The 71,679-nt window shown below is 44.1% G+C and overlaps 3 protein-coding genes and 1 pseudogene across 3 annotated transcripts; all 4 read right to left on the reverse strand.

Moving 5' to 3' along the window:
* Positions 1-5,665: 5,665 nt before the first annotated feature.
* LOC138071909 (melanoma-associated antigen B5-like) lies at positions 5,666-6,261 on the reverse strand. The gene is given in 2 exon segments (XM_068963285.1): positions 5,666-5,724; positions 5,727-6,261. Coding segments are annotated over 2 exon segments (594 nt in total).
* A 4,742-nt stretch (positions 6,262-11,003) lies between these two features.
* On the reverse strand, positions 11,004-12,035 carry LOC138071911 (melanoma-associated antigen B17-like). Its single transcript, XM_068963287.1, has one exon. It carries the CDS (start codon positions 12,033-12,035, stop codon positions 11,004-11,006), a length of 1,032 nt encoding a protein of 343 aa, XP_068819388.1.
* A 24,337-nt stretch (positions 12,036-36,372) lies between these two features.
* LOC138071912 (melanoma-associated antigen B4-like) lies at positions 36,373-37,405 on the reverse strand (annotated as a pseudogene).
* A 9,468-nt stretch (positions 37,406-46,873) lies between these two features.
* Positions 46,874-47,793, reverse strand: LOC138071913 (melanoma-associated antigen B4-like). The gene is made up of 2 exons (XM_068963288.1): positions 47,760-47,793; positions 46,874-47,646 (listed from the first exon to the last, which is right to left on the reverse strand). Exons 1-2 carry the CDS (start codon positions 47,791-47,793, stop codon positions 46,874-46,876), a joined length of 807 nt encoding a protein of 268 aa, XP_068819389.1.
* Between the last annotated feature and the right edge of the window lie 23,886 nt (positions 47,794-71,679).

Here is a 71,679-nt window from a genome sequence, read left to right on the forward strand (position 1 = left end):
TTGCATTTTCCAGAATGTAACATTGACGGAATCATACAGTATGTAAGCTTTTTATACTGGCTTCTTCTGCTAGTCAATATACATTGAATTGTCTCTATATGTTTTTATGCTTTGAAATGTTTTCTTCCAGGACTGAATGGCATTCCATGAAGCTTACCATAGTTTGTTTCCCCACTCATCTACTGAAGGTTATCTTTGGTGATTTTGGTTTTTGGCAGCTATGACTTATTCTTCTATAAAAATTTGGTTGAAGGTTTTTGGATGGGCTTAAGGATTTGGCTCTTTTGAGTAAATACCTTAATGTTCATTTGTTAGATCATAGGATAAGACTATATGTAGCTTAAAAGAATTTCCCAGACAGTTTGGAAAGTATCAGTATCACTGCATTCCCTTTAGCAATGAATTAACTTTCAGGTAGTTTGCCTGTTTCCTCTTCATTTATTTGGACTTCTGTGTTTCTGGTTTGTTCTTTCATTTGTGCAGTATTTCTCTGCCTTTTCCATTATTATTATTATTTTAATTATCGTGTTTGAGGTCTCCTTTCCCCAGGCTTCAAGGTTGAATTCTTTCTTCTTTTTTGGTTCTGCCCTCTAAGGTTGTTCCAGTGGTTTGTGTAAGCTTCTTATAGGGTGAGATTTGTGCTGCGTTTTTGTTTCTTTGTCTGTTTTTTCTTCTGATGGGCAAGGCTGAGTAGGTGGTAATTCTGTCTGCTGATGATCAGGTTTGTATTTTTCTTTTCTTTGTGGTTTAGATGAGGCATCCTGCACAGGGGCTATCAGTGGTTTGGTGATGCCGGGTCTTGTATTCCAGTGGTTTCCTTTGTGTCAGTTCTCACTATTTGATATCCTAGGGTTAGTTCTCTGGTAATCTAGGATCTTGGAACCAGTGGACCCACTCTAAAGCCTCAGGGCTTGACCTTGAGTTATGCATGGGTCTGTAAATACTTTTCTGCTGGTCATGTACTCCTGTCCACTCTCAGCTGCTTTTCTGCATGCACTTCTATTCTGAAGATGTATTCCTGATGTGTCCGTGGAGAGAGATGTATTCCACGTCCACCAATTCCTCTTGCAATCTTGTTCCTCCTGAGCAAGATACGAGAGAGTCCCTTGGACTGCAAGGAGATCTAACCAGTCAACTCTAAAGGATATCAGTCCTGAATATGCATTGGAAGGACTGATGCTGAAGCTGAAGCTCCAGTACTTTGGAGACCTGACGTGAAGAACTGACTCGTTGGAAAAGACCCCATGCTGGGAAAGATTGAAGGCAGGAAGAGAAGGGAAGGGCAGAGGATGAAATGGTTGGACAGCATCACCTACTCAATGGACATGAGTTTGGGCAAGCTCTGGGAATTGGTGATGGACAGGGAAGCCTGGCATGCTGCAGTCCATGGGGTTGCAAAGAGTCAGACATGACCAAGAGACTGAACAGAAGAGATGAGTCATCAAAATATTCTTGTCATTCCTATATTTTCTGGATGAGTTGAAGCCTTCCCTTGCTGCAAGGCTGATTTCCTTACAGTGGCAAAGAACGTGTGAGAAAATGTGTTCTCTGCTTGGTTTATCAACTGTGATCCAGGCACACATTTCCCTGGGCAAATTATATAAGCTTTAACCAAAGCCTTGCAGGCTTCTTGAAATTATCATTGTCCCTATGACCCACAAACTTCAGGGAGGATTGACAGAAATAATACAAAAACTGCACTCTAGCAATATAAGAATTAGGAACGTGGGGATTTCAGTATAGCCACTCAGTCGTGTCCAGCTCTTTGTGACCCCATGAATCGCAGCACGCCACGCCTTCCTGTCCATCACCAACTCCTGGAGTTCATTCAGACTCACGTCCATCGAGTCCGTGATGCCATCCAGCCATCTCATCCTCTGTCGTCCCCTTCTCTTCTTGCCCCTAATCCCAGTATCAGAGTCTTTTCCAATGAGTCAACTCTCCGCATGAGGTCGCCAAAGTCCTGGAGTTTCAGCTTTAGCATCATTCCTTCCAAAGAAATCCCAGGGCTGATCTCCTTCAGAATGGACTGGTTGGATCTCCTTGCAGTCCAAGGGACTCTCAAGAATCTTCTCCAACACTACAGTTCAAAAGCATCAATTCTTCAGCACTCAGCTTTCTTCACAGTCCAACTCTCACATCCGTACATGACCACTGGAAAAACCATAGCTTTGACTAGACGGACCTTTGTTGGCAAACTCATGTCTCTGCTTTTCAATATGCTGTTTTAGTTGCCCATAACTTTTCTTCGAAGGAATAAGTGTCTTTTAATTTCATGGCTGAAGTCACCATCTGCAGTGATTTTGGAGCCCCAAAAAATAAACTCTGACACTGTTTCCACTGTTTCCCCATCTATTTCCCATGAAGTGATGGGACCAGATGCAATGATCTTTGATTTCTGAATGTTGAACTTTAAGCCAACTTTTTCACTCTCCTCTTTCACTTTCATCAGGAGGCTTTTTAGTTCCCCTACACTTTCTGCCATAAGGGTGGTGTCATCTGCATATCTGAGGTTATTGATATTTCTCCCAGCAGTCGTGATTCCAGCTTGTGCTTGTTTCAGCCCAGCGTTCCTCATGATGGACTCTGCATATAAGTTAAATAAGCAGGGTGACAATATACAGCCTTGATGCACTCCTTTTCCTATTTGGAACCAATCTGTTGTTCCATGTCCAGTTTTAACTGTTGCTTCCTTACCTGCATATAGGTTTCTCAAGAGGCAGGTCAGGTGGTCTGGTGTTCCCATCTCTTTCACAATTTTCCACAGTTTATTGTGATCCAGACAGTCAAAGGCTTTGGCATACTCAATAAAGCAGAAATAGATGTTTTCCCGGAACTCTCTTGCTTTTTCCACGGAGCCATAAAAACCCACTGAAAAACAGCCAGGGAACTTGCTGACAGAATTCCCATCAGCCTTACCAAGTGAGTAAGGAACATCACTTCTGGCAGGCACAGGAACTTTAGGATGTTTTGGGGACTTCAGGAAGAGAGGAATTCATCCAGATCTCTAAGTTTGACAACAGGTCTTTGCTGTGGCTTCCTAGCCTCAAGAAGCTATTAAAATTTCCTTCTGGACACTCCTTATAAACCGTTCCAGCAAAGCAGATTTAAAAGCACCTATATGGCAAATTGTTATTCTTACTATACTTAGATAAATAATCAGGCCAAGTTTATTGAATGTAGACTTCCTTTGCAAACAAATTAGGTCTTAGTTTTCCTGTCTTCGGTAGAAATGAGGGAGATGATAGACAGCAAAAAATGGTTCCATAGAAAGTGTACTATACATGTGTGGATATTAGGTTCTAGTGGTATTACGTTTCCTTGAAGTATTGTTATTTACCTGCAAACTGGGTTGGATCCTGAATTTTTCTAGTGTCCACCCGTATTTAGCTGCACCTTTCTTACTAAAATTCCCAATTTCTCCCAATCTTTTGATGTGTCTGTGGGAGACGGTGAGCTCTGAGCGATACACCTCTGCCATCTTGATCCGCTCACTCTCCCATTCTTTTGACTTGAATCACTGAGAACTAACATTGCCATTTTCCTGAAGTCCTGCAACGTGAAGCTAGATGACTTGATGCAAAGATCAGAGAAATTGTTACAACAGCTCACGTTCAAACAGACTTCATGCCTGTTGCTGTATGAGCCACTCAGAAAGTTAACCTGGTCACCCAGAGATATTGCTAACTGTGATAGAGACATTTCAAACTGCAATAGTTGCTTCGATCCTGACACCTTCTTGACTGACTACCCCCTGGGCTCAGAAACTGGTTGATAACCAGCTCCAATCATTTACATCTGCTTTTCTTTTGTTTCCATAGAAATGCCTCTTATTAATAACTATCTGATACTGCTTGTACCCTAGACCTGGCTTTGGGAGCCCACCTGCAACACCACCTATTGAAATGAGATATCACTCTTTAAATGAACTGACCTGTTCTCAGAACTATGCAACCGCTGCCATGAAATGGAAGACTCCACTAATCCATTCTCTCTGTCCACAGTGACCAGATCAGCTTTTACCATGTGAGACTTGCAGGCAAGTTTCAGAGGAGGGACCTGTCAAGGCATAGGGCACTCTGCCCCAAAAAAACCACAGTGGCGTATTGATTATTTTGATTTCACGTTACTTAAGAAACAGCCAACAGAGGAGGGACATCCCGCCGCCCCCGATTTCTGCCTCCCTGAGAGCAGGAAATACATCTCATATGAAGGATGTACTGCCTGCATCTGGAGGCAGAGGGAAACCCTTCCAACCAGAAATAGGCAGTTCAAGCAGAGAAGTCTGTATACACCAACCTTGTTAAGTCTTTAATTTACTACCCTGGATACAGATTCTGTTTAGATTTCTTAGTAGTAGAGTACCTAAACCCTAAGTTCATCTGTCCTGTCGATTCCTCACAAATTGTTTTGTTGTTTACTAAATAAAGAAGCTGCCTGCTTTGCCCACTTCTTAGGTCCCATTTCTATGACACTTCTTGTGCACATGAATTGCAATTTGTCTCTTTGTCTCCTGTTACTCTGTCTTGTGTCAAGTTTACTAGTAGTCTGACCACAAGAATTCAGAAGGGATAAAGGGAGGAACGTCTTTCTTCCCTACACACCTCAAAGGAGTTCACCCTTACATCTCAGAAACTCCCTGGAGACGATGTGCGTAGAATACCAGTCTGTGCACGGGAATCTCCTGCATTGAGATAAGAGCAGAGACACCTTAGATTTCTGTCTGTTAGGGGACAAATTGTGACCCTCCACAAATGCATATTGAAGGCATAACTTGGAGTACTTCAGAATGCAACTGTAGTTAGAAATAAGGTCTTTAAAGAGATGGTTGAGTTAAAATGAAGTCATTAGGGTGGGCCATAACCCAGTGTGACTATCAGAAGAAATTGAGACACAAAAGGAGGCACCAAGGATATATGCACTCAAAAGGAATGCAAGTGAAGAGGGTAGCCACCTGGCAGCCAAAGGGAGAGGCCTCAGGGTAAACCAGCCCTCACCTTGAACTTGCAGCCTCTAGAACTCCGAGAAAATAAATTTCCGTTGTTTCAGCCACCCATTCTGTGGGGTTTTGTGTGGAGAGCCTAACAGATCTGTACGTTACCCCAGGTAGAGATTTCTTCCTGGATAGTCTTTTTACTTTCCTGTCATTCCTAAAGGCTATCTCAAGATCTTGCTTATGTGATTGCAGCTCCTTCTTTCTAAAGTTGTATGGGGATAGGCTAGGTCTTGATCTTAGCCTCACCAGACCTAGCATAGAGCCTTTCAAAGAGCAGGTGCTCAAAAAATAAATGAAGACAGTAAGAGGTCTAACTTGGTAAGGTTTAATACCTCCTGCATTTTTCAAGTAGCATATCGAGGTATAAATTATTTAGTTTTACAAAACAGAAGACCGAAAAGATGGAGAACAATCAAGGTTGATCATGTTTTGAAACTTTTTTCAATTTATTTTATCATTCCATTGTCCCAGCAGTTTAACTGCGGGATTGCTTCCCATTTCGGCAAAAGTCCCTATTTTGATGTCACATTTTCTTATCTGGATGATCTTTTAAAACTCTTAGTCTTCGGTAGGGGTGGGAGAAGCTGCTGGACGTGGCAGTGGATCATGCCTGGAAGGGACAGTGGTGCCAGGCCTGGCTGGAACTGTGGCTCGAGCTCTCTCCTCATCTCACAAGGCCTCTTCATATTGTGATGAGAAGGCACTTGGGACCGTATCATTGACTTTTGCAAAAATTCCAGGACTTTCATTTTGCTGGTTTCAGCATGGGCTCGTGGGCCCCACAGGAACTCGTAACATGGAGGATCGCTGTGGGCAACCTGACGGTACTCCAGGTACTTCATCGTCACTAAGTCTCTGGTGATGAGCTTCCTGGGCTCTCCGTAGATGAAGTGTTTTCTCCCAGCATATACTCGCATCATATTCAAGAATTTCCAGATGTCTTCCTCAGTGGCACAGTTGCCCTTCACAAAGATCACACCCAGAACTGTCATCAAGAGACCAGTCTTAGGTAAGCCCCTACCATCCCACACCCTCCCATTGTTGGGCAGGTTCAGTTTGCTGACGAGGTCATAGGAGTGGATGGTTGAGTCAACTTCCTTCAAGTCAACTGCAACGACAGCCTCGATGTGTTCAGAGGCTCTCTTGAGAATCTCGGCAAATCGGTGATGGTATCTTGGGTGGATAATCTTCAGCATGTCTTCCTTCATGACGGGCTGCTTCATTTTATACTTATACAGAAGGAACTGCTCCAACAAACTTGTCATGCTGTTCAGAGTATCACAGTAGGTGTTTCTGGTAGAAGATGAGGAACGTGAATCTTCCTCATCTTGACTGGTATCTTCTTCATCAGATGTTGGGTCAGCAGTAGTTGAAAAAGTGCTGGTAGTAGATGGGGCTTCCAAAGACCCCTGGGAAGTGCTATTTGACCCAGTAGCTGATGAGCTCTGTGACTTATCTTCTAAAAGAGAAGAGGTAGAGGGAAGCTCTTCCATTACTGCAGTGGGCTGAACTCCCTTGTGACTCTGGGGCTCATATCGGGCCTGGTGGCGTTTCTCATGGATGCAGAGTATATGAGACTGACCCTGAGGCATGATGACTGCTCTGGTGGACAATGATTAGAAGTGTGATTAGGAGGGCAGGTGATAAGGGCCCACAGGATGATGAAGGTTGAGTGTGCGGCCGCAGCAGGGGAATACCACCTTGGTTATCAGGAAGGCTACATTTGTGGTTTTCTTGAGGGCACTGTTCTGAAAACCCCCAGGGTTCCTATTCTTTTAACCAACCTGTCCTTTGGGAAGCATATTGAAGGAAATTAGGGTGATCTTTAGGCTGCATCCTGCTACCCCTGCCTCAGGCATGCTGGGGTGACAGAAGGGGCTGGTAGTCTCCTACACAGAGGCATCTGTTATTTCACATTCAAGACCACCAACCCAACTAGTGGCCAGTCATAGGATCTATTCCCTTGCTGTTCTGTAGTTGGCATCACAAAGCTCCCTGGGATTTCTGAGAAGTGAAGAGGTCCTCACCGCATCACCTCAGTCAGTAGTTATCATGCAGTACTGAGTGCGCACTGAGAAGTTTTCGTCCCTGCCACTGAAGTCCTCAACACGAATTAAGAGTGCTTCCTTTGGTTCCCCATAGGGCCTGGTGTCCCCACCCCTTTCTTGGAATGGTATCTGCACCTTCATACTAAGGGTTTCACCTCCGACACACCTGATACAAATAAATGTTGGTGGAACTTCAGCTTGATAGCTCTGTCCTGGTTCTTCAAGGGCTATAAGGAACAGGGCTGGATTCACTATCAGTTCTTTTTATTGGCAGATGATCCCTCAGTCCTTGCTTTGACCTCTGTTGTGGCCTGAAATTCTACTCTCCCTTCCCCTTAGGTCCACCCCTTCTACTACTATACTTTTCTTATAGTAGGGCAAGCATCTCCGTGAGACCCCGAGGAGAAAGTAAGATTCTCCTCGTCCATCCATACCCGTCCCTGGTCTTCTGAGGCGCAGAGGATGAATCATATGGTTATGGGGTGTGTGGTTCCCTTCGTCTTCAGGGTATTCAGTTGGTTTCTGGAAAACCTGGAAATAATCCCACTGCTGGCCCTAGGCTATACCCCTTGGACCATGTCCCAGTCCCGCTTGTGACATCATAGAAGGAAATGGGCATGTCATGTCAACAATGAGCAGGTATCCAAGGGATGCCAGGAAGGGCAGGGTTCTGTGCGGTTTCCTCAGAGTTCTGAGGTCAGGGGGTTTCATACGTCCAAAGCTTGACTCCTGGCAGGGTGTGGGGCTCCTTTGGTTACATAAGGGAGCTCTCCTCAGACTAAGCTCCTCCCTCCCTGTGATGCCAGAGAGGGAAAGTCTGGGAATGCCACACGAGTCTGCTCCTGCCTGTGCCTTTAGGGATGACAACAGGATTCAGGCTTCTTGGGGCCCTCCGTGTTCAGTTTCGGGGTATGACCTGACTCAGGTGCCTCACCTTGACTCCTGGGGGACTCTGGATTTCTTCTCTCAGCCTAAGGTGAACCTTTTAGAGCAAAGACCATGTCCTTGCAAGCCCTGAAGAGAAGTGAGGGAATGTGCAGCCTGGCAGCCCTGTCTTGGCCTTCTGAGAGCAGACACAGGCCAGTCTCTCTGTGACTTCAGTTCCTCATTCATCTGTCTTTACCTTGACTCCTGTCTCTTCTATGAAAGACTTCTTGGGAAATGCCACATCTTAGAAAAGTCTTAGTCTGCCTGCACCAAATCTCACAGACAATGGGTTGAGACCCAGGAGTGATGGGGAAGCTGCAGTCCAGGAGGCGGTCCCAGTATGGGTGGTGTGCTATCAGAGAACACACGGTGATCTCTTCCTTCTCTTCACTGACCAGACACAGCCTCTTGTAGAACCTTCACTCTAACAGATTTACTCTCTGAAAGGAAGGGGCTGAATTAAATGATTTTGTGCATCCCTGATCTTTTGTGGTTTACTGACGTTTCCTTTGTAGATAAATTGTCACTGAATGCTGTCTCCTTCTTTATTCGTACTTCACTTTTATTTTAATATTTTTGTTACTTATTTTTAGGGCTTTTTATTCCAAAACTGTGTTTAGGGTATGAAATTCTATTTAGCATGTGAAATACCTTTTTTGACTAATGTTCAGAAAGAGGACATGACCCACGGTTGGCCTCATCCTGGTGGAATGGCACAGTGTGGGCTCTGGAGAAATTCAGTGCCAGGGTTCAGTCCAGTTCCTATCATTTATGAGCTTTGAATTTGAGCTTCTTTATTCCAGCTTCTTTATCTGCAAATTGTGTTTGAAGAAGTCTAGTTTCATCCATCTCATCAGAACTGATTCAAATGTATTCTTTTTAACGGCTGAGTAATACTCCATTGTGTATATGTACCACAGCTTTCTTATCCGGGTTCATGTTTGGGAACGCATGTACAGCCGTGGTGGATTCATGTAAATGTATGGCAAAACCAATACAGTATTGTAAAGTAAAGTAAAAATAAAAATTAAAAAAAAGAAAAATTAAAAAAAAAGAAAAAAATCTATAGTGTAGGACCACAGACCTGTGTGATGTATGTAAATCACCTGGCACAGTATGAGAGAAGCTTTGGCACGTTGAATGAATGGCAGTTATTACGAAGGTGATTTTCACCCCCGAATGATCCAAACTTCCATCACATAATTTTCTTTCCAGCCTATATTAGAGAATATGCAACTCCAAACAATAATCAAATCCATATCAGCACTAATGCTCCCCAGCAAGTAAAACCAAGCAGTATTTTCCCTATTTGAGCACCTTTTAATGTGTTTGGGGTTATCTTCTCCACATGGATGCAAGTACAAGTTCATCTGTCTCAAGGACCAGCAACTTCCCTCTCAGGTGTGTGTGTGTGTGTGTGTGTGTGTTTCCCAAACCACCCCTAATTTAATACCACTGACAGTAAAAATTGAGCCCACCCTTAGTTTGCCAAGTTACACTAAACATAACCTATTTAAACTGCCCATTTACAGAGCAAGTTCTGGTGCTCCCATCCCAGAAAAAGAGAGACAGTCCAGGGACATCGTGGCATCTCGCTTCAATGGGTATCACCCTTATTTCTCAGAAACACTCTGGACAGCTTTTGATGAAAACACATAGTGTGAGTGTTCACTTGCCCTGGCTCAAGTGCACAGGGCCCCTTCCATTCCCTATGTTGAGATTCCCTATGGTTTTCAGATATCCCCAAATAATGGTAAATAAACGGCATCCCACTCCAGTACTCTTGCCTGGAAAATCCCATGGATGGAGGAGCCTGGTAGCCTGCAGTCCATGGGGACGCTGAGGGTCGGACACAACTAAGTGACTTCACTTTCCCTTTTCACTTTCATGCATTGGAGAAGGAAATGGCAACCCACTCGTGTTCTTGCCTGGAGAATCCCAGGGACGGGGGAGCCTGGTGGGCTGCCATCTATGGGGTTGCACAGAATCAGACGCCAGTGAGGTGACTTAGCAGTAGCAGTATATGGTTTACATATATCCTAGGTTTACGCCTCACCTCTGAGAACCATGATATGAGTTCTGGCATCACTCCCACAGCTTCATCTAGCCCATCATGCATCTGGACTGAAAATGACCTCCCACCGAGGAACTAGACGTTTCCCAAGACCCAGTGCTGCCTTAATCAGGTAACTTAGACATGCTTGCTCTCATCTGGAACCTCCTCTTCCACACCTCCCCCATTTAAATTTATGATTTGTTTATTCCTTAGAGTTAGCTCACCACCTTCCATATATGGTACCTGCTGCTAGACTCAAAATTCCATGGGCAGTGGCTTGGTCTCCATTTTCTTACCAACCCAGTACTATAAGAAAGCCTTCTAAACAGAAGATGGTCAATTCATTTGGCAGAAAACAGAAATAATGAGCAAAGACTCTGTTTTATTATGATTGAAGTGTCATACAGTTTGAATAAGCTACACAAATCTAAGTCCATGTTATTAGCTTTTACAAGGAAAGAAGACAGATAAGACAAATGAAGAAGAAACCTGCGTTTACTCTGAATGCTTTCTGATCCCAAATATTTATCTCTAGGATTCTCACACATTTCCAAGTAAAATCCTATTCCAGTGCTATATTACCTCATTCTGGACCATGAGGAAAATACTGAAGTCTTTTCAACTTGTTTACAAATAACGAACTCCTAGTCAAAAACCTAATAGCAGTAAACATGACTCCGTTGACATTAATAAACCTAAATTCTGAAGCAAAATAAACCTTATGAAGAGCAGTAACATTTAAAATTATAAAACACATCTACCTACCTACCAAAATCATCTGTTTTTGACTAGATAGTATTCACATGGATAAAAGGAACACATGTATATTTTGTTAAAACTGTACCTAAACTCCCATACTACTTAAAACTGTGAAGAACATATGGGTTTTGTTCCCCCCACCCCTACTACCCTGCGCTATTTTGGAGGTGGACTGTTCTCTTCCAACTCAAGGGGAACAAAATGCCCTGACCCTTCCCTAGATGTGGGAGGAGCTGTAGGACTTGGCCCTGGAAGGGTCACTGGCCTCAGCCATGGCTGGAGAAATGGAAATGCCTCTCAGCCCTGCTCTAACCACCTGATCTCTCAGAGCCTCGTCATAGAGGTCTGGGAAGGAACTCGGGACCCTATCCTGGATCTTGGCCAGAACTTCCAACACCTTCATCTTACTGGTCTCGGCATAAGATCTCGGGCCCCACAGGAACTCGTAGAGCGGAGGATCGCTATTGGGCACCTGGCGGTAGGTGAGGTACCCCTTCTGCACCAGATCTTTGGTGATGAGCTTTCTGGGCTCCCCAAAGATGGAGTGCTTCCTCCCAGCATAGATCCCCAACACATTGAGGAAATCCCAGATCTCCTCTTCGGTGGCGCGGTCACCCTTCATAAAGATGATGCCCAGGAGCGCCATGAGGAGACCAGACTTGGGCAGCTCCTCCTCATCACTTGAACCTTCCTCAACCCCGAGAGTGAACTTGTTGACGAGGGCGTAGATGTTCCTGCTGCAGTCGACTTCCTTCAGCTCCAGGCCAAACACCAGCTCCACATGCTCAGAGGCTCTGCTCAGGATCTCCGGGAAGTGCTGCTTGTACTTCCTGCCGATGACATTCAGCATGGCATTCTTTGTGATGGGCTCCTTCTTGGTGTACCTCTCCAGCAGGAAATCCATCACCAGGCTGGCCTTCCTCATGAGAGGATCTTTGCGAATGCTCCGAGCAAGCAGGGCTGCTCGGGCGGCATCTGCTCTTTCCTCCTCGGGGCCCTGGGCACCTTGATCAGCTCCTGCACAGGAAGCCTCTGCATCAGGAGAGCTAGGGGCCATGGCTCCCTGAAGCTCCTGGCGATCGCCAGCAGCAGGGGAGCTCGGGGGAGAACCCTGAGGGACAGAAGAGGGGGAGGAGGGGCACTCCTCTCCTGGGGCTGCAGCAGCACTGGCCTGGGCCTCCTGAGTGTCCCCCTGGACCTGGTGACGTTTCCCGTGGGCATGATGCTTCTTTTTGTGCTTCCGAGGCATGATGACACAGGTCAAGGACCGCAGGCGGGCGTGCAGTTAGGAAGGCAGGCAACGAGGGCGCCTTGAGGAAGGACAAAGAAATGTTGTGAGCACCTTCACCAGGGAGAGTCGTCCCCGGCTTAAACCAAGTCCACTTCGCAAGGCCACTTCTCTAGGACCCACAAGTCTCCTGTTCTCCTAGTCAGCCTGTCCCCTGAGACCCCTGAGGAGGAAGTGAGAGTGAGCCCTGGGGCACAGCCAGACAGCCCTGCCTGGGCGTTAGACGGGGGCCTGTGAGGGCAGGCAGGGGAGGCATGTCCTTTCAGTTCACATTCAGAGTTAGGATGAAAAACGGGGAATGACCCCCTAGCACCCGCCCCGATCCCTCTTCTGCTCTGAAGCTGATGCTGCCACCTTCCCTGTGACTCTGGAGAACGAGAGGAGGGAGCGCTCAGACTCCCACCGAAGGGTCCCAGGACCCGCCCTTCTGTAGGCAAGCTCTAACCTCCCCACTCAGACCGCAGCCTCCCTTCCCCGTGTTCGGCCAGGAGGAAATGCTAACCACGGGGGAGGGTCCTGATTGGCCCGTGTGTCGGGGAGGATGGTCCTCACCCTGGCTCCTCCTGAGCCCTGACATCCTCCCTGTACTGACGAGCTACAAGCCCTGGGACCGAGGTCCCCTCCTTACTCACTGTCCCACATCCGAGATAGCAATGAGGGTGCCCCGCAGCCGTTAGAGCTGCCCGGATACTACCCGCATGCTCTGAGGCCAAGTCGCGGGCTGGGGGTTTCACGTGGCCGCTGTTCTGAGGTGTGAGACCCTCAGTCCACCCCGAGGGTCCCTCCTTTTAGCTACAGGGCTCGGGGCTTTCCCTCTACTAAGCAGAACTCGAGTCCACCAGCCCCGGACCGAAGCCTTCCTCTCGGAGACCACCTGGGTGACGTGGCTGGACTTGGGGCTTAAGATGCAGGCCCAAATCTTTAAGGGGACAACAGGGGCAGGGTGGCCGGGCGTTATCCAGGCCCCCCCTTTTCAGAGGGAAAGGCTTGGTCGTGCCAGACATGTGTCCCCGCACTTGTAACACAGGTCACCTCACACTTGGACACCTTATGAGACCTGGGAGTCCTCCGTCTGGGCACCCTACACGGCAGTTCTCTAAGACGACAGCAGCTCTCCAAGATGGCTTCACAGCCGCAGCGTGTGTGCGTGGTCGTCACTTCCTGTCATGTGCTTCCGTGTTCCAGGCGGACAGCAGAGGCGGGGCCAGGGTGGGCGGGGTTCCGGGGGAGCTTCCCGGAGGATTGGCATGTGCACCTCTCCTTGAATCACAGCAGATCCTGAGACCTTCCCTGTACTGAGCAGTCTACGGGCCTCCCTCTCAGGCTCTAGCTTCCGTCAGCACCCCAGCAGGAATTGTTTCTGGCCTGGCCGAACTGGCTTCCTGGAGCTCCTGAGACTGACAGTGAGGGCACTTTCGGGCCCCTTCGTCTGGGCTGAGTGATGCTCCGTCCAATCTCCGTGTCTTCCCTTGTCCCATGTAGGTGGTGGGCTATGTGCCATCTGCTGACCTGAGGCCAAGGCCTCACATCGAAGACATCACGTCCCGAGACTCCTAGTGCAAAGTGCACCTACATCTCCTCTGGACACTTCTGCCTGAGGCTTCTAGGAAATGGCTGCTGCAGGTAAAATGAGCTGAGAGGGAAGGATGGGAGACTGCCTTCTGTGGTGTGGAACCCCTCACATCTCACTCAGGATCTTCATATTGACTGCTGGCAGGGCCTGGAAATCCTTCCCTTTCTGGTATGAATCCACCTCTGTCCCCAACCATGCCCCACACAATCCCAGTAGAGAAGTGAAGGGGCTCCTTAGCCTGACGGTTCTCGCTGTGGGCTCTTAGTCGACTGCAGGGGCATTGCTCGAAAGTTCTGAGGTGAATTTCTGTCCTTTGGTACAACTTTTGTGGTACTACATTTTCTGTTTTAGTCCCTGTGTGATAGTCTATTAAGGTGATCACTTAAAAGGGCCAATTGTCATCCACTAGCAAAGTTTGTGCTGGTTATTTCATGACCTCTGGCCCATACTGCCACATCCAGCTCAAACTTCTGTTCCCCATGGTCTTGGCATGGGAGCTCTGAGATGCTACCTCAGATTCCATCAGTGAGGCTGTAGCGATTCATGGCCCCAGGGCACAGTGGAAGAATCAAGGGCTGAACTTTAAAGCCTTTTCCAGCTGATCCTGTTGTCTTCTTCCCTTGTAGGCCCCACAGCCCTCGTCAGTCTCCGAGTACTCCCTCACCTTGACACTCATACGGTCAAGTTTATTGGAGACTTATTTTGCCTCGGGGATTATTTAGTTCTGTGTTTTTGCTTCTGTTAATAGTTGTCTTTGTTCCTTTTATAAGTGTTCCATGGTTTATTCTGGGTACAGGAAACAGCAGCCCATGCTTGCTTGTGGTCTCAGCTGGTCTGACTGGAGTAGATCTGTACAGGAGTTAAGGAACATCGACAGCCTTACAATATGTGCTCCTCAGGAATACACATAACATACTATTCTGTTTGAGACTTCTTTCTCCTAAGGCTGTCAGAAAGTTCTTCTTGTTGCCTCTATGTGGAATGTATACATTGTTTTGAGGTTTCTTTGTAGGTACGTTTTTTGCATGGTTGCTTTTATTTATGGTGTATTTTCTATTTCGTGACCTAAGTAGTTGTTGATACTTCCAGGCCAGAGTCTTGATTTTGCTATGGTGATCTATTTTATATGAGATAGCTGAAGTTCTTTATATGTTTGAATATTTCCTGTGCGTGTTTCCAAAGAGTTTTAATTCAAGGATAAAATATTATGTTATCTTTTGGTTTTCATTGTTCTTATTCATTTGGCATTGTTGTATATAACTCTGTACTGGCTATGTGTCCTTGTCCAGATTTTTTCTACATTTTAAATCAGTAGAGCGTTTATGAAAAATTTTAATTGGAGGATAATTGCTTTATAGTGTGTTAGTTTCTACTGTACAACACTATGAAGCAGATATAAGTATACATATATCCCCCTCCATGAGCATCCCTCACGCCACCCCCATCTCAGTCCTCTAGGTTATCACAGACAGCAGTCTGAGCTGCCTCTGTTCCAGAGCATCTCCCCACTAGCTATCTCTGGTACACATGGCCGTGCATATACGTCACAGCCTCTCTCAGTTTGTCCCTCTCTCTCCATCCCTTGCTGTGTCCACGTCTTTTCTCTGCATGTGTCTCTATTCCTGCCCTGCAGATAGATTCATCAGTGACATTTTCTAGATTCCATATAAATGCGTTAATATGCAATCCTTTTTGCTCTCTTTCTGGCTTACTTCACTCCGTGTAACTGACTCTAGGTGCATTCACCTCACTACAACTGACTTAAATTTGTGACTTTTTATGGTTGAGTAATAGTCCACTTATATAGCTACCACAACTTCTGTATCTATTCATCTGTCAGTGGAAGTTGAGGTGGTTGCTCCCATGTCCTAGCTATTGTAAATAGTGCTGCAATAAACAGTGCGGTCCATGAATGTTTTCACGCATGGCTTTCTCAGTGTGTATGCCCAGTAGTGGGATTGCTGAGTCATAGGGTAGTTTTATTTCTAGTTTTGAAAGGACTCTCCATACTGTTCTCCGTAGTGGCTCTATCAATTTACATTCTCCCTCAAAGTGCAAGAGGGTTCCCTTTTCTCCATGCCACTTCAGCACTTATTGTTTCTAGGTTTTTTTATGATAGCCTTTCTGGCAAGTATGAGGTGATGCATCATTGTAGCTTTGGTTTGCATTTTTTCATAATGAGTGGTGAACATCTTATCTTGTGAGCATCTGTAATTTTTTAAAGAACAGATTTAGGATTACAGAAAATTTAGCAGATAGTGTACAGAGTTCCTATAGAACCAGCCTCTTCCTCCACTTAGCATGTTCTGTTATTAATATCTTGGACTGGTTCAACTGATACATGTTTGTTTGTTAAAACTGAGCAACTCATATCAATATGGTGTTATTAACTTTTGTCCATTGCTTACAATATATTTTACTTTTGCTGGTTTGCAGTTCTGTGTTGTTGCTTTTGTTCAGTTGCTCAGTCATCTCTGACTGTGACCCCATGATCCGTAGCACACCAGGCTCCCTATGCTTCACCATCTCCTGGAGTTGGCTCAGACTCATGTCCATCCAATCAGTGATGCCATCCAAACATCTCATCCTCTGCTGCCTCCTTTTCTTTTTCCCTTCCATCTTTCCCAACATCAGGGTCTTTACCAATGAGTCGGCTCTTCCCCTCAGGTGGCCAAAAGTTTGGAGCTTCAACTTCAGCATCAGATACTCCCATGAATATTCAGGGTTGATGCCCTTCAGGAATGACTGGTTTGATCTCCTTTCTATCCAGGAGACTCTCAAGAGTCTTCCCCAGCACCACAATTCAACAGTATCAATTTTTCAGTGCTCCGCCTTCTTTACGGTCCAGCACTCACATCCACACATGACCCCTGGGAAAATCATAGCTTTCACTAGACACACCTCTTTTGTCAATGTGATGTTTCTGCTTTTTATTATGCGATCTAGGTTTGTCATAGCTTTTCTTGCAAAGAAAAAGCATCTTTTAATTTCATGGTGTCTTTTAATCTGGGGCTTCCCTCGTAGCTCAGTTGGTAAAGAATCTGCTTGCAGTGCAGTAGATCTGGGGTCAATTCCTGGGTCAGGTAGATCCCCTGGAGAAGGAAATGGGAACCCAATTCAGTATTCATGCCTGGAGAATCCCAGGGACAGAGGAGATTTGGCGGCTACAGTCCATGGGGTCGCAAGAGTGGGACACGACTTAGTGACTAAACCACCACCACCACCGCCATGGCTGCTTTCACCATCCACAGGGATTTTGGAGAAGAAATTTAAATCTTCCATTGTTTCTACTTTTTCCCCATCTGTTTGCAGTGAAGTGTTGGGACCAGATGCCATGATCTTAGCTGCTTGAATGTTGAGTTTAAGCCAGGTTTTTCATTCTCTTCTTTCACTCTCATCAAGAGTCTCTTTAATTCCACTTCACTTTCTGCCATAAGGGTGGTATCATATGCATATCTGAAGTTATTGATATTTCTCCTGGCAATTTGATTCCAGCCTGGGTTCATCCTTCTGGGAATTTCATGATGTACTGTGCATATAACTTAAATAATCAAGGTGACAATATGCAGCCTTGATGTACCTGTGTCCCAATTTTGAACCTGTCTGTTGTTCCTTGTCCACTTCTAACTGTTGCTTCTTGACATGTATAACAGTTTCTCACAAAGCAGGTAAGGTGGTCTGGTATTCCCATCATTTAAGATTTTTGCAGTTTCCTGTGATACAGGCAAAGGCTTTTGCATAGTCAAACAAGTAGAAGTTTTCTGGAATACTCTTGCTTTGTCTATGACCCAATGGAGATTACCAATTTGATATGTGATTCCTCTGCCTTTTCTGAACCCAGCTTGTACATATTGAAGTTCTCTTTTCAGATACTGTTGAAACGTAGCTTGAAGGATTTTGAGCATTCCCTAGCTTGCATGTGAAATGAGCACAATTATATGATAGTTTGAACATTCGTTGGCATTGCACTTCTTTGGGATTGGAATGAAAGCTTACCTTTTCCAGTCCTGTATCCTCTGCTGAGTGGTCCAAATTTGCTGGCCTATTGAGTGCAGTACGTTAACAACATCATCATTTAGGGTTTGAAATAGCTCAGCTGAAATTTCATCACCTCCACTAGGTTTGTTCTTAGGAATGCTTCCTAAGGCCCCCGTGACTTCACACTCCTGGATGTCTGGCTCTACGTGAGTGATCACAACATCGCTGTTATCTGGGTCATTAAGACCTTTGTTGACCAGTTCTTCTGTATCTCCTTGCCACCTCTTCTTAAAATCTTTTGCTTCTGTTCTGTCCCTATAGTTTCTGTCCTTTATTGTGCCCATCTTTGAATGAAATGTTCCCTTGGTATCTCTAGTTTTCTTGAAGAGAAGTCTAGTCTTTCCCATTCTATTTTTTCCCTCTATTTCTTTGCATTGTTCACTTGAAAATGCTTTCTTATTACTCCTTGCTGTTCTTTGGAAATCTGCATTCAGATTGGTATATCTTTCCTTTGCCCTTTGCTTCTCTTCTTTCTCAGGTATTTGTAAGGCCTCCTCAGACAACCATTTAGCCTTTTTCATAGCTTTTTCTTGTGGATGGTTTTGGTTACCACCTCCTATACCTTGTTCTGAACCTCCATCTTTAGTTTTTCAGGCAGTCTTTCTACCAGATCATATCCCTTGAAAGTATTCCTCACCTCCACAGTAAAATCATAAGGAACTTGATTTAGGTCATATCTGAATGGCCGAGTGATTTTCTCTACTTTCTTCAGCTTAAGTCTGTCTTTTGCAGTAAGGAGCTTATGATCTGAGCCAGAGTGAGCTCTGGGTCTTGTTTATGCAGACTGTGTAGAGCTTCTCCATCTTCAGCTGCAAGTTATTCATTTACTTCCTACATTTCCATTCCAGTCCCCTATTACAAAAAGGACATTTCTGGGGGATGTTAGTTCTAGGCTGTGATGTACATCTTCATAGCACCACTGGACTCTAGCTTCTTTGGCATCAGTTTTTGGCACATAGACTTGGATTACTGTGATGCGGAATGCTTTGCCTTGGAAATGAACCAAGATCATTCTGTCCTTGTGGACACTGCACCCAGTACCTGCAGTTCACAGTCTTTTTTTGACTATGAGACTGCTCCATTTCTTCTAATGGATTTTTGCCCACAGATACAATGGTAATCTCAATTAAATTCACCCATTCCTGTCCATGTTAGTTGTCTGATTTCTAAAATGTTGACGGTCACTCTTGCCATCTCTTGCCTGGCCAATTTCTATTGATTCATGGAGCTAACATTGAAGGTTCCTATGTAGTACTGTTCTTTACAGCATCAGCCTTTACTTTCACCACCAGACACATCTACAACTAAGTGTCGTTTTGACTTTGGCCCAGTCTCTTCATTCTTTCTGGAGCTATTTCTGGGCTCTTCCCCAATAGCATATTAGACACCTACTGACCTGGGTGGCTCAGGTGTCTCCCTCTGGTATGATCTCCTGGTATCATAACTTTTTGCCTTTTCATGATGTTCATGGGTTTCTCGAGGCAAGGATACTGAAGTGGTTTGCTATTCTCCTCTCCAGTGGACCGCATTTTGTTAGAATTCTCCACCATGACCCGTCCACCTTGGGTGGCCCTGCAAAGCCTGGCCCGTAACTTTTGAGTTACACAAAGGTGTGATCCACGGGATCATTTAGGTTAGCTTTGTGTGATTGTGGTTTTCATTCTAGAGAATAGGGCATTGTAGGTCTTCTGTCTGCCCTCTGAAGAATGAGTTTAAGAGGCTTGTGGAAGCTTGCTGATGGGAGGGACTGGCTATGAAGAAACCTGGCTCTTGCTCTATTGGGTCGGGTAATGCTCAGTAAATAAATACATAAAAATTCAGTTCAGTTCAGTTCAGTCGCGCAGTCGTGTCTGACTCTTTTGCGACCCCATGAATTGCAGCACGCCAGGCCTCCCTGTCCATCACCAACTCCCGGAGTTCACTCAGATTCACGTCCATTGAGTCAGTGATGCCATCCAGCCATCTCATCCTCTGTCGTCCCCTTCTCCTGCCCCCAATCCCTCCCAACATCACAGTCTTTTCCAATGAGTCAACTCTTCGCATGAGGTGGCCAAAGTACTGGAGTTTCAGCTTTAGCATCACTCCTTCCAAAGAAATCCCAGGGCTGATGTCCTTCAGAATGGACTGGTTGGATCTCCCTGCAGTCCAAGGGACTCTCAAGAGTCTTCTCCAACGCCACAGTTCAAAAGCATCAATTCTTTGGCGCTCAGCCTTCTTCACAGTCCAACTCTCACATCCATACATGACTACTGGAAAAACCATAGCCTTGACTAGACGGACCTTAGTCGGCAAAGTATAAAAATTAGAAAAGCATAACGAAATATGTAATTATTTCAATATGAGTAAAATGATTAATGACATTCTAACTGTTAATTTGTTACTGAATAGCTCATTAAGAAGGATATTGAACACAGAAAGAAATATGTGAGATGTAGCTAATATGGAGGAGGATGAAATTCCCCTTGCCCTTCTGGTTTTTTGTGGGTGGTCGAAGAATTAAATTGATGTGAGACAGATTAATAGGATAAAATAAAAGTACAATAACACATAGACATGACAGAGACCCAGGAAAACTGAATAACTCATCAACATGGCCAAAGCCCAGAGCCAAAGAGAGAAGAAAATTTTAATGGTAGTTATTTCGAACTGAAAGGATAGGCAAGCAATTCACAGGGAGATGGAAAAGGGAATGTTGGTAAACAAATGTTTTCTGCACCAGTCAGAGATTCCTGGCCACAGAGTGGACTCTCATCCCTAGGCCCTGCCAAGATTTTGCCACCACACCTTGCCCATAATCTTTGCAGCTATCTCTGGTCATAGTTCTCTTCAGGGAACAGGACCTTTGTCTAAGTTCTTTCAGGCAGTTAGGCCAAAGGTCAAGTTCCTTACTGAATCTTTTGGCCTTGATTGTTTTTAGTTAGAATGACCTGTGTATCAAAAGAGACAGTTTGAGATGGCATGTTTTGCTCCCCCATACTAACTAGGAAAGTAAAAACAAATACAGTAAAGAAGAGAAATTTATAAAGTCATTAATCCTAGTTTCCTTTGTTTGACATTTACATTTTGAAAGATACATGTTAACATAAAAAAACACCGTGTTAAATAACAGCCTATGAAGGAAAATCTGATTTGCTTTGCATTGTTCTTTGGAAAATCAAGGAATGTTTAAATAAAGTACATTTACAGTCACTGTTTAGAGTCAATGGCAGCAAAAACAAAAGAATGTATTTGTCTTACTCTATTATTTTTTTTTAATATTTCTTGCTGTATGTTGCTTTACAATGTTTTGTTAGCTTCTATTCCATACTAAAAGTAATCAGACATACATATACATATATCCTCTCACTTTGGATTTTCCTCGCATTGAGGACACCCCAGTGAATTAAGGGGAGTTCTCTGTGCTATACAGTATATTCCCTACAGTTGTCTATTTTACACGTAGTATCAATAGTGTGTATGTCTCAATCCCAATATTCTAATTTCTGACACCCTAACCCTTTCCCCCTTGGCACCATACGTTTGGTCTCTATATCACTGTCTTCATTTCTGCTTTGCAAATAGGGTCACCTATGCCATTCTTGTCGATCCCACACATATACATTAATATTCAATCTTTGTTTTTCTCTTTCTGACTTCCTTCTCTGTATAACACTCGATAGGTTCATCCACCTCTCTAACAATGACACAGTTTTGTTCATTTTTATGACTGAGAAATATTCCACTGGGTTACCCTGGTGGGTCAATCATAAATAATCAGCCTGCCAATGCAAGAACCATGATTTCAAACTCTGGTTCTGAAAGGTACCCCAAAGAAGGAAGTGGCAACACACCCCAGTATTCTTACCTGGGAAATCCCACAGACAGAGCATTCTGGCGAGCTACAGTCCTTGGGGTTGCGAAAGAATCAGACACAACTTAGTGACGAAATAACAAGAACAATATTCCATCGCGTATACCTTCCACTACTTCTCTATACTTATATCTGTCAATGGACATCTACGTTGCTTCCATGTGCTGGTTGTTGTAAGCAGTCCTGCAGTGAACATTAGAGTGCTTGTCTCTTTTTGAATTATGGGTCTGTGGTCTCTATGGCAGAGTTAATGCTGACGTGTAAGAAGGCTTACGACAAGGAGGACCACTAGGACTGCTTCTGCCAGTGCCCCCATCCCTGTGGTGAGCCCCAGCTGCCCCACGCCTCCACAGGAGACTGTCGAACACTTGGAGGTAGGTCTGATTCAGTCTCCTGTGGAGTAAATGCTCCTTTTCTCTGGGTCTTGGTGCATGCGAGACTTTGTTTGTGCCCTCCAAGAGTGGTGTGTCTGTTTCCCCTACTTCTGTGGGAGTCGTGTAATCAAACCCCACTGCCCTTCAAGGTCAGATGACCAGGGAATTCCAAGTCCCTTTGTCAGAACCGCAGGCTGGGTTCCTTGATGTGAGGTGCAGAACTTTCACAATCGTGGGAGAACTTCTTTGGTATTTTTGTTCTCCAGTTACCCACCCAGTGGGTATTGGATTTGAATTCATTGTGATTGTACCCCTCCTATTATCTTGTTGCGACTTCCACTTTTTCTTTGAACGTGGGGTATCATTTTCAGTGTGTTCCAGCATCCTCCTGTTGATAGTTGTCCAACAGCTAGTTGCAGTTATGGTGCAGGAGGAGGCAAACAGACATCCTGCTACACCGCCAGCTTGAAACAGAAGCCTCTGAAATACAGTTTGGAGTAGTGAGATGACAGGAGAACTGAAGGACACTAGGTCTGCCTCAGGCTGGGAGGAGTGGAACAGTGTGGCCTCTCGACATATGCAGACCAAATGTCTATTTCCAGCTCTGTCACAAGTCTTGTGAACTTGAGAATATTACCAAATTGGTAATCTGCAAAGTGAGTCTTCTAAACCCTATTTTGTAGAACTAGTGTAATATATGTGATATTTATAAAGCTCTTGCAATAATGGATTTCAAAGAATGACATTTATTCCTCTGATAATTATGACCACAGACCTTAGTATCAACTGTTGGTGATTTCTTTTTTGTAACTTGCATGAGATATCAGAAATATGTGGCAGTTTCACAATGAACAGTGTTCTGCTTAGTAAAACTAAATAAAATTTCCCCATGTGTAAATTTATCATTTGAATGCAGAGGAATCTCTGCTCCCTGGATGCTACTCAAAACTTCTAGAATTTGTGTCAAGGACGAAGATCTTCCCTTCCAGCTGTATTTTCATCCATACTACCACCCCCCATCTTCATTAATTTCACCAGCACCAAAAGTGTAACCTTCATTTGAAGTTCCCCAAATTATGCTTAAAATAGGCAGTAGAACATCTCTGTAACATAGTGCCCTCTGAGCCCAGTGTGGAGAGTGCTGTTATAGTGGATATTAGATGTCTCAGTTCAAGGAAATACCATCCTTCTTTCTGCCAAACACCCTGGAGGCAGTGGGGTTAAATCCCCAGTTTGTGCACTGTGTTTCCCTATACTGGGGCAGGAGCACAGAACCCATTGTATTCTGTCCCAGGTGGAGATTCTCTCTGTTTTACCCACAGTCTCAAAGTAAAAATCAAGGGTAATCTTCCCTTCTGTTCTTCAGCTTCTCAACTTAATCCCCCAATTTCAGGGTCACCTTCCACCCTCAATTCACTCAGCCTCGTTTAGCCCACCAACCCACCTAACTTCAAATTACATCCTCAAGGGAACTGCAGTGTTCCAAAGCGCCCACATTCCTCGCCTCAAAGCATTTACTTTTGACTACTCTCATCTGAAACCTCCTCTCGTTCTCATCCCTTGTTTCAACTTGTCACTTGTTTAGGTCTCGAAGGGTACCTCACCATCTGCTTGATATGGCAGCAACTTGTAGACACTGGACTTCTATGGACAGTGGCTCAGGCTTCTTTTTATTACCATCCCCAGTTCTGCCATGGAGCATTCCAAGGATAGATGCTCAATTAGTGGTTGGAAATAGGAGTGACAATGATAAAGTTGTCTACTTTATTACTATTTAAATTCTACCACAATCTTGAATAATCTAAGGACATACTTTTACTAAAAAGGAGTATTAAAGAATTTAACAAAACCAGAAAGTTACCAAAATTTACTTTTTCTTTTCTTTTTCACTTGACCTAAGTTATTTGAAACTCCAGTACTTTGGCCACCTCATGCGAAGAGTTGACTCACTGGAAAAGACTCTGATGCTGGGAGTGATTGGGGGCAGGAGGAAAAGGGGACAACAGAGGATGAGATGGCTGGATGGCATCACGGACTCGATGGACATGAGTTTGAGTGAACTCCCGAAGTTGGTGATTGACAGGGAGGCCTGGCATGTTGCTATGGGGTCACAAAGCATCGGACACGACTGAGTGACTGAACTGAACTGAACTGAGTGAAGTTATTTTACCACAGAGTCTCTTCAAATTTGCACGAAAATCCCTCTTCCATTGCTGTGTTTTCTTGTTCTAGATCACACAGCAATGAAAAGTTTCCATATTTGCATTATAAAATATAAAAACTTTAACTGGAACCTGATAAACAGTAATAAACATGTGATCCATATTTTCACCAGCAGAACGCTGATTTCCTGTTTTTTTCCTCCCAACGATAAAGAATTTATTGGAGAAACAGAACAGTTTTAAGTATCTGTTTTATGAAGCAGAGCAAAATTACACTCCTGAGAAGGATGAGAGCAGGCTGTCTGGAAACCAGAAGCAGTCCTGCCGTGGGGTAGGGTCATGTGTGTCCTGTGTCATTTGACTGACAAGCTGATGGACAGCTTTAGGTTATATAACTTTTCTCCTAGTGTGCAGGCAATTACCCATGAGTGCCCAAGCAATATCCATGGAGTGGGAGGGAAGACAGAAACCACAGTGCTCTTTTTATAAATATGGCATCGTGAGCCCTGGGCTACATTAGTCACCTTTTAGGTCTTGGTGCACCTGTGCCACCCCGTGCTGACACTTTGTCTTGCTCGGTCCTGACATGGCTGGAAACCTACTGGTGGTCATTGGGCAGAACAGGGAGCCTCTCTGGGTGTGCTCTGACCACCTGCAGGGGCATTGCTCGAAAGTTCTGAGGTGAATTTCTGTCCTTTGGTACAACTTTTGTGGTACTACGTTTTCTGTTTTAGTCCCTGTGTGATAGTCTATTAAGGTGATCACTTAAAAGGGCCAATTGTCATCCACTAGCAAAGTTTGTGCTGGTTATTTCACGACCTCTGGCCCATACTGCCACATCCAGCTCAAACTTCTGTTCCCCATGGTCTTGGCATGGGAGCTCTGAGATGCTACCTCAGATTCCATCAGTGAGGCTGTAGCGATTCATGGCCCCAGGGCACAGTGGAAGAGTCAAGGGCTGAACTTTAAGGCCTTTTCCAGCTGATCCTGTTGTCTTCTTCCCTTGTAGGCCCCACACCCCTCGTCAGTCTCCGAGTACTCCCTCACCTTGACACTCATACGGTCAAGTTTATTGGAGACTTATTTTGCCTCGGGGATTATTTAGTTCTGTGTTTTTGCTTCTGTTAATAGTTGTCTTTGTTCCTTTTATAAGTGTTCCATGGTTTATTCTGGGTACAGGAAACAGCAGCCCATACTTGCTTGTGGTCTCAGCTGGTCTGACTGGAGTAGATCTGTACAGGAGTTAAGGAACATCGACAGCCTTACAATATGTGCTCCTCAGGAATACACATAACACACTATTCTGTTTGAGACTTCTTTCTCCTAAGGCTGTCAGAAAGTTCTTCTTGTTGCCTCTATGTGGAATGTATACATTGTTTTGAGGTTTCTTTGTAGGTACGTTTTTTGTATGGTTGCTTTTATTTATGGTGTATTTTCTATTTCGTGACCTAAGTAATTGTTGATACTTCCAGGCCAGAGTCTTGATTTTGCTATGGTGATCTATTTTATATGAGATAGCTGAAGTTCTTTATATGTTTGAATATTTCCTGTGCATGTTTCCAAAGAGTTTTAATTCAAGGATAAAATATTATGTTATCTTTTGGTTTTCATTGTTCTTATTCATTTGGCATTGTTGTATATAACTCTGTACTGGCTATGTGTCCTTGTCCAGATTTTTTCTACATTTTAAATCAGTAGAGCGTTTATGAAAAATTTTAATTGGAGGATAATTGCTTTATAGTGTGTTAGTTTCTATTGTACAACAGTATGAAGCATCTATAAGTATACACATATCCCCCTCCATGAGCATCCCTCACGCCACCCCCATTTCAGTCCTCTAGGTTGTCACAGACAGCAGTCTGAGCTGCCTCTGTTCCAGAGCATCTCCCCACTAGCTATCTCTGGTACACATGGCAGTGCATATACGTCACAGCCTCTCTCAGTTTGTCCCTCTCTCTCCATCCCTTGCTGTGTCCACGTCTTTTCTCTGCATGTGTCTCTATTCTTACCCTGAAGATAGATTCATCAGTGCCATTTTCTAGATTCTATATTCATGTGTTTATACGCAATAATTTTTGTTCTCTTTCTGGCTTACTTCACTACGTGTAACATACTCTAGGTGCATCCACCTCACTACAGGTCAGTTCAGTTCAGTCGCTCAGTCGGGTCCGACTCTTTGCGACCCCATGAATCACAGCACACCAGGCCTCCCTGTCCATCACCAACTCCCAGAGTCCACTCAGACTCACATCCATCGAGTCTGTGATGCCAACCAGCCATCTCATTCTCAGTCGTCCCCTTCTCCTCCTGCCCTCAATCCTTCCCAGGATCAGAGTCTTTTCCAATGAGTCAACTTTTCGCATGAGGTGGCCAAAGTACTGGAGCTTCAGCTTTAGCATCACTTCTTCCAAAGAAATTCCAGGGTTGATCTCCTTCAGAATGGACTGTTTGGATCTCCTTGCAGTCCAAGGGACTCTCAAGAGTCTTCTCCAACACCACAGTTCAAAAGCATCAATTCTTCGGCACTCAGCCTTCTTCACAGTCCAACTCTCACATCCATGCATGACCACTGGAAAAACCATAGCCTTGACTAGACGGACCTTAGTCAGCAAAGTAGTGTCTCTGCTTTTGAGTATACTATCTAGGTTGGTCATAACTTTTCTTCCAAGGGGTAAGCGTGTTTTAATTTCATGGCTGCAGTCACCATCTGCAGTGATTTTGGAGCCCCAAAAAATAAAGTCTGACACTGTTTCTACTGTTTCCCCATCTGTTTCCCATGAAGTGATGGGACCGGATGCCATGATCTTTGTTTTCTGAATGCTGAGCTTTAAGCTAACATTTTCGCTCTCCTCTTTCACTTTCATCCAGAGGCTTTTCAGCTCCTCTTCACTTTCTGCCATAAGGGTGGTGTCGTCTACATATCTGAGGTTATTGATATTTCTCCAGCCAATCTTGATTCCAGCTTGTGTTTCTTCCAGTCCAGTGTTTCTCATGATGTACTCTGCATATAAGCTAAATAAGCAGGGTGACAATATACAGCCTTGACGCACTCTTTTTCCTGTTTGGAACCAGTCTGTTGTTCCATGTCCAGTTCTAACTGTTGCTTCCTGACCTGCATACAGCTTTCTCAAGAGGCAGGTCAGGTGGTCTGGTATTCCCATCTCCTTCAGCATTTTCCACCGTTTATTGTGATCCACACAGTCAAAGGCTTTGGCATAGTCAATAAAGCAGAAATATCCGTTTTTCTGGAACTCTCTTGCTTTTCCCATGATCCACCTCACTACAACTGTCTTAAATTTGGTTCTTTTTATGGTTGTGTAATAGTCGATTGTATACATCTACCACAACTTCTGTATCTATTCATCTGTCAGTGGAGGTTGAGGTGGTTGCTTCCATGTCCTAGCTATTGTAAACAGTGCTGCAATAAACAGTGCGGTCCATGAATGTTTTCACGCATGGCTTTCTCGGTGTGTATGCCCAGTTGTGGGATTGCTGAGTCATAGGGTAGTTTTATTTCTAGTTTTGAAAGGACTCTCCATACTGTTCTCCGTAGTGGCTCTATCAATTTACTTTCCGCCTCAAAGTGCAAGAGGGTTCTCTTTTCTTCATGCCACTTCAGCACTTATTGTTTCTAGATTTTTTTATGATAGCCTTTCTGGCAAGTGTGAGGTGATGCATCATTGTAGCTTTGGTTTGCATTTCTTTCATAATGAGTTGTAAACATCTTGTCTTGTGAGCATCTGCATTTTTTTAAAGAACAGATTTAGGATTACAGAAAATTTAGCAGATAGTATACAGAGTTCCTATAGAGCTAGTCTCTTCCTCCACTTAGCATCTTCTGTTATTAACATCTTGGATTGGTTCAACTGATACAAGTTCATTTGTTAAAACTGAGCAACTCATATCAATATGGTGTTATTAACTATTGTCCGTCGCTTACAATATATTTTACTTTTGTTGTTTTGCAGTTCTGTGTTGTTGCTTTTGTTCAGTTGCTCAGTCATCTCTGACTGTGACCCCATGATCCATAGCACGCTGGGCTCCCTATGCTTCACCATCTCCTGGAGTTGGCTCAGACTCGTGTCCATCCATTCAGTGATGCCACCCAAACATCTCATCCTGTGCTGCCTCCTTTTCTTTTTCCCTTCCATCTTTCCCAACATCAGGGTCTTTACCAATGAGTCAGCTCTTCCCATAAGTGGCCAAAAGTTTGGAGCTTCAACTTCAGCATCAGATATTCCCATGAACATTCAAGGTTGATTCCTTTCAGGAATGATTGGTTTGATCTCCTTTCTATCCAGGGGACTCTGAAGAGTCTTCTCCAGCCCCACAATTCAAAAGCAGCAATTTTTCACCACTCAGCCTTCGTTATGGTCCAGTGTTCACATCCACACATGACCCCTGGGAAAATAATAGCTTTCACTAGACACACCTCTTTTTGAAATGTAACATCTCTGCTTTTTATTATGTGATCTAGGTTTGTCATAGCTTTTCTTGCAAGGAATTAACGTCTTTTAATTTCATGGCATCTTTTAATTTGGGGCTTCCCTCATAGCTCAGTTGGTAAAAGAATCTGCCTACAGTGCAAGAAATCCACGGTCAATTCCTGGGTCAGGTAAATCCCCTGGAGAAGGAAATGGGAACCCAATTCAGTATTCATACCTGGAGAATCCCAGGGACAGAGGAGATTGGGAGGCTACAGCCCATGGGGTCGCAAGAGTGGGACACGACTTAGTGACTAAACCACCACCACCACCGCCATGGCTGCTTTCACCATCCACAGTGATTTTGGAGAAGAAATTTAAATCTTCCATTGTTTCTACTTTTTCCCCATCTGTTTGCAGTGAAGTGTTGGGACCAGATGCCATGATCTTAGTTTCCTGAATGTTGAGTTTTAAGCCAGGTTTTTCATTCTCTTCTTTCACACTCATCAAGAGTCTCTTTACTTCCTCTTCACCTTTTGCCATAAGGGTGGTATCATATGCACATCTGAAGGTATTGATATTTCTCCTGGCAATTTGATTCCAGCTTGGGTTCTTCCATCTGGGAATTTTCATGATGTATGTGCATTTACCTGAAATAATCAGGGTGACAATATGCAGCCTTAATGTATTCGTGCCCTAATTTTGAACCTGTCTATTGTTCCTTGTCCACTTCTAACTGTTGCTTCTTGACCTATGAACCGGTTTCTCAGAAGGCAGGTAAGGTAGTCTGGTATTCCCATCATTTAAGAATTTTGCAGTTTCTTGTGATACAGGCAAAGGCTTTTGCATAGTCAAACAAGTAGAAGTTTTCTGGAATACTCTTGCTTTGTCTATGACCCAATGGAGATTACCAATTTGATATCTGATTCCTCTGCCTTTTCTGAACCCAGCTTCTACATATTGAAGTTCTCTTTTCAGATACTGTTGAAACGTAGCTTGAAGGATTTTGAGCATTGCCTAGCTTGCATGTGAAATGAGCGGAATTATATGATAGTTTGAACATTCGTTGGCATTGCACTTCTTTGGGATTGGAATGAAAGCTTACCTTTTCCAGTCCTGTGTCTTCTGCTGAGTGGTCCAAATTTGCTGGCCTATTGAATGCAGTACGTTAACAACATCATCATTTAGGGTTTGAAATAGCTCAGCTGAAATTCCATCACCTCCATTAGCTTTGTTCTTAGGGATGCTTCCTAAGGCCCCCGTGACTTCACACTCCTGGATGTCTGGCTCTACGTGAGTGATCACATCATCGCTGTTATCTGGGTCATTAAGACCTTTGTTGAACAGTTCTTCTGTATCTCCTTGCCACCTCTTCTTAAAATCTTTTGCTTCTGTTCTGTCCCTATAGTTTCTGTCCTTTATTGTGCCCATCTTTGCATGAAATGTTCCCTTGGTATCTCTAGTTTTCTTGAAGAGAAGTCTAGTCTTTCCCATTCTATTTTTTCCCTCTATTTCTTTGCATTGCTCACTTGAAAATGCTTTCTTATTACTCCTTGCTGTTCTTTGGAAATCTGCATTCAGATTGGTATATCTTTCCTTTGCCTTTTGCTTCCCTTCGTTCTCAGTTATTTGTAAGGCCTCCTCAGACAACCATTTAGCCTTTCTCATTTCTTTTTCTTGTGGATGGTTTTGGTTACCACCTCCTATACCTTGTTCTGAGCCTCCATCTTTAGTTTTTCAGGCAGTCTTTCTACCAGATCATATCCCTTGAAAGTATTCCTCACCTCCACAGTAAAATCATAATGAACTTGATTTAGGTCATATCTGAATGGCCTAGTGATTTTCTCTACTTTCTTCACCTTAAGTCTGTCTCTTGCAGTAAGGAGCTTATGATCTGAGCCAGAGTGAGCTCCGGGTCTTATTTATGCAGACTGTGTAGAGCTTCTCCATCTTCAGCTGCAAGTTATTCCTTTACTTCCTACTTTTCCATTCCAGTCCCCTATTATGAAAAGGATATTTTAGGGGTATGTTAGATCTAGGCTGTGATGTACATCTTCATAGCACCACTGGACTCTAGCTTCTTTGGCATCAGCGTTAGGAGCATAGACTTGGATTACTGTGATGCTGAAAGCTTTGCCTTGGAAATGAACCAAGATCATTTTGTCCTTGTGGACACTGCACCCAGTACCTGCAGTTTACACTCTTTTTTTGACTATGAGACTGCTCCATTTCTTCTAATGGATTTTTGCCCACAGATACAATGGTAATCTCAGTTAAATTCACCCATTCCTGTCCATGTTAGTTGTCTGATTTCTAAAATGTTGATAGTCACTCTTGCCATCTCCTGCTTGACCAATTTCCATTGATTCATGTACCTAACATTCAAGATTCCTACGTAGTACTGTTCTTTACAGCATCAGACTTTACTTTTACCACCAGACACATCCACAACTAAGCGTCATTTTGACTTTAGCCCCGTCTCTTCATTCTTTCTGGAGCTATTTCTGGGCTCTTCCCCAATAACGTATTAGACACCTACTGACCTGGGGGGCTCAGGTATCTATCTCCCTCTGGTATGATCTCCTGGTATCATTTCTTTTTGCCTTTCCATGATGTTCATGGGGTTCTTGCGGCAAGGATACTGAAGTGGTTTGCTATTCTTCTCTCCAGTGGACCACATTTGGTTAGAATTTTCACCATGACCCGTCCACCTTGGGTAGCCCTGCAAAGCCTTATCCATAGCTTTTGAGTTACACAAAGGTGTGATCCACATGATCATTTAGGTTAGTTTAGTGTGATTGTGGTTTTCGTTCTAGAGAATAGGGCATTGTGGTTCTTCTCTCTGCCCTCTGAAGAATGAGTTTAAGAGGCTTGTGGAAGCTTGCTGATGGGAGGGACTGGCTCTGAGGAAACCTGGCTCTTGCTCTATTGGGCGGGGTAATGCTCAGTTAATAAATAAATAAAAATTAGAAAACCATAAAGAAAAATATAATTATATCAATATGACTAAAATGAGTAATGACATTGATAGCTTTTATTTTGTCATTGAATACCTCATTAAGAAGGATTTTGAACACAGAAAGAAATATGTGAGATGTAGCTAATATGGAGGAGGATGAAATTCCCCTCTGCCCTTCTGGTTTTTTGTGGGTGGTTGAAGAATTAAATTGATGTGAGACAGATTAAGAGGATAAAATAAAAGTGTAATAACACATAGACATGAGAGAGACACAGGAAAACTGAATAACTCATCAACATGGCCAAAGCCCAGAGCCAAAGACAGAAGAAAATTTTAATGGTAGTTGTTTGGGACATGAAAGGATAGGAAGGCAGTTCACAGGGAGATGGAAATGGGAATGTTGGTAAAGGAATGTTTTCTGTGCCAGGCAGAGACTCCGGGCCACAGAGTGGACTCTCATCTCTAGGCCCTGCCAAGATTTCACCACCACATCTTGCCCACAATGTTTGCAGCTATCTCTTGTCATAGTTCTCTTCAGGGAACAGGACCTGTGTCTAAGTTCTTTCAGGCACTTAGGCCTTAGAGCTTAAGGAGTTTTCGAGCCCGAGGTTAGAGAGCCAAGCATTGTTGATGGGGCCGGGAGCAGTGGTGTTCAATGCTGAGTATAGTGAAGAAGAGGTCTCTGGTCCAAGAGGCTCCTTCTTTGGCCCAGAAAGAGTTCCTGTGAACAGGGCTCAGGGGCTGGCTGATGGTTAGTATCATCGGGAGAAGGGGAAGGGCTTTTCTAGGCAAATTAAGCATTGTCAAGCCAGACGAGTCTACCCGGCAAGTCTTTCAAAGTTCAGAGGTTTTCCTTAAGGCACGGAAGACTTGGACATAAGGGACCTCGCTGGAATCCTAAGGAGAAGTCTTCAGCGATGCACAGTCAGTTATCCATCTGAAAAGGAAATGACAAATGCTCGTAAGGGGCTTCAGGTGTCACTGAAGTCCCTTATGGCCTTTTCATGGCTGTGGCATCTCTCACCTGTGAGCTTGCTGGGCAGAATGTGGTTCAGTACTCGCCACAGGGGCTCTTGTGGCTTCCCTGAGTAATTTTTCTTTTTTAAGAAATTATTTATGTATTTAATTTTGGTTGTGCTTGCTCTTCATTGCTGCGTGTGTGTTCTCTAGTTTCGAGGAGCAGGGGCTACCCTTCATTGGGATGCACTGGCTTCTCATTGTGGTGGCTTCTCTTACTCAGGAGCACAGGCTCTAGGACGAATGGGCTTCACTAGTTGCAGCAAGGAGTGGTAAAGTAGAAGAAGTGTTAGGTGATTGCTGTTGTAGTTCAGTCTCTAAGTCATGTCTGAGTCATTGTGGCCCCATGGAATGTAGCCCTCCAGGATCCCCTGTCCATGAGATTCTCTGGGCAGGAATACTGGAGAGGGTTGCCATTCCCTTCTCCAGGGGAACTTCCCAATCCAGGGATTGAACCCGGGTCTCCTGCCATTTCATGTAGATTGTTTACCATCTGAGGCACCAGGACAGCCATATTTCGGAGGGTAGCCAGAACATTTTTAGCTCAATTTCTTTTCTTTTCTTTCTTTGTCCATTCTCTCCCTATCCTGTAGACACACTCAGCTTAAATTTTATAAACACAAAGTGGAGGCTTTCATGGCATACAGTGTCTGGATTTGTCCACCCAAAAGCAAAGATATTGGGAGTCTAGGTGCAGAGAAATGCAGAAGAAAGTGACTTTCATTCTAGCCCTATGAGCCAGTTTAACAGGCCATAGGTTAAAATTTTTGATTGGGTAGCATGGAGACCTCCTCTACCTGAAACCTATCACATCAGGTTTTGACTCAAATCCACATGGCCAGGACTGCAACCCCACCCCAAATTCCAGTTTGGGACTTGAACCATGGTCTTTTAATTAGAATCACTCACCTGGTACCTGGACGTACTGTGGGTCAGGTTGTTTGTGTCTTGGCACAGAAGGAATTCAGCCAGAGGCAAAATGTTAGGCAAGAAATAGATTTATATATATAGGATGTATGTAAGAGATGCAAGGAGGCAGGTGACAGAGCTCTGCCTGGAGGATCAAGTGGAATATATTCTATAGTCAATGGAAAGTGGAGGACTAGGAAAGACTGCCTTCTCTGAGTAGAGGTCAGGCTTACATCACTCCCTCCCAATTCATTTGGAACAGGAGAGTGTCTGACCTTATGAGGTCAAACTTGGATGATTGTAGAACTTCAAATGGATAGAAGGGCCGTGACATTCCTCTTTTATCTAAAGGCCTGGGAAACATATCTTGTATTACTTATGGCTTTATGTTTAAACAAACCTGCCTTCATCTACTACATTCTGATACTTTTCTTGAACAATGTGAACTTACAATGGTCTACCAATGGTTCCTAGGTTTCTCTATCTCTATTCCCCTCCTAGACTTCTAGATCTACCTCTCTGTCTGTCTGTCTGTGCTCAGGCCCTCACTTATTTCTGACTCTTCGCAACCCCATGAACTGCAGCACTCCAGCCTCTCTGTCCATGGGTTTCTCCAGGCAGGAATACTGGAATAGGTAGCCACTTCCTCCTCCAGGAGATGTTCCAGAACAGGAATCAAACCTTCATCTCCTGCATTGCAGGTGGATTCTTTTCCACAAAGTCACCTGGGACAGCTATCTGTATCCTATGCTATTCTATCCCTGTCGTGTGGAGGCAGGCTCCCCCAGCCAAGAGCTGTCGTTTCTCTTGGTGGGAGCCTTCTAAATGAAAGGCTCCAGCTTGGACTATTGTCTGGAATTTAGTGAGCAATTTTCTTCCCAACAGGTGGACGGGGCAGTCGTGCATGTGCAGAAACATCAAAGGTAAACTTTCCTAGCAAGGACTTGAGGGGAGGGGCACGCCACTTGGTTTGGGGCCTTCCTTCAATTCCCTTTATCATGGAGGACTTGAAGGAAAAAACCCAGGGAAATCAGTCTGCACAGAGTAGCTAATGCACGTATGAAAGAATTGTCCTCCCTGCCACATCAAGGGTTACCTGAAGCTCATCTGGTGAAATGACCAGGTGTCCTCTGGGAACTGCTGGGAGGTCTTGCAGCTCCTGTCTCTTTACCTGAGGACATGTGCTCAGAGTAAGGCCCACAACTCTCTGAGACCCAATAGAAGAAAGCAGAGGTTGCCCAACTTACCACATCTACCTGTGGTCTCTCAGGACAGAAAGCTGGGACTGGAAATTGAGGCCTTCTGATGGCTGGCTGCACCTGTCCTCAGTCAGGCTCCTAGGAAGACCTGTATTTCCTCCCTCCTTTCACTATTACTGTCCTCTCTCCAGGTCCTCACACTGACTTCCCATCTCCTAATGAGACCTGTCCTCTCATGCTACAGCCTTAAACTTCCTTAGGAATTTAACTGTCAGAGGCTGGGACTCTTCCATCCATTGACCTGAGGACACAGCGCTTAAGCTAAGGCTTTTATGTCCCTGAGAATCAGGAAGGATAAATGAGGGCATATTGATCTTTTCAAGGTATCTGACATTGCATGTGTTCATGACCACATTGTCCCTGAGTAGTTTTGTCTTCTTTCATACCACTCATTTATCAGCATTTTTCAAACTTTATTCCAAAACAGTTCTTTGGGACAGGGCCCCATGTATCCAACGAGACACATTTTTTGGAGTGTTTAGAGGAAAATTGAATGGAAAGACATGATGTCTGGCTTAGGCTGGGAGAAGTGGCACACTGTGGGCTCTGCACTAATCCAGATCAGGGGACTAGTCCCAGGAAGGTCATTTCATCAGTTTGTGAACTTGAGAGATTGGCAGGTTATCCATCCATAAATGCAGTCTGCTAAATCCGATCCTACATGAATGATGGAATGCATGTACTGCATATAAAGCAGTGGCATACTGATGAAGAAGTATTGGTTTGTAATAAGTGGGAGTTATGTTACTATGAACCCCTCAAATACCACCTTCCCATCTGAGTATTTTTAATCCAGGAGAGAGCAGAGAATATGCAGTGAATTAGCACAAAAGAAACAAATACTCTTAAATGAGCTAAATAAGTCACAGTATTTTTTATTTTTACTAAAAGGAAGTTTAAAGTAAGGTAAACCACAAGTTAAAGACTTTTTACTCTATTCTTTTCTTCATTTTCTTTTCCTTTCTCAATAGTTTCTGTGGTCTTCCTTCACATTTGCATGAAAATCACTCTTGCAGTGCTATGTTACCTACCTGCAGATCAGAAAGACAATATAGATGGCTCCTGAATCTTTTATGTCTACCAAAACTGTACCTTTAAAACTCTTAAAACAGCAGTGAATATAACAGTAGTATCATTACCAAATTAATACTCTGAAGAAAAACAACCTCTTACAAGTAAAAATATTTGAAAAAAAAAGAAACATATAATATGTAGAAGTTACTTGTGTGAAACAGAGAAATATGATCGAAATAAATGTGATCTACCCACTACTACCACGCGCTCTTTAGAAGCTTGAATGCTTTTTAAGAAACATTCTCTTCTGATGTCATGTTATCTTGTTTGCATTGTGAACCATATATTCAGTACTTTTAGTGTGTTTTATAAATACCCAAACTTTTAAAACATGAAAACAGCTAGAAACTATGATTTATAAAATTCATACATTTGAATTGTGAAGCACAATAAAACTTATCCAAAGTAAGAACATTTGAAAATACTAAAACCTCCTTCACCTCTTCACCTTTCTACTTTAAATCATCATTCACTATATATCTCTCATATGGATAAAAGAAAACAGATATATATTTTGTTAAACTAGACCTAAACTCGCTTACCTTTTAAAGCTGTAACAAGTTACTGGTTTTCTTCCCTCCACCCCTACTGCTCTGCACTATTTAGGAGCTTGACTGCTTTCTTCCAACACAAAGGGAACAAAGTGCCCTGCCCCCTCCCTAGATGTGGGAGGAGCTGCGGGACTTGGCCCTGGAAGGGGCACTGGCTTCAGCCATGGGTGGAGCCCTGGCCGCACCTCTCAGCCCTGCTCTCTCCGCCTGATCTCTCAGAGCCTCGTCATAGAGGTCTGGGAAGGAACTAGGGACCCTACCGTGGAACTTGGCTAGAACCTCCAGTACCTTCATCTTACTGGTCTCAGCACAAGCTCTCGGGCCCCACAGGAACTCGTAGCGCGGAGGATCACTATTGGGCACCTGGCGGTAGTTCAGGTACTCCTTCTGCACCAGATCTTTGGTGATGAGCCTTCTGGGCTCCCCAAAGATCCAGTGCCTCCTCCCAGCATAGATCCCCAACATACTGAGGAATTCCCAGATCTCCTCCTCGGTGGCGCGGTTACCATTCATGAAGATGACCCCGAGGAGCACCATGAGGAGACCAGACTTGGGAAGCCCCCCCGTCACCACTCGGACAATCGTTTCCCCCGAGGGTGAGCTGGCTGATGAGGGTGTAGATGTTCCTGCTACGGTCGACTTCCTTCATCTCCAGGCCAAAGACCAGCTCCAGGCGCTCAAGGGCTGTACTGAGGATCTCAGGGAAGTGCTGCCTGTACTTCCTGCTGACGATTTTCATCAGGGCATTCTGCGTGACGGCTTCCTTCTTGGTGTACCTCTCCAGCAGGAACTCCACCAGTATCCTGGCCTTCCTGGCCAGAGGATCTTTGCGAGGGCTCTGAGTGGCAGGGGCTGCCTGGGAGGCACCTGCACTTTCCTCCTCTGGGCCCTGGGCTCCTTCATCAGATCCTGCACAAGAAGGTCCTGCATCAGGAGAGCTAGGGGCCATGGCTCCCTCAAGCTCCTGGTGATCGCCAGCAGCAGGGGAGCTCAGGAGAGAACCCTGAGGGGCAGAAGAGGGGGAGGAGGGGCACTCCTCCTTTGGGGCTGCAGCAGCACTCGCCTGGGCCTCCTGAGTGTCCCCCCAGACCTGGTGGCGTTTCCCGCGGGCATGGAACTTGTTCTTGTGCCTCCGAGGCATGCTGACAGCAGGTCAGGGGACGCAGGTGGGAGTGCGGGCAGGAAAGAAGGCAAGGAGGGCACCTGGAGGAGGGACAAGGACATGCTGTGAGAACCTTCAGCGAGGAGAGTCTTCCCTGGCTTGAATGGAAGCCACCTCTGAGGGGTCCTCAAGGCCAGTGCTCTAGGACCCACAGGGTTCCTGTTCTCCTGGCCAGCCTGTCTCCTGAGACCGCTGAATAGCAAGGGAGAGTGAGCCCTGGGGCGCAGCAGACAGTCCTGCCTGGGCGTTAGAAGGGGCGGGGCAGTGGGACCTGGCAGGGGAGGCAAGTCCTCTCAGCTGACATTCAGAGTCAGGATGAAAATTGGTGCGATACACCTCCATATCCAACACCCCCTCTCTCGCACCCAGCCCGTTCCCTCTCCTGTCTGAAATTGACGCTGCCACCTTCCCTGTCACCCCAGACAAGGATAAGAGCGAGTACTCAGCCTCCCATGGAGGGTCCCAGGACCTTCCCTTCTCCTGTGTCGTGGTTGCCCCTTCACAATCAGGCTCAAGCTCCCCTCTCAGACCACCGCCCCACTTTCCGATGTTTGGCTGGAAGCGGTGATCACAGGGGAGGGTACTGAGCTGCCCGTTAGTCACCAAGGCTGGTCCTCATCCTGAATCTCCCCGAACCCTGACATCCTCTCTCTACTGACCAGCTGTCAGCAACTCAGACCCAAGTCCCCTCTTCTTTGAGTGTTCCGCGTCCGAGGTAGCAGTGAGGGAGCCCCTCAGCCTTTAGAGCAGCCCGACGGGTGCCCGGATGATCCACAGCCAAATCGCGGTGAGTGGGGGTTTACACATGGCTGCTGTTCTGGTGTATGGAGACCCTCAGTACCCCCGAGGGTCCCTCCTTCACTCCACAGGGCTCGTGGCTCTCCCACTGCTGAGCGGAGCTGGGGTCCAGCAGAGCCTGACTGAGGCATTCTTTCCCGAGACCCCCTAGGGCTTAGTGGATTGTCTTGGGGCCTAAGAGCTAGGCTGGATCCTCTGGTCTGAGTGCAGGCCTAGGGTGGCCGGAGGCTGTGCGGCCCCCTCTTTTCAGATAGAAAAGGGATTCGGGGTGCAGAGACGTGTCCCTGCACTCGTAACTCACGTCACGTCCGATCTTGACACCCAATGACACTTGGGACTGCTCCCTCTGGCCACCGTCAATGGCAGCTCTGAGATAGCGGCACTGTCAAGGATGGCGTCGCTCCCCCAGCATGCTTAGGAGGACGTCACTTCCTGTCCTGCGCATCTGGGCTCCAGGAGGACAGCAGGGCCGGGACCTGGACAGGCGGGGTTCCGGGGGAGCTTCTCCCGGGATTGGCACGTGGACTTTGCCTTGACTCTTAAGGGGTCCTGGGACATCCCTGTCCTGAACTGTTAGCTGGCTTACTCCATGCCTCTCACTTGTGTCAGCACCCGCAGCAGGAAGAATTGGGGAGCCCACACCTAACAGCCGTCCTCGAGCCCATGAGACCAACAGCGAGGGCTCTCTGGGCTCCCTCTTCTGGAGTAAGCGATGCTCTGTCGTTCTCCATGCCTTGCCTTAACCCCTGTAGATGCTGGGCTACGTCCCATCTGCTGATCCGAGGACAAGGCCTCATATCGAAAATTTTGAACCCCCGAGTCTCCTGGTATGAAGTGCACATACGTCTCATCTCACCATTTCTACACAAGGCTTCCTGAAAATGGCTGCTACAGGTAAGATGAGCTGAGAGGGAAGGATGGGAGACTGTCTTCTGAGGTGTGGAACCCCTCACATCTCACTCAGAAACTTCATTCATATTGACTGCTGACAGGGCCTGGAAATCCTTCCCTTTCTGGTATAAGTCCACCCCTGTCCCCAGCCATGCTCATACAATTCCAGAAGAGTAAGTGAAGGGGCTCCTTAGCCTGACAGTTCTCACTGTGGGCTCTCAGTCGACTGCAGGGTCATTGCTCAAAAGTTCTGAGATGAAGTTCTGTCGCTTTTACAATTCCTGTGATACTAACTTTTCTCTTTTAGTCCCTGGGTGATAGTCTATTAAGGTGATCATTTCAAAGGGCCAGTTCTCATCCCCTAGCATTCCCTGGTGGCTCAGACACTAAAGAATCTGCCTGTGGTGCGGGAGACCTGGGTTCAATCCGGGGATTGGGAAGACCCCCTGGAGGAGGGCATGGCAACCCACTCTAGTATTCTTGCCTGGAGTTTCCCCTTGGACAGAGGATCCTGGTGGGCTACAGTCCATGGGGTCGCAAAGAGTTGGACACAACTCAGTGAATAAGCACGCACACAACAAACTTTGTGCTGGTTATTTCATGATCTGGGCTGTACTGCCGCACCAAGCCAAACTTTGGTGCCCCATGGGCCTGGCATGGGGCCTCGGAGGTGCTGCCTCAAATTCCTTCCGTGAAGCAGTGGAGATTCATGATCCCAGGGCTCAAGTTTAAAGCCTCTTCCAGCTGATCCTGTTGTCTGCTTCCCTTGCAGGCTGCACATCTGTGCCAGTCTTAAGTACTCCCCCACCTGGGCACACATAGGGTCAAGTTCACTGGAGACTTACTGTCCATCAGGGATTATTTAATTTTGTGTTTTCACTTTTGTTAATAGTTTTCTTCATTCCTTCCATAAGATTTCCGTGGTTACTTCTAGGTACAAAAAGCAGCAGACCGTGTTTCATTGTGATCTGAACGCATTCTACTCTGAATGTGGTACTAACTCTGTACTCGAGTTACAGAAAATTAACAGTCTTGCAATATCTGTACATCATGAATATACATAACATACTATTTTGTTTGAGCCTTTTTGTTCCTAAGTCTCTCAGGAAATACTTCTTGTTGCCTCCATGAAGACTGTATAGATTTTTCTAAAGTTTCTTTGTGGGTAAATTTTTTCTATGGTTGCTTTTGTTTATGGTGTATTTTCTGTTACTTGGTGCAAGTAATTGTTCATTCTTCCAGACCAACTGGATGATTTTGCTGTCATGATCTTTTTTTATTCCAGATTTTTGAAGTCTCTTATATGTTTGAATATTTCCTGTCCTGTTTTCTAAGAATTTTAATTCGAGAATCAAATTGTTACTGTCTTTTGCTTTTCATTACTTCTGACTTTTATTCACTTGGCATTGTTGTATATAATTCTAGTGGCTATGTGTACTTCCCTAGATTTTTTTCTAGTTTTTACATTAATAGATTTTTTAAACAGTTATTTAAATTAGAAGATAATTAAATGGTGTGTCAGGTTCTCTTGTATGAAGCAGCTGTCAGTATACATATATCCCCTCCCTCATTAACTTCCCTCCCACCCGAACTCACCCCTCAAGGTCGTCACAGAGCTGATCCTTGTGTCACCCAGAACTTCCCCCACATGCTTGTTGTCCACATGGTAGTGCATATTTGTCCATGCCACTCTCTCAATTCGTCTCACTGTCTGCTTCCCCCGATGTGTCCACACGCCCGTTCTCTAGGTCTGTGTCTCCATTCTTGCCCTGCAAATAGATTTGTAACTACCCTTTTGTGGCCTTTCTTTCTCATTCTCTTAATAGTATACTTTGCAGATAGAAGTTTTTAATATTTACAAGCTTCCACTTATTATTTTCTTTCATGGACTGTGCTTTTGGAGTTGTTCCTAAAATCTCATTACCAAACTCAAGTTTTGCCCCCATGTTATCTTCTAGATTTTTTTTGCCTATTCCATATGGCATGTGAAATCCTAGTCCCTGTCCAGCGATTGAACCTCTTCCCCCAGCAGTGGAAGTGTTGAGTCTTAAACACTGGACTGCCAGGGATGTCCCCGCAAATTTTTTTTTACTTGTGAGTTTTTCATTTAGGTCTGTGATTCCTTTGCAGTTAATTATTTTGAAAGGTTTAGAGTTTGTATGTGTATTCATTTTTCTTAGATATGGATGCCTAGTTATCTGAGGACTGTGAGTTTAAAAGACTGTCCTTTTCCATTGAATTGCCTTTGCGCCTTTGTTAAAGGTCGGTTGAGTGTTTGGGGTGTCTGTTTCTAGATTTTCTGTTCTATGCCATTGATCTGTCTAGTATTCTGTTAATAGCATACAGTCTTGGGTATTGTAGCTTTAAAGTAAGTTTTGAAATCCAGTAATATCAATTCTCTGACTTAGATCTTTAATATTGACTTCAGTGGGTATTATGATCATTTCATTTTTGACATAAAATTTAAATTGTTGGCTGCCATCGACAAGCTAACTTGCTGGAATTTTGAACAGAATTGCATTAAGTAAGTATCTAGGTTAAGTCGGAAATAAGTGCCATCTCAACAATTATATCGTCTGCCTATTGATGAACATGGCATGTCTATTTATTTAGATCTTCTTTAATTTTTTTCAGTGCAGTTTATGAGTTTTTCTTATGTAAATCTTACACATATTTTTAAAGAAATATTTCTAATGTATTTTGGTGCTAATGTAAATGGTGTTTTTAATTGCAAGTTCCATCTCTTTATTGGAAAAGAATTGACTATTATATATTAGCCTTATTAATATATTAATTCTATAACAATTATATATTGATCCTATATTAACCTTATTAACCTATGCTCCTGGCTTATTAATGCCAGGAGCTTTCTTATTGATGATTATAATTCCATTTTTCTCTTCCAAATATCTGTATCTTTTGCTTCCTTCTCTCATCTCATTGCATTGGCTAGGCCTTTCAGTACAGTGTTACATAGGCATGGTGAGAAGGGATATCCTCACCTTGTTCCTCACCTTAGTGTCACAGCATCTGTCTTCTCACTCTGAAGTAGGATGTTTTACCTGTATTTCTTTTCAGATGTTGTACATGAAGCTGAGGAAATGCCTGTCTGTATCTAGTTTGCTGAGAATTTTGATGATGAATGGGTGTTGGATTTTATCAGATGATGTTTTCCTTTCATCTGTTGATCTGATTTTGTGATTATCTTCGGTAGACTATTGTTATTATGATTTATGATTACTGATTTTCAAATGTTGCACCTCTGAAATGCATCCTACTTAGATATAGTATGTAATTCCTTCTATGGATTGTTAGGTTTCTTTTATTTTGTTGGGGATTTTGCTTCTATGTTCATGAGAGGTATTTGTGTGCAGTTTTTTTCTTTTAATTTCTTCCTCTGATTTTGATGTTCGAGTGTAATACTCACCTCACAGAAAGGAATTAGGAGGTGTTCCTTTTGCTTCTATCTTCTGGGAGAGATTGCAGAGAATTGTTATCATTTCTTCCTTAAATTTTTGATAGAATTCATCAGTGGAAACCTCTGGGTCTGTTACTGTCTTTATTGGAAGCTTATTAGTTATAGATTAAATTTCTTTAATAGATACGACCTATTCAGAGTATGTATTTTTCTTTGTGAAAGTGGTGCTAAGTTATCCCTTCAAGCAGTTTCTCAACTGAACCTTTCATTTTTGTAGGCACAGAGTTGTTTATAATATTCACTGATTATCCTTTTCATGTCCATGGAGTCAGTAGTAATGGCCCTTCCTTCATTTCTGCTATTAGTAATTTAATTTGTGTTTTCTTTCTTTTTTCTTGTTTAGCCTGGGGAGAATTGTATCTTCTTTTTATTTTGTATCTTTAAAGAAACTTCTCTGGGTTTTGTTCTTTTTCTGCATTACCTTCCTTTTTTAGTGTCATTGGTTTCCACTTTGATTTATTCTTCCTCTGCTTTTTCTTTTCTTTACAAGTTTACTAATACAGAAGCTTAAGTTATTAATTGTAGGTTTTCTTTGTTATAGGCACTCAATGCTGTATATATCTCTTTACTGATTTTGCTGTATCAAACCACTTCTGATAAGTTGTAATTTTGTTTCCATTTTGTAAAATATTTTAAAATTTCTCATTAGAGTTTCTCTTTGGCCCATGTGTTATTTAGATGTTTATTGTTTAGTCTGCAAATAATCTTTAATTTTCTTGCTGTCTTTTTGTTATCAATTTCTAGTTTATTTTCATCACATTCTGAGAGCATTCTCTGTATTATTTGTATTGTTTTAAATTTGATGATGTACATTTTATGGCTTAGACTGCGATCTGTCTTGATGTATGTTCCATGTGAACTGGAAAATAATGTGTTTCCCTGCTGTCATTCAATATTCTATAAATGTCATTTAGATCTCATTAATGGTTGTTAGTCCTGCCCATTTTTATTCCTGATTTTCTTGTTCTGAATACTGCTTTACCAGAAAGAGTTTCAGTGAGTACATTTTTTTTTACCACTCATATTAGCATCGTATAAGTTTTCTCTGTCCCTTTACTTTTTATCTATTCATGTCTTTGACTTTAGAGTGGGTTTCTTATAGATCCCAAGTTCATAGTCACTCAGTCATGTCCCACTCTTTGCAAGCCCATGCACCATAGCCTGCCAGACTCCTCAGTCCATGGGGATTCTACAGGCAGGAGTACTGGAGTGGGCTGCCATGCTCTACTCCAGGGAATCTTCCCAACCCAGGTATCCAACCTTGGTCTCTTGCAATGCGTGTGGATTCTGTACGATAAGAGCCTCCAGGGAAGCCCAAAATAAAGATGGACAGCAAGTGCTAGGTATACTTTGTTGTTTCAATTTCTTTTCATAAATCTCTACTTTATATTTGTATATTTATACCATTCACATTAAAAGTGATTATGCAGAGTTTGTTTCAGTTCAGTTCAGTTGCTCAGTCGTGTCTGACTCTTTGCGACCCCATGAATCGCAGCACTCCAGGCCTCCCTATCCATCACCAACTCCCGGAGTTCATTCAGACACATCCGTCGAGTCAGTGATGCCATCCACCCGTCTCATCCTCTGTCGTCCCCTTCTCCTCCTGCCCCCAATCCCTCCCAGCATCAAAGTCTTTTCTAATGAGTCAATTCTTTGCATGAGGTGGCCAAAGTACTGGAGTTTCAGCTTTAGCATCATTCCTTCCAAAGAAATCACAGGGCTGATCTCTTTCAAAATGGATTGGTTGAATCTCCTTTTTTTTATTCATTGAATTTATTCTTTGTTGTTGTTATTGCTGTGTTAATATTCTGCTGTTTTTCTGCCTTGTCTATTTTTAAATGAGTATTTAACATTATTTCATTTTCTCTCCTCTTGGGAGATCAGTTATATATTTAATTTTTTTTTACTGCTTTTTGTAGAGTTTGCATGATACATCTGCAACTCATTCAAATTCTCTTTTAAATAACACTATCCTGCTTCATGGTTGGTGCAAGTATCTTGTTTCCCAGTTCCTCCTCTCCTGGCCTTGCAACCATTTCTGCCAGTTTTCTTTTATCCATAAGGTATAATCACTAGATGCATTGTTGGTTTTCTATTATTTTCAATAAATAGTTATCTTTTTGATCAATTGAAGGTAATACAAAGGTTTATTTTAACTTCGTTTATTCTTTATGTAACTCTGTTCCTTTCTTTACATAGACCAGAGTTCCTGACCTATATAATTTTCCTTTCCCAGAAAAATTTCTTTTAGCATTTCTTGCAGAGTAGTTCTGCTAGATTTCCATCAGTTTTTGTTTGTTATATAAAGTCTTTGTTTTTCATTATTTTTGAAGTATTTTCCCCACTTGCTACTAAATTCTAGGTTGGTACTAGTGGTTTTTTTTTTTTTTTTCTTACAATGAATTGAAACTTTAATTCTGGTCTTTTCTTGATAGCATGGTTCACGAAGAGAAATTTTAAGTAATTGTTACTCTTGTTCTTCTATAGCAAGTTCTTCTTTTTTTTTTTTTTTTCTAGTGTTCCTCAAGAATTATGTTTCCTTTTGGTTTTCGGAAGTTTGAGTGTGATATGTCAAAGTTTAGATTTTTTTTTTCTGTTTATCCTGCTTGGTATATTCTGAGCTTCCTAGATGCCATCCAACCATCTCATCCTCTGTCATCCCGTTCTCATGTGCTCAATCTTTGCCAGCCTCAGGGTCTTTTCAAGAGTCAGTTCTTTGCATTAGGTATAGCCAAAGTATTGGAGTTTCAGCTTCAACATCAGTCCTTCCAATGAATATTAAGGACTGATTTCCTTTAGGATGGACTGGTAGGACCTCCTTGCAGTCCAAGGGACTCTCAAGAGTCTTCTCCAACACCACAGTTCAAAAGCATCAATTCTTCGGTGCTCAGCTTTCTTTACAGTCCAAATCTCACATCCTCACATGACTAGTGGAAAAGGCATAGCCTTGACTAGATGGACCTTTGTTGGCAAAGTAACGTCTCTGCTTTTTAATATGCTGTCTAGGTTGGTCATACCTTTTCTTCCAAGGAGTAAGTGTCTTTTAATTTCATGGCTGCACTCACCATCTGCAGTGATTTTGGAGCCCCAAAAATAAAGTCTGACACTGTTTCCACTGTTTCCCCATCTATTTGCCAAAGTGATGGGACAGGATGCCATGATCTTTGTTTTCTGAATGTCGAGTTTTAAGCCAACTTATAACTCCAATGGCGCCTAACTCCAATGGCGCCTTCACCATTGGAAATTTTGTGTCTACCAGGCCCAAAGACAGTGTCAACTGCCACCCAAGCGTTCTTTGGGGATGCACAGCCTGGGCGTGCTCCTTGCAGCTCTTAATTGAGGGGAGCCATGACACAGTGAGCTGACCCAGATCTTGCCCTGTGGGTCATGGAACAGAAAAAAGCAGAGAGTGACAGCAAGCAAGTGTTCATGGGAGAGAGAGAGCGAAAGTCAGGGGTCTCCAGGCGACAGTTTGGGCAAGACCACTGGAGTTCACCGTGGCAGCAATCCTAGTCACGGTACCAAATATGTCACTGGTGAAAGGAAATTTCCTCAGTTCTTGCTCTTGCAAAGAAAGGGAAGGACTCTGAACTAGTGCACATCAGGGAACTTGTCTTATGAAGGTCACTTTACCAGTCTTGTGAACTTGAGAAAATTGCAAGTTATCCATCTATAAATGGAGTCTGCTAAATCCTATCCTGCATGAATGCTGGAATGCATGTACTACATATAAAGCAGAGTCATGCTGATTAAGAAACACTGGTCTTTCATTTAATGGAAGTTATGATTCAATGTGTTTTACATATACCCAACGTGTGGCTTTCAAAACTTTAAAACAGCAAACAATGTGATTTATATGATTAATACATTTGTATTCTGAAGCACAATAAACCTTATGAAAAGTAATTAACATTTGAAAATACTAAACTCCTTCCTCAACTCTTTAATCTAATTTAAATCAACTTTCACTAGATATTTTTCCTATGGATAAAGGACAAGGATATATATTTTGTTAAAATGAGTTGTACCTAAACACCCTTACTACATAAAACTGTAAAGAACAACAACTTTTGTTCCCTCCAAACTGCTACTCTCTACTATTTAGGAGCTTGACACCTCTGTTCCAACACAAAAGGGTAGAAAGTGTCTGGGCCTCCCTCCCTAGATGTGGGAGGAGCTGTAGGACTTGGCCCTGGAGGGGCACAGGCCTCAGCCATTGTGGGAGCCCTGGCCGTGCCTCTCAGCCCTGCTCTCTCCGCCTGATCTCTCAGAGCCTCGTCCTAGAGGTCTGGGAAGGAAGTCAGGACCGTATCATGGATCTTGCCCAGTACCTCCAACACCTTCATCTTATTGGTCACAACACAAGCTCTCGGGCCCCACAGGAACTCGTAGTGTGGAGGATCGCCATTGGGCACCTGTCGATACTTCAGGTACTTCTTCTGCACCAGATCTTTGGTGATGAGCCTTCTGGGCTCCCCAAAGATCCAGTGCTTCCTCCCAGTATAGACCCCCAACACACTGAGGAATTCCCAGACCTCCTCCCCGGTGGTGAGTTTACCCTTCATGAAGATAATCCCTAGGAGCACAGTGAGGAAACCAGACTTGGGCAGACACTTCTCATCACTCAGACCTTCACCGTCCCCGAGGTTGAGGTTGTTGATGAGAGCGTAGATGTTCCTGCTATGGTCGACTTCCATCAGCTCCAGGCCAAATACCAGCTCCATGTGCTTAGACACTCTCCTGAGGATCTCAGGGAAGTGCTGCCTATACTTCCTGCCAATGACCTTCAGCAGGGCATGCTGCGAGTTGGGCTCCTTCTTGGCGTATATCTCTAGCAGGAACTCCACCAGCATACTGGCTTTCCTGGTCAGAGGATCTATGAGAAGGCTCTGAGTGGCAGGGGCTGCCTGGGAGGTACCTGCACTTTCCTCCTCTGGGCCCTGGGCACCTTCATCAGATCCTGCACAGGAAGGCACTGCATCAGGAGAGCTAGGGGCCATGGCTTCTGAAGCTCCTGCTGATCTCCGGTAGCAGGGGAGCTTGGGGGAGAAGCCTGAGGGACAGACGAGGGGGAGGAGGGGCACTCCTCTTTGGGGGCTGCAGAAGCACATGTCTGGGCCTCCTGGGGATACTTAGTGTCCCCCTGGACCTGGTGGCATTTCACACGGGCATGGTACTTGTTCTTGTGCCTCTGAGGCATGGTGACACAGGTTATGGATCACAAGCGCATGCGGGCAGGGTGGCAGGCAAGAAGGGCACCTAGAGGAAGGACAAGCAGATGTTGTGAGCAACTGCAATGAGGAGAGTCCTCCTTGGCTTGAACTCAAGCTGCCTCTGAGGGGTCCTTGAGGCCAGTGCTCTAGGACCCACAAGTCTCGTGTTCTCCTGGTGAGCCCTTTCCTTGAGACTGCTGAGTAAGAAGTGAGAGTGAATGCTGGGGCGCAGCCAAACAGCCCTGCCTGGGCGTTAGAAGGAGGCCTGTGGGAGCTGGCAGGCGAGGCAGGTCCTTTCAGTTCACATTTCAGAGTCATGATGAAAACTGGGACAAGACTCCCTCATGTCACCCCGGCCCCCAAAGCCACCCACCTTGTTCCCTCTCTTGCTTTGAAGTGGATGCTGCAACCTTTCCTGTCACCCCAGACAATGACATGAGGGAATGTTCAGGCCCCCAATGAAGGGAGCAGGAACCTGCCCTTGTGCTGTCTCGAGGATGCCCCTCACAACAAAGCTGCAGCCTCCCCTGACAACCACCGCCCCCGGCCCTGTGTTTGGCTGGGAGGAAGTGCTGGTCACGGGAGGGTCCTGAGTCGGCCGTGTGATGCGGAGGATGTTCATTACCCTGATTCCTCCCAAGCCCTGACATCCTCCCTCTGCTGACCAGCTGCCAGACCTTCGGAACGAGGTCCCCACTTCCCCGATTATCCCGTGTTGGTGATCGCAGTCAGGGAGCCCCTCCAGATTTAGAACTGCCCAGATGCTGACCAGTTGCTCTCTGACCAAGTCACGCTGGGTAAGGGGTTAGGCGTGGTGGCCAATCTGGGGTGTGGAGACACTCAGTCCCCACGCGGGTCCCTCCTTCACTCCACAGAATCCCGGACTTCCCTCCCACCGAACAGAGCCAGGGTCCACCAACCCCGCACCCAGATCCACCACCCCTGAACCCAGGTTATGTCCCAAGAACCCGTGTGTGTAGCCGATGGACATTGCACCTAAGAGTCAGGCCCGAGCCTCCAGGCGTAGAGTAGGTGCGGGATTGCCAGGGGGCTGTGAAGTCCCCTCTTTTTAGATGGGAAAAGTGTTAGGAGTGCCAGGGCATATCTTTGTAACTATCCAGTGCAATTGTAATTCATGTCACCTTTGACTTGGACCCCTGATGAGACCTCGGACTCCTCCCTCTGGGCACAGCTACAGCAGCTCTCAAAGATAGCAGCCCTCTCAAAGATGACATCACACCCCAGCGTGGATAGGGGGCCGTCACTTCCTATCATGCTTCTGGGCTCCAGGAGGACAGCAGGGGCACGGCCTGGGTGGGCGGGGTTCCGGGGGAGTTTCCCGCAGGAGCGGGGATATGGTCCCTTCTTCGACTCATAGTGGGTCCTGGGATGTCCCTGCTGATCTCAGCCAACTGGCCTCACTCCTTGCCTCTCACTTCTCTCAGTAAACCAAGCAGGAAGAATTTGGGAGCCCGAGCCTGACAGCCTTCCTGGAGCTGCTGAGACAGACAGTGAGGGCACTCTGGGGCACATGTGTGCTGAGTGATGCTCTCTGTCCTCTATCCAGGTCTTCCCCTGAGTGTAATGCTGCATTACGTGCCATCTGCTGACCTGAGGGCAAGGCCTCACCTGGAAGATGTCAATCCCCAGACTCCAGGTGAAAAGCGCACTGGCATCTCATCTGATTGCTTCTGCCTAAGGCTCCCTGGAAATGGCTGCTGCAGGTAAGATAAGTGAGAGGGAAGGATGGGAGAATGCCTTCTGTGGTGTGGAACCCCTGACATCTCACTCAGGATCTTTATATTGACTGCAGATGGAGCCTGGAAACCCTTCCCTTTCTGGTATAAAACCACCCCTGTCCCCAACCATGCCCCACATAATCCCAGCAGAGAAAGTGAAGGGGCTCCTTAGCCTGACGGTTCTCACTGTGAGCTCTTAGTCGACTGCAGCGGCATTGCTCGAACGTTTTGAGATGAATTCCTGTCCTTTTGTACAATTACTGTGATACAAGCTTTGCTCTTTTTTTGTCCATGTGTGACAGTCTCTTAAGCTGACCATTTACAAGGGCCAGTTGTCATCCACTAACAAAGCTTGTGCTGGTTATTGCATGACTTCTGGGCCATACTGCCATGTCCATCCCAAACTTTGGTGCCCCATGATCCTGGGATGGGGCTCTGAGATGCTGCCTCAGGTTCCTTCAGTGAAGCAGTAGAGGCTCATGGTCCCATGGCCCAGGGGAAGAATCAACCGCTCCAGTTTAAAGGCTTTTCCAGCTGATCCTGTTGTCTGTTTCCTTTGTGGCCTACACACCTGTGTCAGCCTCAGAATACTCCCCAACCTGGGCACTCATAGGGTCAAGTTCAGTGGAGACTTATTGTTCCTCAGGGATTATTTCTTTTGTGTTCTTGCTTTTGTTAGTAGTTGTCTTTGTTCCTTGTATAAGTTTTCCATGGTTTGTTCTGGGTACAGGAAATCATCCACCGACCTTTGACTGTGGTCTCAGCTACTCTGGATGTGGTACTAAATCTGTAAATGATTTAAGGAAAATCGACAGTCTTACAATATGCCCTCATGAATAACATACTATTCTGTTTGAGACTTCTTTTTGCAAAGGGGCTCAGGAAATTCTTCTTGTTGCCTTCGTGTAGACTGCATACATTTTTCTAAGGTTTCTTTGTAGCTACATTTTTCATATTGTTGCTTTTGTTTATGGTGTGTTTTCTATTACATGGTCTGCGTATTGTCGATTCTTCCAGACCAGTCTCTTGATTTTGCTGTGTTGATCTTTTTTATGCCAGATTTCTGAAGTTACTTATATGTGTCAATATTTTCTGTGCCCGTTTCTTAAGAATTTCAATTCGAGGATCAAATTCTCACCATGATAGTTTGCTTTTCATTATTGCTGACTTTTATTCATTTTGCATTGGTGCGTGTAACTCTGTACTGGCTATGTGTTCTTATGATATTTTTTTCTAGTTTTAAATTAGTAGACTTTTAAAAAGTTGTTTTAATCAACAGGTACTTGCTTTGTAATGTTGTGTTGTTTCTGCTATACAACAGGATGCATCAGCGTTACGTATACATAGTCCTCCTGCCTGATGAGACTTCCTCCCACACCCTCATCTCACCCCTCTAGGCTGGCACACAGCACCAGGCTGAGCTCCCTGTATTATATAGCAGTTTCACACCAGCTTACTTTTGTACTCATGGGACTCTATATTTGTCAGTGCCACGCTCTCAGTTCGTCCTACCCACGGCTTCCCTTGCTGTGTCCACAGGTTCATTCTCCACATCCATGTCACTATTCCCGCCCTTCAGATAGGTTCGTGAGTAGTGTTCCTACTTTCCACGTATATGCATTAATATACGTTACTTTTCTAACTTTCTTCGCTCTGTAAACAAGCTCTAGGTGCATCCACCTCACTACAAGTGACTTAAATTTGCTCCTTTTTATGGCTAATATTCCATTGTATGTGGCTACCACAACTTCACTATCCAGTCATCTGTCAGTTGAAGTCTACTTTGCTTCCATGTCATGTCTGTTGTTAGTAGTGCTGCAATGAACATTGGATACATGTGTCTTTTCAATTCTTCTTTTCTCAGTGTATATGCCCAGTATTTCTATTGCTGGGTCATATAGTAGTTTGAATCCTAGTTTTAAAGGAACCTCCCTAGTGTTCTCCATAGTGGCTATATCAATTTCCCTTTCCCCATTTTCTCTAAACTCTCCCCAGCATTTGATGCTTGTACAAATTTTGATGATGACCATTCTGACCTCTATGAGGTGACACATCATTGTAATTTTGACGTGCATTTCTTTCATGAAGAGTGATGTAGCTCCTCTTTTCATGTGTTTGTGTTTGTTGCCCCTCTGTATTTCTTTTTTAAAAGAACAGACTTAGGATTGGAGAGCATTCAGCAGATAGTATAGAGAGGACCCCTATAGCCACTCTCTTCCTCCACTTGGTATCTTCTATTATTATTATCTTGTATTGGTTCAATGGATACAAGTTCGTTTTTTACACTTGATCAACTAATGTTAATAGGTCATTATTACCTATTGTCCATTGTTTACAATACATTTTCCTTCTGTGTTTTACAGTTCTTAATGATTGACAGATGCATGATATTATCAACTCAGCCAACACAGTGTCATGCAGAGGAGTGTGAATGCCCTATGGATCTCCCATGCTCCATCTGTTCATCCCTCAAAACCTCACTTGGAACTCCTGACAACTACTGAACGTTTTACTCTTTCTAAAAATTTGCATTTTCCAGACTGCAACATTGACGGAATCATACAGTATGTAGGCTTTTTATACTGGCTCCTTCTGCTACTCAATATACATTGAATTTTCTCTATATCTTTTTATGGTTTGAAATGTTTTCTTCCAGGACTGAATAGCATTCCATGAAGCTTACCATAGTTTGTTTCCCCACTCATCTACTGAAGGTCATGTTTGCTGATTTTGGTTTTTGGCAGCTATGACTTATTCTGCTATTAAAATTTGGTTGAATGTTTTTGGATGGCCGCAAGGTTTTGACTCTTTTGAGTAAATACCTTAACGTTCATTTGCTAGATCATATGATAAGACTATATTTAGCTTAAAAGAATTTGCCAGACAGTTTCCAAAGTATCCGTATCACTGCATTCCCTTTAGCAATGAATTCATTTCCAGTAGTTTGCCTGTTTCCTCTTCATTTATTTGGACTTCTGTTTTCCTGGTTTGTTCCTTCATTTGTGTAGTATTTCTCTGCCCTTTCCATTATTATTAGTATTATTTTAGTTATCGTGTTTCAGGTCTCCTTTTCCCAGGCTTCAAGGTTGAATTCTTTCTTCCTTTTTGTTTCTGCCCTCTAAAGTTGGTCCAGTGGTTTGTGTAAGCTTCTTATAGAGTGAGATTTGTGCAGAGTTTTTTTTTTTCTATGTTTGTTTGTTCCTCTGATGGGCAAGGCTGAGTAGGTGGTAATTCTGTGTTAATGATCAGGTTTGTATTTTTCTTTTCTTTGTGGTTTAGATGAGGCATCCTGCACAGGGTGCTATCAGTGGTTTGGTAATGCTGGGTCTTGTATTCCAAGTGGTTTCCTTTGTGTCAGTTCTCACTATTTGATATCCTGAGGTTAGTGCTCTGGTAGTCTAGGATCTTGGAGCCATGGACCCACTCTAAAGACTCGGGGCTTGACCTCGAGTTTTGCGTGGGTCTGTATATGCCTTTCTGCTGGTCATGTACTCCTGTCCACTCTAAGCTGGTAATCTGCATGCACTTCCCTGTCTGAAGGTGTATTCCTGATGTATCCGTGGGGAGAGATGTATTCCACCTCCACCGACTCCTCTTGCCATCTTGTTCCTCCTGGGCAAGATTCAAGAGAGTCCCTTGGACTGCAAGGAGATCTAACTAGTCAATTCTAAGAGATTTCAGTCCTGAATATGCATTGGAAGGACTGATGCTGAAGCTGAAGCTCCAGTACTTTGGAGACCTGATGTGAAGAACTGACTCATTGGAAAAGACCCCCATGCTGGGAAAGACTGAAGGCAGAAAGAGAAGGGAAGGGCAGAGAATGGAATGGTTGGACAGCATAACCTACTCAATGGACATGAGTTTGAGTAAGCTCTGGGAATTGGAGATGGACAGGGAAGCTTGGCGTGCTGCAGTCCATGGGGTTGCAAAGAGTCAGACACTACCGAGAGACTGAACAGAAAAGTTGAGTCATCAAAATATTCTTGTCATTCCTATATTTTCTGGATGAGTTGAAGCCTTCCCTTGCTGCAAGGCTGATTCCCTTACAGTGGCAAAGAAAGTGTGAGAAAATGTGTTCTCTGCTTGGTTTATCAACTGTGATCCAGGTACACGTTTCCTCGGGCAGATTATACAAGCTTTAACCAAAACCTTGCAGGCTTCTTGAAATTATCATTGTCCCTATGACCCACAAACATCAGGGAGGATTGACAGAAACAATACAAAAACTGCACTCTAGCAATATAAGAAATAGGAAATTGGGGCTTAATGAATTACAAATTGGTGATAATTTTCCAATTTGATAAATTGTACCTTTGTCATTAGAATTGAAACATTAATTTTTCTCTCTCTGCCATATCACTCCAGAAATTAGAAACTCTCTGTGTTCTTATTTTCTTAGGAAAATAGTTATTATTCAAAAGTTAAGTAAGAATCTGTTCTTACCGTGGGACACATTTGGAAACATTGATTATACTACTGAGACTTTGAGTGGAATGTCATATTCGACAGACACAGGTAGACTTAGATATGACCAGATAACTTCAGGAAACTAAGGTTAACCATCAGTTCAGTTCAGTTCCTTGCTCAGTCGTGTCCAGCTCCTTGCAACCCTATGAATTGCAGCACACCAGGCCTCTCTGTCCATCACCAACTCCCGGAGTTCAATGAAACTCAGGTCCATCGAGTCGGTGATGCCATCCAGCCATCTCATCCTCTGCCGTCCCCTTCTGCTCCTGCCCCCAATCCCTCCCTGCACCAGAGTCCTTTCCAATGAGTCAACTCTCCACCTGAGATGGCCAAAGTATTGGAGTTTCAGCTTTAGCATCATTCCTTCCAAAGAACACCCAGGACTGATCTCCTTTAGAAGGGACTGGTTGGATCTCCTTGCAGTCCAAGGGACTCTCAAGAGTCCTCTCCAACACCACAGTTCAAAAGCATCAATTCTTTGGTGCTCAGCTTTCTTCACAGTACAATTCATACATCCATACATGACCACTGGAAAAACCATAGCCTTGACTAGATGGACCTTTGTTGCCAAAGTAATATCTCTGGTTTTAAACATGCTATCTAGGTTGGTCATAACTTTCCTTCCAGGGAGTAAGTGTCCTTTAATTTCATGCCTGCAATCACCATCTGCAGTGATTTCGGAGCCCAGAAAAATAAAGTCAGCCACTGTTTCTGCTGTTTCCCCATCTATCTGACATGAAGTGATGGGACTGGATACTATGATCTTGGTTTTCTGAATGTTGAGCTTTAAGCCAATTTTTTCACTCTCCTGTTTCCCTTTCATGAAGAGGCTCTTTAGTTCTTCTTCACTTTCTGCCATAAGGGTGGTATCATCTGCATATCTAAGGTTAGAGATATTTCTCCCGGCAATCTTGATTCCGGCTTGTGCTTCTTCCAGTCGAGCGTTTCTCAGGATGTACTCTGCATAGAAGCTAAATAAGCAGGGTGAAAATATACAGCCTTGACGTACTCCTTTTCCTATTTGGAACCAGTCTGTTGTTCCACATCCAGTTCTAACTGTTGCTTCCTGACCTGACCTGCATACAGGTTTCTCAAGAGGCAGGTCAGGTGGTCTGACATTCCCATCTCTTTCAGAGTTTTCCACAGTTTATTGTGATCCACACAGTCAAAGGCTTTGGCATAGTCAATAAAGCAGAAATAGATGTTTTTCTGGAACTCTCTTGCTTTTTCCATGATCCAGCAGATGTTGGCAATTTGATCTCTGATTCCTCTGCCTTCTCTAAAACCAGTTTGAACATCAGGGAATTCACGGTTCACGTATTGCTGAAGCCTGGCTTGGAGAATTTTGAGCATTACTTTACTAGCGAGTGAGATGAGTGCAATTGTGTGGTACTTTGAGCATTCTTTGGCATTGCCTTTCTTTGGAACTGGAACGAAAACTGACCTTTTCCAGTCCTGTGGCCACTGCTGAGTTTTCCATACTTGCTGGCATATTGAGTTCAGCACTGTCACAGCATCATCTTTCAGGATTTGAAACAGCTCAACTGGAATTCCATCACCTCCACTAGCATTGTTCATAGTGCTGCTTCCTAAGGCCCACTTGACTTCACATTCCAGGATGTCTGGCTCTAGGTGTGTGATCACACCATCATGATTATCTGGGTCATGAAGATCTTTTTTGTACAGTTCTTCTGTGTATTCTTGCCACCTCTTCTTAATATCTTCTGCTTCTGTTAAGTCCCTACAATTTCTGTCCTGTATTGAGCCCATCTTTGCATGAAATATTCCCTTGGTATCTCTAATTTTCTTGAAGATATCGCTAGTCTTTTCCCATTTATTCTTTTCCTTTATTTCTTTGCATTGATTGCTGAAGAAGACTTTCTTATCTCTCCTTGCTATTCTTTGGAATTCTGCATTCAAATGGGTATATCTTTCCTTTTCTCCTTTGCTTTTCCCTTCCCATCTTTTCACAGCTATTTGTAAGGCCTCTTCAGACAGCCATTGCTTTCTGCATTTCTTTTCCTATTCCCCCTCTTACTCTGTATTAGACACTGGCACCTTCCCTGTCACCCAGAGGAATGGAGGAAGGAGTGATAAGTCCCTCTCCAAAGGGTCTGGGATCTTCCCTTCTGCTGCCTCTTGGCTGTACCATCACAAGCAAGTTCTAACCTGTCCTCTCAGACCCCACCCACCTTTCCTGAGTTTGGCCTGGAGGAAGTGCTGACCACAGGGGAGGGTCCTGATTCGCCCGTGTGTGTGTGTGTGTGTGTGTGTGTGTGTGTGTGTGTATGTGACCCTGTGACTCTGGAGAAGGAGAGGAGGGAGCGCTCAGCCTCCCACCTAAGGGTCCCGGGACCCGCCCTTCTGTAAGCACGCTCTAACCTCCCCACTCTGACTGCAGCCTCTCTTCCCTGTGTTTGGCCGGGAGGAAGTGCTGACCGCAGGGGAGGGTTCTGATTCGCCCATGTGTCGGGGAGGATGGTCATCACCCTTGCTCCTCCTGAGCCCTGACATCCTCCCTGTACTGACCAGCTACCAACCCCTCAGACCGAGGTCCCCTCCTCCCTGAGTGTCCCGCATCTGAGAATGCAGTGAGGGAACCCCTCAGCCTTTAGAGTTGTCAGGATGCTGCCCAGATGTTCCCCAGCCAAGTCACAGTGGGTGGGGTTTAGGCGTGGCTGCCTTTTTGGGGTGTGGAGACCCTCAGTTCCCCCGAAGTTCCATCCATCACTGCACAGAGTCCAGGGCTTTCCCTCTACTGAGCAGAACTGGAGTCCACCAGCCCCGGACCGAAGCCTTCCTCTCAGAGACCACCTGGGTGAAGCGGATGGACATAGGGCTTAAGATGCAGGCCCGGATCTTCCAGGGGAGAGCAGTGGCGGGGTGGCCGGGAGTTGTCAGGCCCCCTCTTCAGAGGGAAAGGGCTTGGTCGTGCCAGACTTCTGTCCTGGCACTTGTAACTCACAGCACCTCACAGTTTGACATCTGCTGAGACCTGGGTCTCCTCCCTCTGGGCACCCTACATTGCAGTTCTCAAAAATCACAGCAGCTCTTGAAGATGGCATCTCACCCACAGCATGTGTAGGAGGCACTCACTTCCTGTCACGAGCTCCTGTGTTCCAGGCAGACAGCAGAGGCAGCGCCAGGGTGGGCAGTGTTCCGTGGGAGCTTCTGCAGGATTGGCATTTGGACCTTTCCTTGAATCTTAGTAGATCCTGTGACAACACTGTGCTGAGCTGGGTCTACGAGTCTCCTTCCGAGGCTCAAATTTTCCCAGGCAATTATATGATAGTTTGAATATTCTTTTGCATTGTACTTCTTTGGGATGGAAGGAAAACTGACCTTTTCCAGTCCTGTGTCCTCTGCTGAGTGGTCCAAATTTGCTGGCCTATTGAGTGCAGTACTTTAACAACATCATCATTTAGGGTTTGAAATAGCTCAGCTGAAATTCCATCACCTCCACTAGCTTTGTTCCTAGGAATGCTTCCTAAGGCCCCCTTGACTTCACACTCCTGGATGTCTGGCTCTACGTGAGTGATCACAACATCGCTGTTATCTGGGTCATTAAGACCTTTGTTGACCAGTTCTTCTGTATCTCCTTGCCACCTCTTCTTAAAATTCTTTGCTTCTGTTCTGTCCCTATAGTTTCTGTCCTTTATTGTGCCCATCTTTGCATGAAATGTTCCCTTAATATCTCCAATTTTCTTGAAGAGAACTCTAGTCTTTCCCATTCTATTTTTTCCCTCTATTTCTTTGCATTGTTCACTGAAGAATGCTTTTTTATTTCTCCTTGCTGTTCTTTGGATATCTGCATTCAGATTGGTATAGCTTTCAATTTTTTCTTTGCCTTTTGCTTCCCTTCTTTCTCAGGTATTTGTACGACCTCCGCAGACAACCATTTAGCCTTTTTCATTTCTTTTTCTTGTGGATGGTTTTGGTTACCACTTCCTATACCTTGTTCTGAACCTCCATCTTTAGTTTTTCAGGCAGTCTTTCTACCAGATCATATCCCTTGAAACTATTCCTCACCTCCACTGTATAATCATAAGGAACTTGATTTAGGTCATATCTGAGCGGCCTAGTGATTTTCTCTACTTTCTTCAATTTAAGTCTGTATTTTGTAGTAAGGAGCTTATGATCTGAGCCAGAGTAAGCTCCAGTGTCGGGAGCCAGCGTGAGGAATTCCACCCGTGACAAGGTCATGGGGCAAGAGCTCTGATGGCAAGGCTAATCAGACCTCAGGTTTTTCCCCTGGAATTTCCTGAGCATCCACCCCCCAAAATAAGAATCTGCCTGCTTTTCCACTTTTCTAATATTCTCTGGAAAAAGTCAACTCAGGGCTTTAGTCTTCTGCATTTGAAAGGGATGTTTCAGATAACCCCCTCTGATAGCTCTCTAGCTTGCCTAACAGGTTCCCCAGACCTCTTACAGCTTGTGAATTGCTTACAGCCCCCCAACCTTGAGGGGCACAAAGCTTGAAAGCATCTTAAAGATACAGAGCCTTTTCTAAAGAGTTAAAAATTATTTTGGTAGAGGGTTTTCACTATTGACTCAATGACTGCTGCCAGGCCTCCATATTCTTTATCTTTTAGGCACCTGGAAGGATGTTACTCAATGTAAGCAGGATGTAGAAAAAGATACATAGTAGTTTTGATGTGAGCAACACTAGACTTTTGAGTTAATTGCTTCTCTTTTGCTGTAAATCACTGTACTCCCTCTACTTGTTATAAGTTGCTGTATCTTTGCTGTGTAAGAATGTAACTTTATTTAGTGCTTTCTGAGAGTGGCACCAGACCTTGGGAAGATCAACACAAAGAAGTCTTCTGGTTGACAAACCCTTATCAGAAAAAAGGCTGTAAAATCTTAATTGGCCCTTTTGGCTGGAAGATGATGTAAGTTACCTAAGGCTTGTGTATACAATTAGGTATGCAGAGAGAAAAGCCTGGTTTTGATAAGAGTCTGGACTGCTAACGCTGCATAACTTTGTGTTACCCATTGATCTCCATGTTTTATCAAAAGTATAAAAGGCCTTCTGAACAATAGAGGACGGAGCCAGTCGCTGGACTGGTTTCCCCCATGTCTCTCTCTCCTTTTTTCCCTTTCCCTCCCTCTGCTCTTTACTTTAACTTCAGGCTGAATTCCCATCTGGGGCGCGGAGGCTCACCAAGTCTCCTTACTTGCCCTGGCTGTTAAGACCCGCGCGAAAGGGAGCCTAAGGCGAGGCACCCGTAAATATTCAAGCGAGCACCGGTGGCCCAACGTAGATGGTGCAAATTCCTTGTCTGGAATTCTATTGGCCTTCCACGTAATCCAAGTTATTCAGCCCTCTTTCTCCACTTAATTTTCCTACTACGCTATTGTTTCTTAATAATCTTATATCAATCAATAAATAAGTTTTTCTCACGCCAACGCCGTCCACCCTTCGAATTCCCTGGATCCACCGAGGCTGGACCCCGGCACTCCAGGTCTTGTTTTTGCAGACTGTGTAGAGCTTCTCCATTTTCAGCTGCAAGTTATTCCTCTACTTCCTTCTTTTCCATTCCAGTCCCCTAAAATGGAAAAGACATTTTGGGGGAATGTTAGTTCTAGAAGGTGATGTACATCTTCATAGCACCATTGAACTTTAGTTACTTTGGCATCAGTGGTTGGAGCATAGACTTGGATTACTCTAATGCTGAATGTTTCACCTTGGAAATGAACCAAGATTATTCTGTCCTTGTTAACACTGCACCCAAGTACTGCAGTTCATACTCTTTTTTTTTGCTATGAGGCTACTTGATTTCTTCTAATATATTTTTGCCCACAGATGCAATGGTAATCTCAATTAAATTTGGCCGTTCCCATCCATCTTAGTTGTCTGATTTCTAAAATATTGATGATCACTCTTGCCATCTCCCGCTTGACCAATTTCCATTGATTCATAGACCTAACATTCAAGGTTCCTATGTAGGACTGTTCTTTACGGCACCAGACTTTACTTTTACCACCAGACACATCCACAACTGAGCATCGTTTTGACTTTGGCCCAGTCCCTTCATTCTTACTGTAGCTATTTCTGGGCTCTTCCCCAATAGTATATTAGACATCTACTGACCTGGGGAGCTCATCTCCTGGTATCATATATTTTTGTCTTTTCATACTGTTCATGGGGTTCTCAAGGCAAGGATACTGAAGTGGTTTGCTATTTTCCTCTCCAGTGGACCGCTTCTGAAACTTGGACGAATGCCAGAAATACAGTACTGAATGGGAAAAGCAATGTTCAGTTCAGTTCAGTCACTCAGTCATGTCCGACACTTTGCGACCCCATGGACTACAGTATGCCAGGTTTCCCTGTCCATCACCAGCTCCTGGAGCTTACTCAAATTCATGTCTATCCAGTCAGTGATGCCATCCAACCCATCTCATCCTCTGTCATCCCCTTCTCCTGCCCTCAATCTTTCCCAGCATCAGGGTCTTTTCCAATGAGTCAGTTCTTCACATCAGGTGGCCAAAATATTGGAGTTTCAGCTTCAACATCAGTCCTTCCGATGACTCTTCAGGACTGATTTCCTTTAGAATGGATTGGTTGGATCTCCTTGTTGTCCAAGGGACTCTCAAGAGTCTTCTCCAACACCACAGTTCAAAAGCATCAATTCATTGGCACTCAGCTTTCTTTATAGTCCAAGTCTCACATCCATACATGACCACTGGAAAAACCAGAACTTTAACTAGACAGACCTTTGCTGGCAAAGCAATGTCTCTGCTTTTTCACATGCTGTCTATGTTGGTCGTAGCTTTTCTTCCAAGGAGCAAGTGTCTTTTAATTTCATGGCTGCAGTCACCATCTGCAGTGATTTTGGAGCCCCAAAATATAAAGTCTCTCACTGTTTCTATTGTTTTCCCATCTATTTGCCATGAAGTGATGGGACCAGATGCCGTGATCTTAGTTTTGTGAATGTTGAGTTTTAAGCCAATTTTTTCTCTTTCCTCTTTCACTTTCATCAAGAGGCTCTTTAGTTCTTCTTCACTTTCTGCCATAAGGTTGGTGTCATCTTCATATCTGAGGTTACTGATATTTCTCTCAGCAGTCTTGACTCCAGCTTGTGCTTCACCCAGCCTGGCATTTCACATGATGTTCTTTGGATATAAGTTAAATAAGCACAGTGACAATATACAGCCTTGACATCATCTTTTAGGACTTGAAATAGCTCAACTGGAATTCCATCACCTGCACTAGCTTTGTTCATAGTGATACTGCTGACCCACGCCTCCGCTGGAGACTCCTGGACACTTACAGCTACCAGACGAAAGATGGTGGAGTAGAAGGACATACGCTCATCTTCTCCTGCAAGAACTCCAAACTTCTTACTAGCTGCTGAACAACCATCGACAGGAGGATGTTGGATCCCACCAAAAAAAGATACCCCACATCCAAGAGCAAAGGAGAAGCCCCAACAAGTTGGCAGGAGGGGCAAAATCATGTTAGAATCAAACCCAATACCTGCCAGAGACACTCAGATGGCTCAAATAAAACGTTGTGTGCACCACAGAGACTGAGCCAGATCTGCCTTTGAGTGTTTGTCTCCTGCGGAGGTACAGGTCAGCAGTGGCCTGCCACAGGGTCAGGGGCTCTGGGTGCAGCAGACCTGGGTATGGCGTAAGCCCTCTTAGAGGAGGTCACCATTAACCCCACTATCGAGCCACCAGAACTTACACAGGACTGGGGAAACAGACTCTTGGAGGGCACAAACAGAATCTTATGCATACCAGGACCCAGGACAAAGGAGCAGTGATATGACAAGAGACTGACTCAAACTTGCCCATGATTGCCCAGGAGTCTCTGGCTGAGGCTTTGGTTTGTGGTGGTGTTTTGAAGTTGCCATTATCTTCATTACCTCCACCATCGTTTGGCCTCACATCAAACAACAGGGAGGGAACACAGCCCCATCAGAGAATTGGATTGAAAATTTACTGAGCATGCCCCTGCCTATTAGAACAAGACCCAGTTTCCCCCTCAGTCAATCTCTCCCATCAGGAAGCTTCCATAAGCCTCTTAGCCATCAGAGGGCAGACAGAATGAAAACTGCAATCACAGAAAACTGATCAAACTGATCACATGGAGCACAGCCTTGTCTATCTCAATGAAACTATGAGCCATGCCGTGTAAGGATACCCAAGACTGATGGGTCATCATGGAGGGTTCTGACAAAACGTGGTCCACGGGAGAAGGGAATGGCAAACCACTTCAGTATTCTTGCCTTGAGAACCCCATGAACAGTATGAAAAAGCCATATATATAAATATAAATTATGGTTTATTTTCTATATTAAGTCAAAAATAGTCAGAAGTAATCTATAGTGATCAGTCAGGAGAGTAACTCCTTCGGAAGATGGGTGTTTTCAGTGGGAAGGGCCATGATGGAGGCATCTGGGATGCTGATAACATGTATTTCTTGATCTGTGTGGTTCTTCCTTTGTAAAAATTTACTATCCACTTAAGGTTTTTGTACGTCTATGTGTTATACTATATATTTCAACCAAAAGTTTAAAAATTGTACAGTATTTAGGTACTTTCCTTGCAGTCCAGTGACTAAAACTCTGCACTTCCACTTCAGGGGGCACAGGTTCAATCCCTGGTCAGGGAACTAGGATCCCACATGTTGTGGGTGCAGTGTGGCAAAAAAAAAAAAAAAAGAAAGAAATTGTATCCTATTTATTGGTCTATTCAATTGCTTTCTTAGAATAGTTTTGGCATTTTGCATATATCTTTCATAAATAATATAGCTTGACAAATATATGAGTATTGGTAGTATTATCTTTTTATTTTTACTGTTATGTGTCTCCACAGTTATTTCTTTTCTTTTATTATTCAATTTTATGTTACTTCACAATTTTCTCTTTTTAAAACTAATTTTGCCATCCTAGAATAAACTGTCTATGACTGGTTTGAGTTGTTTTGGGCAGTAGTTTTAAGTTTAGTTGTTATGCTTTCACTTTCTATTTTTATAATCTTTTTTGTGTTAAAATCAGGAGTTAGCATTTGAATTATTATGTTAACTTTTTGTAACATACTGTCTTTATATGTTACATATTACAGAACATTGAAATGAATCTTATTTGTAGAGTGTTACAACTCAGTAAAGAATATGTGCTGAATTCTTTTTAGAGTGAGCAAGATTGCCTTAATTTTCCCCTGAGCTTAACTAACTTTAGACAGGCGTCTACATACCTATATACCTATAGGCCTTGATTTTTCTGTTCTTAGAGCATTAACTTTAGAAAATTTGGAATGATAAATTATTTCTCTTCTCCTTTGGAGATAACTCTTCTTTCCAGTTTTCCAGCTAACAATATCTTTCTCAAGGAAATAGGAGTCATCTCTTTGAAATAATCTCGGTTGGGAGGGTAAGAACCTAACTTCATAGGTGGAGTAATCATGTTGAACAACCTCTCCCTAATGTCCTCCAGTACTAAACTAGTAGCTCACTCCAGCACTTAAAAAATCTCCTGCCTTTTGTTTCAGGGCAATTGAATTAAATCTGTCTCCCCTACTGTGCTAGTCTTGACCCAGTTTCCATGGCACTGGGTAAGGTCTTCCTTGCCAGTTTAACTTGTTCAATGCAATTGTGTTTCGACAAGAAAGATCACTAGTTGTTTAATGTCATGATCTGGGTGCAGGTCTCCTGGGTCTTCTGGATCCTGGTGTGCATAAGATTTTGTTTGTGCCCTCCAAGAGTCTGTTTCCCCAGTCCTGTGTAAGTTCTGGTGGCTCGATAGTGGGGTTAATGATGACCTCCTCTAAGAGGGCTTACGCCATACCCAGGTCTGCTGCACCCAGAGTCCCTGACCCTGCGGCAGGCCACTGCTGACCCGTACCTCCACAGGAGACACTCAAAGACACTCAAAAGAATTTCCAGACATGAGGCAGACTGAGAGAAGAATAAAGTTTATTAGAGTGGGAGATGCTGTTAGAACAGTCAGCCAGCTCAAGGGAGAACCAACATTGAACGGGGGTCCTTAGTCCACTTTTATACCCAGGGTACAAGGAGTGCGATAGGGGTCTTGTGGGTCATTTGCTGATTGGATGAGGCGCATATACTGGGTGGAGGGACGAGTAAGGCAAATACCTTCTCCCTGTGGAGTTTGACAGGTTATACTGCTCAGGAGGACCTGAAATTCATTAATAGTTACAACATAGGGGAGGGAAGGATGATAAAGGCTTGGTTTTTCTGTTCCTGCATTCCAAGACCCTCCTTGGTTTTACCTGCTTTTCTGTCCTTGGGTCACCACAGTTAATTTTGAATCCTCCATGGTTATCCATTAGGTCTTCTTCTCCTGTTCCTTTTGAATATATTGTAATCACTTTGCTGGATCAGAAAAATTACATTTTTCTCAAGAGGTTATCAGTTCACATGAGCATTCCCCTTCGCTGTCATTTCTACCTTTTTGCCTTGTTCTAGGAGAAGGCAATGGCACCCCACTCCAGTACTCTTGCCTGGAAAATCCCATGGACAGAGGAGCCTGGAAGGCTGAAGTCCATGGGGTCGCCAGGAGTCGGACACGACTGAGCGACTTCACTTTCACTTTTTCACTTTCACGCATTGGAGAAGGAAATGGCCACCCACTCCAGTGTTCTTGCCTGGAGAATCCCAGGGATGGGGGAGCCTGGTGGGCTGCCGTCTATGGAGTCGCACAGAGTCGGACACGACTGAAGCGACATAGCAGCAGCAGCAGCCTTGTTCTAACAGGTGAGTTGATTAAATCTAATTCCTGACCTTCATCTACTCACTTTGAGGTGCCCTATTATACATTATCCGGAGAAGGCAAAGGCGCCCCACTCCAGTACTCTTGCCTGGAAAGTGCCATGGATGGAGGAGCCTGGAAGGCTGCAGTCCATTGGGTGGCTGAGGGTCGGACACTACTGAGCGACTTCACTTTGACTTTTCATTTTCATGCTTTGGAGAAGGAAATGGCAACCCACTCCAGTGTCCTTGCCTGGAGAATCCCAGGGATGGGGGAGCCTGGTGGGCTGCTGTCCATGGGGTTGCACAGAGTCGGACACGACTGAAGTGACTTAGCAGCAGTAGCATTATACATTATCATAGAAAGTCATGTGTTTAATCTATTCTATTGCTTGAAATTTGTTGACTCTTGCACCTAACATCCTAGAACTGGCTTCAAAGCACACCTATCCAGTCAATTCTTTCATCATTAGTCAACAGCTATTCGTCTAAAGAGAAAAATGAGTTCCAGCCTCCCCAGTGACAGCTAGCCATTCACACGGGTGAGGGAGAATGACCTGGCGGCAAATCTGACCTTTTCTTCATACTCCACTGGCTTCTTAAACAACTGTCTTTTTTCTCCGTGGTTCCTCCATATGCTCTCCAATGCAATAGATTTACCCTCTACTTGTGTGTGTGTCCATGCTCAGTCGTGTCTGACTCTTTGCAACCTCATGAACTATAGCCTGCCAAGCTCCTCTGTCCGTGGAATTTTCCAGGCAAGAATACTGGAGTGGGTTGCCATTTCCTCCTCCAGGGCATCTTACTCACCCGGGTGGAACCCATGTCTCCAGCATTTCCTGCATTGGCAAGTGGATTCTTGATTGCTGAGCCATCTGGGAAGCACCCCCTACTGAGTACTGTCCATTTATTATTTTTAGATTTACCCCAGCTCCCCTTTATCCTCTACAGCATTTCTGCAACCTTTACAATAAGAAACCACAGAGGGAGAGAAACTCTGACATTGTATTCTTTTTCAGTTCAGGAGCCACTTCCTCAAGTTGAGACTTTGAAATATCCCAAGGGAAAGACAAAACAATCCCAAGGTTCCCAGTAGCAGGGAGGAGACATAATTTTCCTTCTACTCTTCTAGGCTCCTGGCTGATGCCCCTGCTGTAATAAAAAATGGATTAACAGGAGAAAAACAAACAAGTTTAATAACATGTATACCTCCTGTACACATGGAAGAGACCCAGGGACACAATAACTCCCAGATATGACCCAAGCTGCTACTTTAAATACCATCTACAGTTAAAAGCAAAAGAAAGATGTTGGCCAGTTATGCACAGTTTTCAGGCAAAGCCCAGAAAATAGGGTATGGTTGTTATGCAGATTTAAGTTATTGTTTTCTCCATTGATAAGAGTTTCTAGGGGTTTAGAGTCATCCTTCTCTTCCTGGAGCAGTAAGACAGATCCCTTTACAAATGGAGATTTCCCTAATTAATGTAGCTGTCTCTTACAAAAGGGTTACTCCTACTATCATTTCCAGAGCTTTTCTTGTCTGTAGCTGCTTAAAACACATCAGTGCAAAATAATCCTTATGCCAAAGAGACATATTTGTGGGTGCTATTCTGCTCCCTTTCACCAGCTTCAGTGAAGTCAAGTATGTTGCCAGCTACACCCCTCTTCCTACATTTGTTGCCTCTAACTAAACAGGTCTTCTTTCCATAAAAATTATGTCAGAAATAAAGCTTTTTGACTCTTCCATATGAACTTGGTAACCCAGTAATATTTGGCTAATGAATTTAACACCATCCCAAGATCTCAGAACACTCTACTTGCCCATTATTCATGCACATTTTCTTCTACCTTTTAAAAATGTTGCAGGAAGGAAGCCAATTCTGACTGCATGTTGGGAACTGTCCCTTTGACTTGCTTTTCCTTTTTGCTTTTGTTGTTATAATCATGCTTAATAGCTTGCATCAGAGGACCCTGCCCCTCCGCTTGACTGTAAACTAAAGAGCCTTTCTTCGGTTCATAGGTCCCTATCCACCTGTGAACAGAAGAGATTAATACATTCTATCTTTTGTAGATGTTTTGCAAGAATGAAGATCCTTTCATTTTACTTCCACACTGCCTCTCCCTCTCTATTCTACCTTTTGACTTTAGCTCCTCGTTGCTTTTCCTGTGACTGTACAAAAGAACTTGACATCCAGACCTAGACAAGATGGATATTTTGAGGTGCCAGACTGCTGTCTTCTTGGTCAGCTTCTTTCCGAATAAAGTTGTTTTCCTTGCCTCAACACCTCGTCAATTGGATTCACTGGCCTGTCGTGTGGTGAGCAGAGCAAGCTTGGACTGGGACTCAGTAACGAGAGATTTCAAAGAAAAAGTTTTTAATGTACTTATTCCAAGGTTATAAAGTACATTTTTATAAATGTATATACAAACTTACATATGTTTTACAAATGTATATAAGTACATTTTTTATACTTTTGCCTAAAATAGCATTTTAATTTTCTATCTTGAAGACACCTGAACTTCAAAAGACAATTATGGCTGAATTCCAACCCTCTAACTGCCATGTATTTTGTTCCTAAAACAGATGAATTGCTACCATTAGCTGGAGAATCAAAACTCTATTGAAAATGGAAAAGTAGGAAAATCAAAAAGTGATCTCAAATTAAAATAAAGTCCCCGATAGTTAAAGTAATAAACTTGTTTTTTGCTTTTCTGAGGTTTTCCTCCTCACTTCCAACTAGTTGTTTGGTTTTTTGTTTTTGTTTTAGTTTTTTAAGGAAATGGAGTCAGTAAGAGTAAAAACACATCTCAGCTCTAAGCTCACCTCTTTGTCCCTGAAACTGACGTCAAAACACAGCCTCTGTGCACTGGTGCCGAATCGAATCTTGGAGACAGGTTTTGGGTGAGGTAGAAAGTTCTGTTCAGTCGCTCAGTCATACCCAACTCTTTGCAACCCCATGGACTTCAGCGCACCAGTCCTCCCTGTCCACCACCAACTCCCGGAGTCTACAGAAACTCAGTCGGTGATGCCATCCAACCATCTCATCCTCTGTCATCCCCTTCTCCCACCTTCAATCTTTCCCAGCATCAGGGTCATTTCAAATGAGTCAGCTCTTCTCATCAGGCGGCCAAAGTATTAGCGTTTCAGCTTCAGCATCAGTCCTTCCAATGAACATTCAGGACTGATTTCCTTTAGGATGGACTGGTTGGCTCTCCTTGCAGACCAAGGGACACTCAAGAGTCTTCTCCAACACCACAGTTCAAAAGCATCAATTCTTTGGCGCTCAGCTTTCTTTATAGTCCAACTCTCCCATCCATACATGACCACTGGAAAAACCATAGCCGTGACTAGACAGACCTTTGTTGGCAAAGTAATGTCTCTGCTTTTTAATATGCTTTCTAGGTTGGTCATAGCTTTCCTGCCGAGAAGTAAGCACCTTTTAATTTCATGGCTGCAGTTACCATCTGCAGTGATTTTTGAGCACCCAAAAAATAAAGTCTGACACCGTTTCCCCTGTTTCCCCATCTATTTGCCATGAAGTGATGGGACAGGATGCTGTGATCTTAGTTTTTAGAATGTTGAGCTTTAAGCCAACTTATTCACTCTCCTCTTTCACTTTCATCAAGAGGCTCTTTAGTTCTTCTTCACTTTCTGGCATAAGGGTGGTGTCATCCGCATATCGGAGGTTAGTGATGTTTCTCCCAACAATCTTGATTCCAGCTTGTGCTTCCTCCAGCACAGCATTTCTCATGATGTACTCTGCATAAAAGTTAAATAAGCAGGGTGACAATATACAGCCTTGACGTACTCCTTTCCCTATTTGGAACCAGTCTGTTGTTCCATGTCCAGTTCTAACTGTTGCTTCCTGACCTTCATACAGATTTCTCAAGAGGCAGGTCAGGTGGGCTTGTATTCCGATCTCTTTCAGAATTCCCCACAGTTTATTGTGATCCACAAAAGGCTTTGGCATAGTCAATAAAGCAGAAATAGATGTTTTTTGGGAAATCTTTTGCTTTTTTGATGATTCAGCAGATGTTGGCAATTTGATCTGTGGTTCCTCTGCCTTGTCTAAAACCAGCTTGAACATCTGGAAGTTCATGGTTCACGTATTGTTGAAGCCTGGCTTGGAGAATTTTGAGCATTACTTTACTAGCGTGTGAGATGAGCTCAACCGTGTGGTAGTTTGAACATTCTTTGGCATTGTCTTTCTTAGGGATTGGAATGAAAACTGACCTTTTCCAGTCCTGTGGCTGCTGCTGAGTTTTCCAAATTTGCTGGCTTATTGAGTACAGCACTTTCACAGCATCATCTTTTAGGATTTGAAATAGTTCAACTGGAATCCCTTCACCTCCACTAGCTTTGTTCATAGTGCTGCTTCCTAAGGCCCACTTGACTTCACACTCCAGGATATCTGGCTCTAGGTGTGTGATCACACCATCATGATTATCTGGGTCGTGAAGATCTTTTTTGTACAGTTCTTCTGTGTATTCTTGCCACCTCTTCTTAATATCTTCTGCTTCTGTTAGGGCCATACCATTTCCATCCTGTATTGAGCCCATCTTTGCATGAAATGTTCCCTTGGTATCTCTAATTTTCTTGAAGAGATCTCTAGTCTTTCCTATTCTATTGTTTTCCTCTATTTCTTTGCACTGATTACTGAGGAAAGCTTTGTTATCTCTCCTTGCTATTGTTTGGAATTCTGCATTCAAATGGGTATATCTTCACTTTTCTCCTTTGCCTTTCGCTTCTCTTCTTTTCCCAACTGTTGGTAAGGCCTCCTCAGAGAGTCATTTTGCTTTTTTGCATGTCTTTTTCTGGGGATGTTTTTTATCCCTGTCTCCTGTACAATGTCATGAACCTCCGTCCATAGTTCATCAGACACTCTATCAGATCTAGTCCCTTAAATCTATTTCTCACTTCCACTGTATAATTGTCAGGGATTTTATTTAGGCCATACCTGAATGGCCTAGTGTTTTCCCCTACTTACTTCAATTTACATCTGAATTTGTCAATAAGGAATTCATGATGTGAGCCATAGTCAGCTCCCGGCCTTCTTTTTGCTGATGGTATAGAGGTTTTTCACCTTTGGCTGCAAAGAATATAATCAATCTGATTTCAATATTGACCATCTGGTGATGCCCATGTGAAGAGTCTTCTCTTGTGTTGTTTGAAGAGGGTGTTTGCTATCACCAGTGCATTCTCTTGGCAAAACTCTAGTAGCCTTTGCCCTGCTTCATTCTATACACCAAAGCCAAATTTGCCTGTTACTCCAGGTGTTTCTTGACTTCTTACTTTTGCATTCCAGTCCACTATAATGAAAAGGCCATCTTTTGGGGGTGTTAGTTCTAGAAGGTCTTGTTGGTCTTCATAGAACCATTCAGCTTCAGCTTCTTCACCATTACTGGTCGGGGCATAGACTTGGATTACTGTGGTATTGAATGGTTTGCTTTGGAAAGAATCAGATCATTCTGTTGTTTTTGAGATTGCATCCAAGTATCCCATTTCAGACTCTTTTGTTGACTATGATGGTAACTCCATTTCTTCTAAGGGATTCCTGCCCACAGTAGTGGATATAATGGTCATCTGAGTTACATTCACCTATTCCAGTCCATTTTAGTTCATTAATTCTTAAAATGTCGACGTACACTCTTGCCATCTCATGTTTGACCACATCCAATTTGCCTTGATTCATGGACCTAACATTCCAGGTTCCTATATAATATTGCTCTTTACAGCGTCAGACCTTGCCTCCATCACCAGTCACATCCACAAATGGGTGTTGTTTTTGCTTTGGCTCCATCTCTTCATTCTTTCTGAAGTTTTTCCTCCACTGATCTCCGGTAGCATATTGGTAGAAAGGAGGTAGAAAGGAATAGCTTTATTGCTTTGCCAGGCAAAGGGGGCCAGAGCTGGCTCCTGCCCTCAACAACTATGAGTTCCAACCCAGGAGGATGTGATGGGCAGTTTTATAGCAATAGTTTAAGGATGGAGTTTCAGAAGATTCAGGTGTGTGCATGGCTTGTACTCCTTTAATCTGGTCTCAGGTAACCTTGATGAGTTTCTCTAGTCCCTTTAATCTTCCCTTGGGTGGCTTCTTGGCTGCTCCTCCCTTGATTAACAACAGCTTGAACCCACCCTTTGGAACTCAGGGTAGGTCATAGGGGCTGGAGTCTGTTTCATAGAAGCAAGAAAATGGGAAAGAAAGGCTTCCATGCCCACGAGCCCCACAAGGCCTTGCTGGGTTTCAAAACCTCAAACTTATCTACCTAGAAAGTGTAGGGGAAAACATTGCCTCCCCAAAATGTGTCTGTCTGTCATGAGGATTATTCAATTTTTAAGAATCAAAAGTCTTAGGAAGTCTTTCTTTTCTACATTCCTTTAATCTCCTAAAACAATTTAGGTAGAGGGCCTAGTCCTGAAATAGAGCTATCACCAGAGCTATCTGCAAATATGGGAAAGCTGTGGTGGGGGAGATTTTAGGCAGCACCTAGAGATAAGAGTCTACTCTGTGTCCCATGGTCTCTCAGCCCAGCAAACATTTGTGTACAAAACACTTGCTTTTCCACCTCCATGTCAATTGCCTTCCTCCCCTTTGAAGTCCCAATCCACTACCTCCAACATCCTCTTTTGTTGTTAACTGAAGATGATGTTTAAGGTGTGGGTTTTGGCTAATTCCATGAGTTACTCAGATCTCCTGGGTCTCTCCCATGTATCCATGTCATTAAATTTTGTTTGATTTTCTTCTATTAATCTGTCTCATATCAATTTAATTCTAGACCAGCCAGAAGAACTGGGTACAGAAAAGTTTTGTTTCTCCCTCACAAAATGTATTGACGATCAGTCTAGCATTATCCAACTGGTAAGATGGGCTTCCCAGGTGGCGTTAGTGGTAAAGAACCTGCCTGCCAATGAAGCAGATGTAAGAGATGTGGGTTTGATCCCTGGG

Source organism: Capricornis sumatraensis, chromosome X, assembly GCF_032405125.1.
Source record: "Capricornis sumatraensis isolate serow.1 chromosome X, serow.2, whole genome shotgun sequence".
NCBI classification, from domain to species: domain Eukaryota; kingdom Metazoa; phylum Chordata; class Mammalia; order Artiodactyla; family Bovidae; genus Capricornis; species Capricornis sumatraensis.

Bases quoted from the DNA above. Each gene is read 5' to 3' on its own strand.
- LOC138071911 (XM_068963287.1), bottom strand. From the start codon at position 12,035: ATGCCTCGGAAGCACAAAAAGAAGCATCATGCCCACGGGAAACGTCAC.
- LOC138071913 (XM_068963288.1), bottom strand. From the start codon at position 47,793: ATGCCTCAGAGGCACAAGAACAAGTACCATGCCC. The intron at 47,647-47,759 runs GTGTGAAATGCC...TCTGTCCCTCAG, and splicing joins CAAGAACAAGTACCATGCCC to GCTTCTCCCCCAAGCTCCCC.